Genomic DNA, 70350 nt, shown 5'->3' with positions numbered 1-70350 from the left:
AAAGCTGCTCCCAAACCATGGCCTCAGCCTTCTCCAAGGGCACGGCCCATCCACGCCACAGCTGCTCCCAAGCACTTCCCCATCCACACTGGACCACCTCGAACGCTTCCTCTGGAAAAATAAACAACACATTATTGAAAAGAGATTAGAGACAAAAAGGCAAAACAAGAAAAACAGTAAAAACTCTTATCTCTGTCAGGGCCTTGAGGAAGGCCCAACTCCTACATGGTGGGGAAAAACCCAGCCATGGCTGAGGGAAGCCCACTCTTTCTCTCTTCCCCCCTGTACTGCCTCCCCCAAAATCATGGTGATCCCAAAGCAAACAAGGGCTGCTTGTGGCCTCTGACAGCCAATTGCTCAGGGCTTGCCAGCGCCCCAGCCCCTCAGGCTCTGCCCCAGCCCGGCCAAGCTGCCTGGCAGCAGCTCCAGAGCAGCCCCATCCAGAGGCACCTGGGAGCCCTCAGCAAGGCAGCCAGCAGCACACGGGCAGGAGGACACGGATGGCGCTTCCTGCCTGGCACAGGGCTTGTGGCCATCTCCAGGCACCGCTCTGGCAGGGATCCCCGCAGCTCCGGCCCTGCCCAGCTGCTCTGGCGGCACCACAAAGGCTTCAGCAGAACCACCACAGGCCAAGGGGCTTCTGGCCATTTCCCCTGGCCCACTGCACGCTGGGCAGCTGGATGAGCACAAGCACCCTTTCCCCTTCAGGGCCCCACCACCCCTCAGCCTGCTGTGCTGCTGAGCACAAGCACCCTTTTCACCCTTTCCTGCCTCTTGCCCTGCACACCCTGGGCAGCAAAGAAAAGCTCCTGGCAGTCTGTATATCATAACACATTCTAGAATTGAGGTATTTACAGTAATCTATAGTATATAATAATATATATAATTATAATATACTCTAGAATTTATTTACTTACAATATAGACAAAAAATGGAAAAGAAGAAAAGAAAAATCTTGAAGAAAAGGAAAATTACCCCTGGCTCAGGTTGCCCCAGCAAAGAAAGCCTCCCAGATCAGCTCTCCTCCTCAGTCATCCGGCAGAGCAGGCAGCCGAGCCCCGACAGGCGAGGCCGAGTCCTCCATGCCCTGCGCAGCTGATCTTGCAGCCTCTGCATGGTGGAATATCGCCCACGCTGTATTGCCCGGAGGACATGCAGTGTTTCAAGTGCCAGCGCTGACACGGCACTGCTCCTGTCCTTCGTCCGGCGTTCCAGGGCTGCAAGAAAGAGGAACAGAGCCACGGTCAGAGCCGGATCTGCGGGGAGCCCAGGAGAGCCCCCTGCAAGGGCCATCGCAGCCGGCTCTTGCCATGGGCAGGAGGGAGCAGGGAGCAAGGGGATCAGGCCGAAGCTGCTGGCCACCAATGGCCCACGTGGCCCTGAAAGCTCAGTGTGCTCTGGCCACGGGAGCAGAGCCCTCCGCAGCCAGGGCAGGGCTTGCAGCTCTCCCCCCGGCAGCCCGCGCTGCCAGCCCGCTGCCCTCACTCACCTCTGCAGATCAGCTGCAGCTCTCGCTGCTGCCCCCTCAGGCGCCGCCCGGCCATGCCTGTGAACACAGAGCCTGTCACGGCGCCAGCGGCACAGCTCCCTGCCAGCGGCGCTGCCGGCGCTGTGGCCACACGGGCTGCTGGCCCGGCAGGGCTCAGCCCGGCCCTTGGCGCACGCTGCCGCCCCAGGGCACGGCTGCCAGAGGGCGGCAGCAGCAATGCCCAGGCCAGGCGGGGCTCCACGGCGCCGGGCCCGGCTGGCGCTGCCGGGGCAGCAGGCGGGGCCAGGGCCGAGCTGCGGCGGGCCGGGGAGGGAGCCCGGGCTCGTGGCTCACCCATGAACCTGATGGCCGCCTCTCGCAGGGGCTTCTGTGGGCTCTCCAGGTAGCGCAGGGCCCGGCGCACGTGCTCGGCCGCTCGGCTCCTGTCCTCTGCCAGCTGCAGAGAGCGGCAGGAGGGAAGGGTTGGCGCGGGCTCAGCCTCTGGGCCGGGCGCTGCCTGCGCCCAGCCCCGGCCTCCCCTGCCCGCACAGGCCTGAGGCGCGGCCAGCAGCCGCCGGCCAAGGGTTCCGGGGGCAGGGGGCAGCGGGCCGGCTGCTGCCCGGGGAGCCGCGGTGCCGGCCCACAGCCCCGCCGGGCCGGGGCTCCATGGGCACCCGGCTCAGGCCCACGGGAGCCTGGAGCAGAGCCTGTGCGGCCTCTGGCTGCAGCAGCGGGCGGGGACACAGCTGCCCGCCCCGCACCCTGAGCACCGCCCTCAGGGGCCTTCTCCAGCCTGAGGCTGGGGCTTGCAGGCCATCCTTACCAGGAGCTCAGTGAACTTCGAGAGTTTCTCTTTCTTCACAGTTTTTTCAAGATCCTTCCTTTTCAGGAACTTGACCGCACAAAGCAGCGTTCCCTGAGAAGTCTGGAGAGCAGCAGAGACGTGGAGATGGCCCCACAGCCCAGGGCACAGGAGCCGCAGCCTGGAGGAGGCTGCAGTCCAGCAGGCGCAGGGCAGGAGGCAGCCGAGCCCCCTGCCAGGGGGACAGCAGCAGCCCATGAGTCCTCACCTGTGCCACACGCAGATTCTCATCATGGCAATGGAAGAAGAGTGGGAGCAGGCTCTGACACACTTGTGTCATCAGGGGCTTTTTTCCTTCTTCTTCTACAGCAGACATCAAGGTGTGAAAGAGAATCATGGAGAGCTGCTGCACCTGGCAATCGCCCTGTAGAACAGGAAGGCAGCAAGAGCTCAGCATCAGCTGATTCTGGCCCACATTTGGTGCAGGCCTGCATCTCCACAGGGCACCGAGTGTCCAGGCAGCAGCCAGTGGCTGTGGCTGGGGGCACAGAGCCTTACGTTGTCAAAGAGTGGCAGGAACAGCTTAGCCAGGTCCAGGGCCACGGGGCTGGGTATCCTGGCACCATCATCCAGGAAGAGATAGCCCAGTATCCTGGTGGTCATCCAGAGCAGGAACTCCATGAGCCTTTCAGTCAGGCTCCGCCTTCTTTCAGCCTGTGCGGAAGGCAAGTTTGTGAAAGGCCACCCTGCTGCCGCAGGGCCCAGAGGCCAAAGGCCTGTCCTGAAGCACTCGGGCAGCTGAAGCGGGAGGGACGAGAGCTGGGAGCAGCTGCCCCAGTGCCCAAAGCCCAGGCAGGGCCAAGCAACTGCGTTGCCCAGCCCCACGCTGCCTGCACGGCTTCCGCCACTGCCCCCTTCTCACCAGCGGGGAATGGTCCCTGAGATGCTGGCTGCCAGTGTCTGCGCGCTCCCTCCGCAGGTGCCTTGGCAAGACATCCATGATGCTGTCCCTGCATTCCCTCAAGTCCAGGCACTCGAGGCCCTGAAAGGCACAGGCCAGTGACGGGGGAGCCGGCCGGCAGGAGCCCGGAGCCGCACAGGGCTGGGCCCAGGCAGCAGCACAGGGCGCGGGCACCGTCCCAGGCGGCTGCGGCGACGAGAGGGCAGAGAGCTGGGAGGCAGCTCAGCCAGGTCATGCTGGCCTTCAGGCTCACCTCTGCAAGGAATGCCAGAGCAAGGAAATCCCAGTATGGCCTCTTTTTGCTGAGCATCTCAAGGAGGCAGTCTAAGATCCTTATACACAAGGGCCTGGATGCATGGCACATCTCCCTGGAAGGTGGAAAATGGCACTAAGACCCTGAGCCAGGGGGGAAGCCTCTCCCAGCACTGACTCACACAGTTCTTGTCTTTCCCCACCACCCTGCCAGGGGACCTGGGCCCTTTGAGATGTGGCCACTCCTGGGCACCCTCCTTTCCCAGCCTTTTTCCAGCCTGCTTGGCTGTCCCTCATCCCTTTGGCCCATGGGGACTGTGTGGGACAGCCCGGGCACAGGGCGCAAATGCTGGGAGCAATGGGGACAAGGGGGTCTCACCCGGCCAGCAGAGCCACGGCACAGTGGTGGGTATCAATGCAGAGCAGCGTGTCCCAGCCACGCTTGCCTTCCATTGACACCACCACGTGCTCACACTGGAGAAGGCAGAGCAGGGACTTCAGGGTCTGCACTGCAAACCTGTGTGCACAGCAAAGCCCAGGTCACACTGGCAGCACTGGCTCCTTTGCGGGCCATGTGGCAGGGACAGGAGGACTGGCATGGAGCACCTGTTGGGGCTGGTGGCAAGGCCGTGCTCTTCCTGGCATCCCTTCCAGAAGGTTTCAACCTCCTCTGGCATCTCTTCTGTGCTGAAGAACACTTGGAAGAGCAGATGCACAAAAAGGTGGGGAAAATACGGCTCCACTACACGTGGGACAGGGGGCTCCTGGAGGATCTTCCACATCACCACGGTTGCCTGCAAGGGACAAAGCCCCCCGAGACAGCGCTCAGTGCCGAGGTGTCTGTGTGGCAGGGCCCGAGCATGGCAGGGAGAGGCCCGGAGAGACCTTGGCAGGGCGAGCACGGGCCCTGGTGGGCCTGAAGCTGCCCCTGGGCCAGGTTTCAGGCCAGCGCCTGAGGCAGGGAGATGCAGTGGAGGAAGGAGGATGGAGAGCTGCTGGAGAGGCGGCCTTGTGGCCAGCAAAGGCCACTTGCAGAAACTCACAGCCAGGCCAAAGACACCCGTTTTGTCCCCATCGGAGGTGCACGTGCTGCGCTCTGGCCAGCTCCCCAGCACATCCAGGAGTATCAGCTGCACTGGCTCTGCAGTCCTGGACGAGCACATGATGGTCTTCCACATGGAGATGGCAGCTCTGCGGGGTTAGAGCTCTGTCTCAGGGGGATCTCAGACACAGCACCGTGGCCTGGGCATCCCTAGGGGCCCGGGCTGACCACCAGCTCTGCCTCTGCCCATTGCCACTCGCCAGCAGCAGCCAGGCAGCCCAGCCCTGTGGGGACAGAGCCCTGAGGGGCGGCAAGGGAACATTGGCAGCAGGCTCGGGGGCTGACGTGCCAGGGCTGGGAAAGGCAGCAGCCAGAGGGCCCTGGAACTCTCTGTTGGTCAGACACCTGGGACAGGCGGTACAGGGTGATGAGCTGGGGAGGCCTGAGCCCTCTGGGCAGGTGGGCCCCATACCTGTCACAGGAAGGGGCCACACGCAGCAGCGTCAGGACTGTGTCATCCGGGTGTGCTTTGGTGACATTCAGCAGGGCCTTGTCCAGCCTGTGCTCGGCAGAATCATTGGCCTTGAGCCATCGGTGAATGTACCTCACCGTGGCAGGCACCTGGAGAAGGCACGGGGAGACTTGGAAAGCTGCCAGAGGGAGTAATGTCCCCAGGGTCCCCAGAGAATGCTTCCCTTGCCAGGGCACTGCCATGGCCTCAAAGGCTCCCAGGGACCAGCAGGCGTGGCTGGGGAAGCCACGGGACTCATGGGGGAACTGAAGCCTGGCCCCAGGCTGCTTACTTGCTCTGGCCTGGCAGCCCCCTTCTCCAGGAGCAAATCCAGCAGGGCGGCACTGGTCTCATGATTGAGGAGCTCCGAGTGAGCTCTGAGCCCAGTGCCCATGGTGCTGCTCTCTTCCTGACGAATGCTCCTGATGAAGTCGCCAACCATCTGTAGAAGGGCAAGAAGCCAGGGATATTGCATGGAGTGCTCCACACACAGGGCTGGGCTGAGCAGGGACAGCAGGCCCAGCCCAGCTGGGGGTGGCTGCAGGTACCTGCGCTGTTCTTCGGAAGCGGCCTCGGGTGCGTTCCTGCTCTTGTGTGCGCTCCAGGGCTGCATCTGGCAAAGAGCGAGCGCAGCCAGAGCTGAGGGGCTGCGGGAGAGGCCGGAGAACACAGCCCAGCCCTGCGCTGCCCAGGCAGGGAGAGCCCCAGGATGCTCCAGGGGGATGGAGCACGGCCACTGCGGGGTGTCTGCCCGGCCCCTCTTCCGTCCTGTCCGTGGGCATTTCCCCAGGGAATGGCATGGCATGGCATGGCATGGCATGGCATGGCATGGCATGGCATGGCATGGCATGGCATGGCATGGGACGGCATGGGGCCAAGTTGGCTGGAGGTTCCAGCCCTGCCACTCACCCTCCTGCGGTGGATGGAATGGCACCACCTCTTCAGTCTCCCGTGCTGGGATAGCTCCAGGGCCTTCTTCCTCCTCCTCCTCCACGCAGGCCAGCTTGGGCACTCTCGAGGCTCTGTGCTCCATGGCTGTGCCTGGCCCGCGCCCCAGCAGCGAACCCCGCCGGTGCCGCTCCTGCAGGGCCTGGTGCGCCTTCCCTGCGGGCGGGACGCGGCTGTCAGCGCTCGGCCCGGGGCCAGCAACGGCCCCCGAGCGCCCCTCAGCCGCCCCGGGCCGGCCATGTCCAGGCGTTCGCTCTTTGGAACGCGGCACGGGAGGCTCGGGGCCGGCGGCCGCGCTGCCGAGCGGCGGAGCTCGGGCCGGGGAAGCCGCAGCGGAGGCGGCGGGAGCGGCCGCGCCGCCTGTGTCCTCCGCGGGCCCCGGGAGGAGCCGGGGCCGGGGCCGGGGTCGGGGCCGGGGTCGGGACTGGACCCTGCCTCGGGTCCGGGGCCGGGCTCGGGCCAGGCGGAGCCGAAGGGCGGCGATGCCGCCCGCGCACCAGGAACTGATGCCCGCCCAGCAGCGCCACCGCCAGTACGGCCAGAGCCGGGCGGAGGCGAGAGCGCGGCGGGACGGCCGGGGCCGGGCACGGGGCAGCCCCGCCCGGGGCCGGGGGCGGGCCGGGGGCATGGCCCGGCCCGGCAGGGGAGAGGGAGGCAGGGAGAGGAGAGGGACGCCGGGCAAGGGACCCCGAGAGAAGGGTGCCCGACAGCGGGAAAGGGAGAGAAAGAGAAAGAAAGAGAAAGAAATAGAGAAACAGAAAGATTTTTCTTGTCTATCTGCTTTTGCTTCCGCTTCCGCTGCTGCTGCCGCCGCTGCTGCTGCCGCCGCTGCCGCCGCTGCAACTGAAGCACCGGGGCCGTTCGTCCCCGTGTCCGTTCCCCTCTCGCCCCACGAGCCCCACGTTCGAGCCCCGCGCGCCCCGGGGGCAGCCCCTGAGTCTGTCCAAACACGGGAACTTTGCAGCGGTGAGCCCAGATGCAGAGCCCTGACTCCTGCACACTGGCACAGCAATCCCCTCGCTTGCTGCTCTGCATTGGCCTGGATGAGGGTCAAACACTGTCGGGCCACCTTCCCTTGGTGTAGGATTCCTACCTGACCCCAGCACTGCACTTACGCTTCCAGTGTTGCTTTCCCGTAAAAACAGGGGAAGGAAAACTGTGTGTGGCTCATGGTGTTTTAGAGTGTCTAAAAATCACTAAGTCACCGATCTTAGAGGTGAGGTGCATCTGGAATTACATGGAAAAGGGGAGCATAGAAATAAATAGAGGAAAACATCTTGGATTGTTTCTTTCATTTTCATTTCACTTCTGGAAAGCTGTTTCAGTATTCCAGGAATCTTCTCCTGTCTGCTCTTCTCACAAACCTCTCCTGGAGAGCAAGGTTGAGCTTCTGTCACAAGATTTGCCACCAGCTGCAGCTTCTCTTGGCTTTCCACACTGCACAATGTGTGCAGCCTGACTTTTGCAGCAAAGCAGGACAAATGTTTGGAGAACTTTACATGTCCTTTCTTTTCCTGGTGGGCTGGGGAGTTGTGCCACTGGTGAAGTTTTCATTGTGACTGTTTGTGCTGGTTTAGGGCAAATTTTGGGAGGAAACCTCCAAAAGGGTCCATCTAGAAAGCAAGTTCAAGCGGCCCCTCCCCCTACTAGTTCAGGAAAAGACTTCCCTCAAGAAAAGTGAAAAAAACCCAGTTTATTTAACAAGTAAAGTATTCACAAGGATGAAAAATGAATAATATTAAATGAAACCTCTGACAGTGCTGAAGAGATGGCAAATTCAGAAAGTCCTTTTTGTGGCTTGTAGTTGGCTCACTCGGTCTCTTCTAAGTCTCTTTGGTGCTGGAATGCAGTGTCCCAGAGCTCGGTGGGCCACAGGTGTGAGCTGCCGGTGTTTTTCTGGGTTTTCAGTCCAGAGCAGGTTTAAACAGTTCCAAGAAAAAGGAAAGTCACAGTCCAAAGGAACTTCTCTGCCCCAGCTAGCTAAAACCAAATTGCTAGACCTGGGCTGTGAAGGCACCAGGATATTTCCAAATCTGGGCACTGTCAGTCCCAGCAAACACCAGATCTGGATGGTGCTGGAGCCAGAACCTGCAACTTTCCAAATTTTGTCTTTCTGTGCCAGCAAATCACTGGACTTGGGCTGTGCCAGCACCAGGAAGTTTTCAGATCTGGGCATTGGCACTGCCAGCAAACACCAGATCTGGGTGGTGTCGTTGCCAGCGACAGAAATCTGCCAGATTTGGGCTCTGCTGGCATCGGGAAATTTCCAAATCTGGGTTCTGGTGCAGGAAACACAAGATGTGGGTGGTGCCAGACCCAGTAGCAGGAAGCTGCCATGGCTTTTGGATTTCTGTGCCAGCAAATTGCTGCATTTGGGCTATGCCAGAATGGGGAAATTTCCAGATCTGGGCACTGGCAGTGCCAGCAAACAGCCCATTTCAGGCTCCAGGCTCCAGGAAGGACTGGATCTGGATGCCTTCTTCTTTGCCTTCCTTCTTTCCTTCCTTCTTTCCTGGGGTCCTGCTGCCAGCAAACCCCAGATTGGGCGGTACTGGCAAGGGGAAATTGCCAGGTTTTAGCTTTCTTTACCAGCAAATTCTGGACATGGGCGGTGCCAGAAGAGGGAAATTGCCAGATGTGGGCACCGGCAGTGCCAGCGCACACCAGATCTGGGTGGGGAATGTGCCAGCACCGGGAAATTGCCAAATGTGAACTTTCTGTGCCAGCATATTGCTGGAATTATGCTGTGCGGGCATCTGAAAAATTCTGGATCTGGGCACTTGTGGTGTCAGCAAACACAAGATTGGGTTGCTGTAGGTACCAGGTATTTGCTTGGTTTTGGCTTTCTTTGCCAGCAAATTGCTGGACTTGGGCTGCACCGGAACCACAAAATTTCTGGATCTGGGCACTGGCGATTCTGGGAAACTCCAGATCTGAGCAGTGACAGTCCTGGTTCCAGGAAATTACTGGGTTTTGTCTTTCTGTGCCAGCAAACTGCTGGACTTGGGCTGTGCTGCCACTGGGGAACTGCTGGATCTGGGCACTGGCAGTGCCGGCAAACACCAGCTCTGGGTGGGGCCAGCACCAGGTATTTGCAAGGTTTTGGCTTTCTGTGCCAGAAAATTACTGGACTCGGGCTGTGCCAGCTGGGAAATTCCCGCAACTGGGCACTGGTGGTGCCAGCAAACACCAGATCTTGGCATTGCCAATGATGGTAGCAGGAAATTGCCAGAATTTGGCTTTCTGTGCCAGAAAACTGCTGGACTTGGCTCTGCCAGAACAGGGAAATACCAGATCTGAGCACTGGCAGTGGCAGTAAACACCAGGTCTGGGCGCCTGTATTGGCATCAGGAAATTGCCTGATTGTGGCTTTCTGTGCCAGCAAATTGCTGGACTTGGGCTGTGCAAGAATATGGAAATATCAAGATCTGGGAACTGGCAGTGCCAGCAAACACCACATTTCAGGAAGGATTGAATCTGGACCCGTTCCCTCCCTGCCTCCCTCCCTCAACAAGGTGCCAGAGGGGCTGGAGAGCAGCCAGGCAGAAAGGGACCTGCAGGGACAGATGGACAGCAGGCTGGACATGAGCCAGCCGTGTGCCCAGGTGGCCAAGAAGGCCAATGGCTCCTGGCCTGGCTCAGGAATGGTGTGGGCAGCAGGAGCAGGGCAGGGATTGTTCCCCTGTGCTCAGCACTGCTTGGGCAGCACCTCGAGTGCTGTTTGCAGTTCTGGGCCCCCAATTTAGGAAGGACATGGAGGGGCTGGAGCGTGTCCAGAGAAGGGCAACAAGGCTGGGGAGGGGTCTGGAACACAAGAGCTTTGAGGAGCAGCTGAGGGAGCTGGGCTTGTTTATCCTGGAGAAGAGGAGGCCCAGGGGAGACAAGGCAGTGTCAGGGCACAGGTTGGACTTGATGATCTCCATGGCCTGTTCCAGCCTTGCTGATTCTGGGATTCTCTGAAAGAACCCTTGGAGCAGCTGCAGGATGAGCCCTGGGTCTCCTCTTGAGGAGCTCCAGCAGCCCAGGGCCCTCAGCTTCTCCTGGCAGCCCCAAAGCCCATCCTGTCAGTCGTGCAGAGCCTGTGCAGCTCCTCCTCACTGCCCAGAACAGGGAGCCCCAGAGGCAGACACAGCAGCCCAGATGTGCCCCCTGGCCTGGGGTGCCTCTGGCAAGGGAGCAGCAGCAGGCACTGCAGGAGCCTGCAGACAATTCCTGCAGCACTTGTAGGATGATCCTGCTGCCCAAGGGATGTTCCCATGGGGCCAAGTCAGGAACTGCAATGGGCAGTGGGGCCAGAGAGGAAAGGGCAACCAGGGATGGGCTGTTTGCAGGGGAGGGAACGGGGGTGGGCAATGGGAAGACATTTGTATCAGGAAGAGGAAAGAAAGCAAAGGTGAAGCAAAGGAAATGCTCAGGGCAGTTTGGGGGTGGCTGCCAGGCAGCCCTGGCTCTGAGCAACAGCGTCTGCAGTGGCACAGGAAACTCCCAGCTGATGGGAACAAACTTTCTGGCTGACTGCAGAGGCCAGGACAAAGCTGAGTGGTTTCCCTGGTGTCCCCCAGCCCTTGCTGGCCCCAGGGCTGATGGCATTTGTGCTCCCTCAGGTTCATGTCCCCACAGCAACAGCATGGGGGTGCTGCCCCTGCTGTGGGCAATGCAAGCAGGGGCTGCTGAGCCAGTGCTGCCGTGTCTGTGCCTGCAAGGATGGGGCACCTGTGTGAGCTGGGGGAGAGGCCAGGGCTGCAGAGGGGGGATGTTGTTGGCAGCTGCATGAGGACGCTCTGGGACGCTGCCCTGGGCTGTGCAGCGCACTGGGCATGGATCAGCCCCTGCTCTGCTGCTCCTTCCCGTCTGCCCCAGGGCCCTTGCAGAGCCCCAGCCGTGCTGTTTGCCCCCAGCCTGCCCACAGCCAGCCTGGGGCTGCTCACGGGGGTTTCTGTGCTGAGCATTGGCCTGGCCGTGTTCTTGAGAGAGCCTGGGCAAGGAGCCTGGAGCCCCCAGGGCCTGGGCTGAGGCGTTCAGCGCTGCCCCAGCAGTGCCCATGGCCTGTCCCTGCTGCAGCCCCGGCACTGCCACCCCCAGGGCTGTGCCCGGCCCCGAGAGCACTCAGGCCCTGCAGCAACACCAGGGCCACCAGGGCAGCGGGGCAGGGCCACGGCAGCAGCACTGGCAACACCAAGTGCTGCTGCTGCTGCTGCTGGGCACAGCTGCTGGGCCAGCCCTGATCTGCCCCCGCTCTGCACACAGACATTGCTGCTGCAGCTCCAGAGAAGGCAACAAAAGGGCATCTCTGCAGAAAACTCTGCTGGGAGATGCTTTAGTTTCTTTAAAGGCACCAAGAGCTCATTGACACAGTCTGTGGCCACAGGGAAGATGGAGAGAAAAAAAATGAGAAACGGCACAAACAATGACATTTCTTTGTGGACAATATGAAAAAAACTAAAACAAAGAACTGCCAAACTGAAACCAACAAGAAGTATTAAAGATGACTTTAATTACAAGTGATTTGCTGAAATTGGCAAGCAGATTAATGTTCCTGAAAGCATCCAGTCATCAGTCTCCACACTGCAGCCTTGAGCTCCTGGTTCCTCAGGCTGTAGATGAGGGGGTTCAGGGCTGGAGGCACCACTGAGTACAGAACTGACAGGGCCAGATCCAGGGATGGGGAGGACATGGAGGGGGGCTTCAACTGAGCAAATATGCCAGTGCTGACAAACAGGGAGAGCACGGCCAGGTGAGGGAGGCAGGTGGAAAAGGCTTTGTGCTGTCCCTGCTCAGAGGGGATCCTCAGCACAGCCCTGAAGATCTGCACATAGGAGAAAACAATGAGCACAAACCAACCAAATACCAAAGAGGCACTAAATGTGATGAGTCCAACTTCCCTGAGAGTGTTGGAGTGTGAGCAGGAGAGCCTGAGGATCTGTGGCACCTCACAGAAGAACTGGCCCAGGGCATTGCCATGGCACAGGGGCAGGGAAAATGTATTGGCTGTGTGCATGAGAGCATGGAGAAAGGCACAGGCCCAGGCAGCTGCTGCTATGTGGGCACAAGCTCTGCTGCCCAGGAGGGTCCCGTAGTGCAGGGGTTTGCAGATGGACACGTAGGGGTCGTAGCACATGATGGTCAGCAGTGAATACCCTGCTGTGATAAAGAACAGAAAGAAAAAGAGCTGAGCAGCACATGCTGAGTAGGAGATGGTGCTGGTGTCCCGGAGGGAATTGTGCATGGCTTTGGGGACAGTGGTGCAGATGGAGCCCAGGTCGCTGAGGGCCAGGCTGAGCAGGAAGAAGAACATGGGCGTGTGCAGGTGGTGGCCGCAGGCTACGGCGCTGATGATGAGGCCGTTGGCCAGGAGGGCAGCCAGGGAGATGCCCAGCAAGAGGCAGAAGTGCAGGAGCTGCAGCTGCCGCGTGTCTGCCAATGCCAGCAGGAGGAAGTGCCTGATGGAGCTGCTGTTGGACATTTGCTGGGGCTGGCCACGGGGACCTGTTCATGGAGAAAGGACAGTGAAGAGTTAGAGGAGATCCCTGTAACCAAAATCAAAGCCATTTCCCATACACTCTCCCCAAAACACACACAGAGACATCCTTTTGTGTTCAAGAGTTCTGGGGTTTTTCTTATAAGCTTCCCCACATCTCTTCTGGTGTTTTTGGATATCAGAAGCCCTCAGCATTTCTGCTGCACTCAGGGAGAACAGAGCAAGTTCTGTGAGGCAGAGTGATGAGTGGAGACTGAGGAGAGATGGTCTGTCATTGTGACCTGTTCAGAGTTTCTCTGGGCTTTAACCTGTCTCAGGTGGAGGGTGATCACCTTCCCATGCTTCCCCTAAAATGTCACCAGGTACTGCTGAGAGCAGATGGATCCACCCCAGCCCAGCTGCACATTTGTAGCCAAGGACTTGCATTGCTCATTTCACCAACCCAGCAGCATTTTCAGAGTCAGAACACCTCTGCCTTTCCCCATCAAGCTCATGACTCAGAGATGCTCTAGGACAGGTTTGCACCCTGGTTTGGAGCTCCCAGCTTGGACTGAAATCTCAGGGAGACTCCCAAGTGTCCTTCTGATGGCATTGGATTGTGGGAGATGCAGCTCCTTCCCTGGCTGCCCTGACAGCATTGCCCAGAGCCGGGCCCTGGGGACAGCGTCACCCTGAGCCAGCTGTGCCCCCTCCAGAGCCCCCAGGGCCAGGCAGCTGCTCCCAGCCCTGTGCCCTGCAGAGGGACCTGGGCCCGGGGCTGCAGAGCTGCCCCACGGCTCTGCTGCAGCTCTGCCTGCACAGGAGGGGCTGCACGCCTTGGAGCCCCGGCCCTGAGGGCAGAGGCTTGGCTGGGGCACAGGAGGGAGGGGGCTTGTTCAGAGGGAGAGGCTGCACTGGAGGGGATCCTGTGGACATCTCTTATCTTAGCCTGCCACAGCATTGCTGGGTTTTGTTTTCTCTCCTTCCCTGATCTTGTCTCTGTTTCCTGGAGACTTTCCTCCTGCAGGTGTTTCCCTGTGCCCGATCTCTCCACACCAGCACTCACAGACCCCAAATCTCTGTGCACTCCCTGTGCCCCTACAGCCTGTTTGCAGGGCATGGGCTGGGGGCAGGTTCTGTTTGCAGCTTGGAGAAAGGACAGCTCAGACTGAATCTCATGGGTCCAGCAAAGGTGATGCTGGTGCTGGCCATGGGCAGAGGAGTGGCTGAAAGCACATTAGGGATCTCCTGTGAACCTATTGATCACTAAAAGTAACAGTTCAGGTGTCTCAGGCACTTGTCAAAATCCATAATCATCCTTTAATAGTTATCCCCCCCTCCCTGCCATTCTCCAATAGTAGGAAACTGAATACAAAGTCTTAGGAAATTTCCTCATTTTTATCAAAATCCTTGTCTTGGGAATATTCTGTGATTGATCAGAGCCCCTCAGTACATCAGAGCTTCATGAGCATTTCACCTCCCCTGCACCAGAAATACCCAGAGTAGTACTCACAGAGTCTGCAGGCATTGGGATGTTGCAGCTTTAGGAGATCACTGAAGGAGAGAGAGGCTGGAGAACTGGCCAAGGAAAAGCCTGCTCTACTCCCCTGGAGGACCAACCCCTAAGCCATAACCTCTGGTTAGGGAGAGCAAAAAGTTCACCCCCAAAATCCTTTGTTGCTTTATGTTGATCCCTTGCAATCCATTGGTCCTTCCCCTTTGCTCTGCCCCTGTGCCCTGATCCCATTCACTCTAGTGTTCTGTCCTGCCCTTCGAGACCCCAATATAAAGCCCTGCTTTCCCTGCCTGAGTGGCTTTTTGTCCCTGGACCCTTTTGAGGATGAAGCTCAGGAAAGGTTCTCCTTGGAACCCCACACCAAGACCCCGTCTCTCCTCCTGCGTCGCCGGGATCACAGAAGAGCTGAAATCCCTCGGCATGAGCACAGACATTGCCTGTGCCCCGAGGTGTCTTCTTCAAGAAGTTTCTTTGGGAAGGTTGCAGCGCTCTGAGCACCACCTGCCACAACCTGTGGCGCCCAGCGTGCGGCCTCTGCAAAGAGATCCCTGAAGAAGTGTCTCCTGCAGCCTCCCACTGCAGGACAAAAGTCGCTGTTGGCGCAGCCGCTTTCCCCAGGAGAAGCCCTCACGTTTTAGTGGGGGCTGTCCGAAGGGCGACCGGGACCCTCCGAAGACTGAAGAGGCCAAAGAGCTCCCGGAGTAGCAGAGGCCAATTGAGGGGCTGAGCACCTGCCCAGCAGATTTTCATTGACCCGATGGGCAATGGCCCAAAGAGCAACTGTAAGTTAGAGATATATATATATATATGAGGGTCTTCTGTTTTTTCATTTTCCTTGTTCTGCTGGGTGTGGGAACAAAGTCTGAAGATGGACAACAACCTTAGTCATCCTAAGCTGAGTCCTCCTCAAAGACACATCTATTCCAAAGTTGTGGGTGCCCTTGTTGATTGGAGAAATTGTTTTTTTAAGGGAAATTGGAAAGCTTTTGTTCATTTTCTTTCCAAATACTTTGTGAATGTTATGAGGGAATCAGTTTTATTGCTTGAGTTTTGGATGTGGTTGGGATCAAGTTATTTGTTTTACAAATGGAGGGAAATTTTTAAGTGGGGAAGTTTTATCCTCTTTGCCATTTATCCTTATTTTCATTCTATTTATGATTCAGTTAAACAATCGGGGGAAAATTCAGGAAAAGGTTTTGATCCCCAGTTCAAAACCACTTCCCCTTCTTCCTGTCCCCATGTACCCAAAACCCTTCCTCACCTGAGGGGCAATGGGCTGGCAGTCGTTGTCACTTGGCCCAGGGTTGCTATCGATCCCCTGACGCCTCCCGATCTCCTCTCTCCCTTTGCCTGGACAGCAAAGCGTCTGCTGCCCTGGACCTTCCCCTCATCCTCCCTCCTGTGCCCCTTTACCCACTTCCCCCTCCTGTTGATTCCCCACTAAACAGTGCCAGCAATGTATCCAGCCCCACCATTTTCTTGCCTCCATTTCCAAGTTTTCCTGCCCTTACACCCCAAAGTGGCCACCTCCCCACCTCTCCTCCTCCCTTTTCTGTGCCCTCCATTGCTCTCGTCTCCCCCCTTCCCCCCATGTTGATGGGTGTAACCACACCAGGACCCCCCCCATTGGTCAGGAATCCCCTCCCCATCGTGGACCCCATTGCAGTTGTGTATAAACAGGGGAGAAGGACAACATCACCCAGCTCCTGGGACCCCATCCCCTGCAGGGACACCTCCTCAGCAGAATGTCCCCGGGTTGTCCAGAGCCGTGCCCCTGCCCCAGGTGGGGATGGCGAGCTGGGGGGTGCCCTGCTGCTGCACAGACCTGCAGGGACAGCCCCTGCCAGTGCCCGTCACCAGCGGAGCACACTGCCCCTGGAGCAGGCAGGTTGGAGCTGGGAGACATCCTGCCCCGTTTGGGATTTCAGGAGGCAGCACCCACTCGGGGTCACAGGCCCATGGACATGAGCACTGGGTGGAGGAAAGATCTAATGTTAAAATCATCATCCAGGCAATGCTCTTTTGACAAGTTCTGCCCTGAGTTTTCCTTAAGAAGATCTGAAACGTTCAATGTCACCAGCAAAAGCTCCTGCAATGGCTGCAGGCCAGCAGAGCAGGGCTGTCAGCTGTGAAACAAGTGCTGCCCCAAGCAGCAGCTCCCCCAGGGCAGCAAATCAAGAGCTGGGAAGGAGCTGATCTGAAGGCCAAACCTCCTTAGCTCCTTCTGAAAGAGCAGGAACAGTTCCTCATTCCAGTGAGGTGGAATGCTGGGCACCACAGCTCCAGGTGAGGACTGGACACAAGTTTGCTCCCACTGAGTGCTGTGATGGGTTCTGCAGGAGCTCTGGGCTCCTGTGCTTGCCAGGCACAATGAGCAGAGAAGGAGCCAAGTGCACTGATGTGGGAAATGGATTTGTAGAAAGTTTTCAGGGCCTAATAAAAGGCCCACACAGTATGAATCTGTTTATAAACCTTGAGACAAGAAATGCTAACTTAAAAATGCCATGGAATAGGACAGATATTGTTGAGAGAGGAATGGAGCTGGAAAAAAGTTTCAAAAGATGGCCTTGCAAATAAGACTTTGGAAAAATAGAGCTATGAAAGATGCATTGTAGAGGGACCCACAAGGGGTAGTTTTAAATAATTGGCTTTAAGGCATCTACAACATGGCATGGCAAAAGTCTGATAGACCAAGAAACACTTATAATGTATTGTAATTAGGAAATAGTCGGCTTGTGATTGTGATGGTGTGAATTATAACATCTGTATTGTCTCACCCTTCTCATGAGACTGAAAATGGAATACAAGTTTTTAAAACACCTCTCAGTGTCCCCATCTCTAGGTCAAGAAAAGAGTATTATCCAACACACTGACACACCTTTGCCTCGAGCACAACCCAGCCTGGACCAAACACACTGAAAGGTTTCCCCTTTGGGCCATGACTCGAAACATCAGGTCTGCTGTTTGACAACTCAGGTTGGTTTGGTGTCAAGGAGTTTCCCTCAGAAATACATGACCTCTTCTTACCTATGGAATTGTGATTGAAGACACCTGTGAGCCAGATCTGTGGGAGATTGCAAAGGAGCAAAGCTTTGGCATTTGGGCACACTTCTCTTGGTTTCTTTGCTCAGGCCTTTGGTGAGCCCAGAACACACCTAGGTAGAAAACCTTTGACTAGACAGGATCTTTTGGATCCATTGTCCCCCAAACAGGTCAACAGGTGACCCTGTTGTAATGCCAAGTAACAAAGAGCAGCACAAATGACACAAAGAAAACACGGCCAAAGAGGAAGAGGAGAGGCCCAATGAGGAAAGGATGTGGTGAGACACTGGCACATTGAGTGAGCTGCACTCCCATAATCTCTAGGCTAGCAGGTCCTGGTCTCACATACTCCTTTTGGTTTATTTAAATTTTATTTATTTATTTATTTACTTTTTTTTCATCATCAAAAGAAAATGTATAGAATTAAAAATATGTCATCAAATTTTAAAGACAGAATCAAACCACATTAGTTCAAAACTACATCTAAAGATCAGAACATATGTACAGCTTTAACTACGAAGCCTAAGGCATCAATCCTGTTCTTCAAACACTCTTCATACAGGTGGCAGCTTCTTCCTCAGCTTGGAGGAAAGAGAGCTCTTCTGGACGGGAGGCGAGGACTTTGTGGGTGAGGGAACATCGGAAGTGTCCCGAGAAAACTTCTCGGTAAGACTGTAACCAGCCAGATCTGCAAAATGGAGACACAAAGTTTAACAGAGGCCACCATGCAAACCTAAAGCAGCTGAAGCTCCATATTTCATGGGACACATTTCCTGCAAACTTCTAAACAGCTGCACAGGGAAACATGCTCCTGCTGGCAGACACTTGAGGCAGGCCAGGGCAAAACCCTGAGCCACTTGCCCAGAGCTAGCACAGGCACAGCCTGGCCTCTGGGCTGCCCTGGGACAGCAGGGAGCCCAGAGCCCTGTGCTCTCCAGGAATGGCTCAGCTGCACATGCACCCTCCTGCTCCTCTGCCTGCCCCACAGCTCAGCAGCCCTGCAGCTCCAGGGGCACTGGCAGCAGCACAGCTCCTTGCAGGGCACATGCAGGGCACAGCTGTTCCCTGGCAATGTGCACAGCCTCTCTGCGCTGCCACAAGACCCTTCCTCCCAACAGAGACTGGCCCAGCTCCCCCCTCACCTCTGTGTGAGGCTGAGCCATGGTTCCCTTCACCTTGTCCTCCATCTGGAGCTGCTCCAGGCCCCCCATGCCATGACCAGGAAGGGCAATGGAGAGAGCGGGGGCAGATGCAAACCCTTCCTTTGGAATTTGTCATTTTTGGCACAGCTAAAAAGGCAAATCCAGAGGTGTCCAACTCAGCGCTTCCTCAGCTTTCTGGAGAACATCTCGCCCTCACCAGCCCAGCATTTTGGAGAGGTTTTCCCGCACGTGTGCAGGCTTGCTGGCAGCACATTTCTTCAGCTGGGTGCCCATCACCTTGTAGAGGGCAGAGGCGAGCTTGGTGGCCACGGTGCGGACATTGGCGCTCCGCACGGGCAGCGCCTTGTTCTCCAGGAAGGACCAGAGCACGGGCAGGGCGTCGCGCTGGACGACTGCAGGGCTCCTGGCATGGACCCACTGCACAAGCACTGCCGGGACAGAGACACAGCTCCTTAGCCACAACCTCAATGCAAACAAGCATCTACCTCTGCTTTTGCTTCTGGCAAGCCTCTCTGGCCAAGGTCAGCAAAACAGCACACAGAGCCCCTTGATCCAGAAACGGGCAAAGCAGCTGATCATCCTGGAAACAGAACCACCAACCCCTCAGGACTAATTGCTCCAACCAGAGCCTTGTTCCTGTGGCAGACTTTGCACCTTTACTAAATTATTTCACAATCTCTTTCTGCATGAACAATGAATGAAATGTCCAACTGCCATCTATTTCCATTAAGAAGTTGTCTAACCCCACCCTGAAGATTTGGAACTGCACCACAGAGAGGAAATGGAGAGATTTCTAATAAAAGGGATGATTCCACTTTTGTACCTTTGATGTCAAGTGCCAAATGCCTAATCTGGCTCTTCCCTTGGCTCAGTGGCACACAGCAAAGGGCAGGATTAGAACACACCTCAAAACTCCAGCCCACCAGAGATGGCTGCTGCCTGACAGCTGGATGAGAAACATCAGGGACCAGCTGGTGTCTTTGGCAGAATGCTTTTGGGGCTTCCTACAAAGAGCTGTTTCAAACCTCAGGGTGTCTTAGAGAATTACCCAGACCCCATTGCCCTGGCATTTGGGCATCTCCACATTTTAATGCCACTTCCCCTCCCAATGTTAATGGCATTTTTTCTTATAATGTCCACTGGAGTAGGGGCATAGAGAGAGAAAAATGCTACACAGGGGACTGAAATGTAGCCAAAACACGAGTGTTTTCTCATATTGTCTCTGAAATCTCTCTGCCCATTTTCTGAACTGAACTGTATCAAACACAGACAAAAAGTTACTACCAACAGGCTTCTTGCATGGCAGATTTGGCTGAGAGATCAAAACCTGAAATGCTCTGGAGACCATTCTTATTTCCTGATCAGACAAAATGTTATCTAGCAGCCATTTAATATTCTGTAGTGGAAGAGACTTCATTTTCTCAATGCTGTTAATCCACCAGCAGTCATCAACATTGAAAGAGCTCCTGCAAGTACCCAAAACCAATTCTGCTAAGCAGGAAAGGGTTATGGTACCCATTTTAAAATGGGAATTCATTTGAGTTTAAATGTAATTAAAGACATTGGTGACTACTGAACGTGAGGAACAGCTGTCTGTTCCTACTAAATCTCAGAGAGAACATCTGCTCTTTCTAAAGTACTCCTAATTTATGGTTAATTCCTTTATTTGAAAAAGAGATCAAAAGAACTGCTAAACTAAATTCCCTATTGCTGGAGATCTACTTTATTCAAATGCTCTTTAAAGGGCTTTTGACGTTCCCAATTGCTGAACATGCCCTTTTGAGATTCCTAATGAAGGCACAAAGTGTATTAAACCTTGCATTCAAAGATGCTGGCATCATTAGCAGTGGATTTAGCCCCAGGTAAAGCAAGGCTATCAATTGTCTTCTATATATTGAGATTATCCTTTTTCCATTCCTTGGCTGTTGCTGACATAGCAAGCTCCTCTGAGGAATCAATTATCAGCTGCATTTGTAGCATTTTGGACAGTGCTGGCACAGGCAGACACTGTTTGCACACCCTGAAAGGCTCAGTCCAAGGCCACTTGGACAGCACAGGCAGGGAGCCTCAGCCCTCTGCTTCTGTCCCTGTGCCCCAGAGGCTGCCTTGCACTAAACCCGTGCCTCTGATGCCTCTGTTGAGTTTTGACCTAAGCTGTGACCCCCAGGCTCTGCACGGTTCAGCCTCAAAACTTTCCAAGAGAAAAACAAGAATTCCGTGAGGACAAAACAAACTGATGCCCTGAAAGAGCATTTGCCACCATTTCCCCTCAAAGATCACAGATGTCCCTGAGCTTCCCAGAGAGGAGCCAGCTGGGGTATTTGTAGCCCCTCCCTTTGCTGGAGGTGGTTCTGAGATGCCTCAGTGAGAGCTCAGCCCTGAGGCCGAGCGCTGCCCCCATCTCAGATGCTGTCCAGCTCTGCAGCAGCCAGGGCAAACCTGCCAAATCCACCTGCCTGGGCTATTGGGCAGCAGGGACAAGCTCAGCACCTCCTGATGTGGAGGAGCTGCTCTGCTGTCTGTTCACAGGCATTCCCTGTCAATACTCCCTGGGCAGAGCTCTTGGCTTAGAAGGGGAGGCCATACCTGTGATACGCTCGGTGACATCCAGCAGAGCTTGGCCACTCAGGTGATTCCATTGGTAGCTGAACTCTTTCAGCAGTGACACTTGATCTACAAGGGAAACACATGGTTCTGCTCACTTTTCTCAGGTCATAGGAGAAAGGACAGTGGGGAGGCAAAGGGCAGGGCCAACCTGCCCTTTTATAAAATCAAGTACATTTCTGCTGGGTTTTGAATCCTTTTCTTCATTCCTTCCAGCCTCCTTGGCAGGGTTTTAAATTCCAAAAGAAAAGCTCTCCTTTCACATTTGTAAATGCAAACTTGTCTGCAGTAGCAGGAGCTGTGTTAAACCATTTCACATCAGGGACCTCAAGAGTTCAGTCACATGGAAGCAGTGAAAAGGTTTTGCATCCCAGAGCAAAAAGGAAGAAGCCCATACTTGGGTCACAGAAAGGCACTGAGTCAGGCAGCTCCTGAGTTCACAGAGCAACTGGAGAGGAGAAAGTGCAAACTCCCCTTGAAGACCTGCCTCTTCAACACTCCTTTTTCCAGGCATATTTCCCCAGTGCAGCATTCTCAGAGCTGACATAAATCTGTGTGGCAGAGGAATTTAGAGCAGCCCTTGCCTATGTAGTTAATTGCTGTGGCCATCTTGCTCCATGCAAAACAACATGTGGAGCAAGGCATCATTGACAGCTGGGTTTATACCTGTTTGTTCTAAAGAAATGAACTTGGAAAATCATAAGTTCCCCTTTGAAAATAGAAGACAAAGAAGAAAAGTGGAAAATAGGCAGCTGATGCCTCTAATGTAGAGCCTTGCAGGTGGCTGCTCTGCAGAAGCTCTGATGGGTCAGTGTCCCTTCATGCCAACAGCAAAGCTGTTCATTTGGGAAGTCAGACAGGGCCTAAGCAAACTCCAAACCCCCTTTGCCTCTGAACTGCAGCAAAGCTGTAGCCCAGGACTTGCTCTTCAGACAAGCAGCACAGAGCCAAGGGCTCCTGGGACTGTTGGGAAATGCTGATCACATTCCAGCCTGTTGGGGATGGTGCATAAGGACTGCAGCTGCACAGCTTCTGGTGGGTGTCAGCTGCAGTGTTCCACAGACAAGAGCAGCTGTCAAGGCACTCAGCGCTCTCTTGTGCAGGAGAGACAGAGACAAAGTTGAGGAGAGTCCCTGCCAGGGCTCAGCCTTACCCAAATGAGCAATGGATTCTTCCAGTGCTTTCACAGCTGCCCCACGAACCCTGGCATCCTTTGAATTCAGGTTCTTTGTTATTCCTTCCACCAAACCAATGATCACCGGGTTCAGGGCATCTTTCAGGGCTCCTGTGATTTCAGCCAGCACGTCCAGCGCCCTCTGCTTCACTTTCTTGTGGCTGTCAGATATTCTCAGGACAAAATAATCAAAAATCTGTGAAGAGAACAAGCAACGTGAAAGCTGGATTCAAATGTCCTTGTTTGAAGAGTGGCTGTAGCAGTCAGCAATGTCAAAGATGAAAGTGATCCTTTCTCTCAGGCCAACACTCGCTTGCACAATTGCACTGTTTTCCTGTGGGCCACTCACTGGAATGGTGGCCCAACCTCATGCTGGTTGAAAGATTTTCTTCTGTTTTTAGGAGGTTTGGCTGGGGACAGAATAGTTCCTATGGCATTTCTCTCCATCTCTAAATCATTAAATCAATTCCATTGATTAATGCTAAAGAGTACCTTTGCTTTGAATGGAAGCAGATGTTTACAATGCCTGGTTTTCTATACAGTTGCCTCAAGTCCTGAGGGCAGTTATGATTTTGCCAAAACTATGGCTGGAGGAGATCTGTGTTTTCTTTTGTTTGTCTCAGAGCCTGTGTCTGGAGAAGAGCAGGGCTCTGATCAACTCTTCCAGCATCCAGACCATTTCTCTAAGTAACAGGTGGACTTCTGAAATGTCATGTGCTGTACAGCTCTCATTAGAGCAGGCTCAGTCCCTTGACAGCCTCATTGTCAGGCACCTTTTCCTGGAAAAAGGGAAAAAGCAGCTACTGGGAGGAGAAGGCAGAGATGAGTCCTTCGCTGTTTTCCTCCTTTTCCAAAGAGTAAAAAAGACCCCCAAGAAGGGTGAGTACTGTCTTTACCAAGAGGAATAGGAACAAGGGTGGAAATGAGTAGCCAGAGCTGTGCCTGTGTAAGACAAAATGGAGTTTACAGAAGTATTCTTTAAAAAAAACAACTGGGTTTAAATCAACCAAGCCTGATACCTCTCTTCCCTATGCAAACCCATTTTTGGTCTAGAGAACAATTGCCTTGCTTTCAGGGGCTGGATTCCCTTCACTTCACCCAACTGGGAGTAGGAGAGAGCAGCAGTTACACCAGCAGAAAATTCTGCCATCATCTGATGAACAGCATCAATAGGCACCTGCCAGACAAATACAGCTGGACTGAAATAACTTGTCCTGAAGCCTGGACCTGAATTACATTTGTCTGGGTAAGAGGGACCAGCATGTCCCAAACAGCCAGGACAGAGTGCCAAGACACACTGAATTAACTTTGCTGCTACAGGCTTAGGAAAGGAGCTAAAGGAAAGGAGCAGTGAAGATACCCTACATACTTGGACAATGTTAGTGGAGATGAGCTGGGGGTTTGTTCTGCACAGGTCTTGGAGGAGTTCCACTCCTTCCGTCCTTGTCTGAAACCCCTTGGCTTCCAGGAGATGGTAAAGCTTCTGGAGCAGCTCCGTTTCTTCCACAGCTGGAGGTGACGTGACCTGGGCTTTTGCACGGTGTAGGAGGTGTCCATCAGAGGGAGATTTCACCCTGGAAAATAAAACCAAATGAGGACCTGGTGGTGATCATTATCACAGCATGGCATCCCCATCAAGGAAATAATTAGCATTGCCTCCATGATTCCAGAAGGCTGAGGCTGATCAATCACTTTATTATACTGTACTATACTATACTATACTATACTATACTATACTATACTATACTATACTATACTATACTATACTATACTATACTGAAACTCATTGCCCTTACAGACAGTCTGATACAGACAGACCAGATTAGTCAATTGAATCCAATTGACTAATTAAGTGGCCAATTAAGAAACTACCCTTTGGTAAACAAATCTCCATAACACATTCCACATGTTCACAACAAGAGGTGCAGCAAGTGCAGATAAGAATTGTTTCTCATTCTTTTCTCTGATCTTCTCACAGCCTTCCCCAGGACAATGCCTGGGAAAGTTGTGCCTGCTGCTCTCTATGGAGAGAGATGCAGCCACAGACAATACCTTCAGTTAATTGTGAGCAAAACATCTTGAGCAGCTTTCCCAATTATGTGATTTCAAGCTGGAAAATCATGAGGCTCTGAAGAACAACGTGGACCTCATGACAATCATTATGGCAGACAATCTGCAAGTGACATTCTCAGCACTGCTCACTCAGGAAAACCAAGGATGAGATGCATCTGATCTATCTTCAGATGGCTGCCAGGGCACACAGGTCACATTGCTTTGTGGAGAAAGAGAGACACTACTTCCAAGTTTAAATGCCTCCTCATATGGGACGTGTGTGTCTTACAATAAGGAAACTCATCACTCTGGAGAAGTGTCTCTACAACCAGGCATGACAATCTGGAAAAGCAGCTCAGATGCATCTGAACAGATAAACAGGGCCATATTTGAAGGATTCAGAAAATCAGTAACAGAGATAAAAACAGAAGCCTGACATGCCAGAACTACACTCACATTTCATTTGCTTCCCTAGAGACTAGATGCACAGCTTAACAACCCCACTGGGAACAATTCCCCTGATCAACCTGTCTCTTCCATGAGCACAGGAAGATGCTAGCTGTGCTACTGAGGCATGTGGTCACTTTCCTGCCACTGCTGAGCAGGACAGAGCTAAAGAAATCCCCTCTGCTATCAGAGGAGAACAGGTACAAGTAGCTCTGCCAGTGGCATGAAGAGACAGCAAGGAGCAAATTCCTGTCTTAAATGATGATTTCAGCACAGGGGGAAATAAACCAAACATGCTGTCCATCAAGCAAGTTACATGAAGGACAGGAATATCAAGACAAAAAGTGCACATTCAGACACCTGTTGACTGAAGTTGTTCAGAAATTGCCTTGCTCCTTACTACTCAAACTTGGTACTGTTTGAGGGTAAGAAAACCATGATTCAGCCAGGCCAAACCACATGGATGAGAACTGCATCTTTGTGGAATGGCATCTTGCATCCAGACTGAGATTTCTCATCAAAACACCCATCTGAAAAAGACTCCACTCAGATGGAAAAAAAGCCCTGGTTGAATTTACTTGTCCCAAGTCAGGCAGCAGAAACTTGGCCCTCTCCCAGCCTCCACAACACTGCCCTTGCCACTGCACTGCATCGTCTGAGCTGCAACCAATGGGTGTCTTTTTGTCTCTCCATTTTTGTGGAAACCCCTCCAGAGAAGTTGTGTTCAGCACAATGCAGAAGTCGACATTTTTTATCCTAGAGCATTTGTAGGGAAAGGAAACAATCTGTGGCACTGGTCATGTCTTCCAGGAAGATTTTCCTGAGGAAGAGACATGTAAAGCTTGTCATGTGCTTTGTCTCATCTGACAAAAGTGCTCAGTACCGTTTGCTAGAAGACAATGTGGCCTGGGGCTTCTTTGAGCCACCGTTCCTCTCCTTCACTGGCTCCTTGACAGATGGGCCTTCAGCCTTCTGGTTTGCCATGCCCTACAAAGACATAGAGAAACCCCATCCATCTTTAGAATATAAAACAGGAAATTCCCTCTTGAAAACACAAGTTAGAACCAGGATCACTGCTACCAAGGCTTAGGGAAACATTTCCTAACTTACAGATGGAAACAGAGCAGAGATTGAGTGATGCCAACTCTTTGTTTTCAATAGCCCAAGGCAGGTTATGGGTGCTACCAGACTGAGCAGCAGTCTAAAATCCCAAATTCCTTAGTCTTGAGCATAAATGGGAATAATGCAAACGGGCAGGCAAGGAGTGTTTGTGAAGGAAGCAGCAGAACAAACTGGACTCTTTGGGGGTTGGCCCATTGTGTTGGAAGTTGATTTGGTTCAACACTCACTCTCCCTGTGCCTGCTCAAAGGCAGGCTCCCTTCTGTAATGTCGATAAAAAAAATAAAATCCCCCCCATCAAACAAACAAAGGATTTTCCACTGGATGCTGCTGAATTCACCAAGCTTCTTCCAGCTCTACAGGGCTTGACAGCAGGGCAGCATTCCCAAAAGACAGACAGTCATTGTAGTAACTAGGATTGACTTGGACATCTTTTGTAAATTTGGAAATTTTCTTGGTGCTACTACTTCCAGTGTCCTTTGCAAAGACTCTGTTATCTTCAGAAGCACAATTCTCACTTAATTGCTTTACAGGGGGCAGAGTAGGGGAGCATGGTGGGGGTTACTCTTAAATGTAAACCCATTTTCTCCTCTTTCCCTTCCCTCTTTGTGACTGATATTGAAAATATTCAGAACCCCACTTTTTCCCTAATAATATCAGTTCCTTTGTGGCCTGCTGATGAACAGGCTGAGGATCAACAACTCATTCCCAGGAGCAAAATGATTCAGCAGAAGAGGAATGAGCTAAAGACAGATTGGGTATGTTTGATCTCATATTAGCAGTGGCAATACTTGCACAAAGGAGACATTTCTCCTGCCAAGCACTTACTTCCTTCTTAATTCTTGTCAGAATATCTTCCAGGTCACGGGGGGAAAGAGATTGTTCCAGAAGCATTTTAAATTGTTGATGAGTGAGCAACATCTTCACCATCTCCTGTCCATAATGCCTAAGGAAGGAAGGCAGGAAGGAAATGAAAAAAAAAGTGAACAAACACAGGAAGAGTGTTAACAGAAGAGGCTGATACCTTAAACTCATCAGGTGTAATCCCTGCATGAGAAGGCATTACCTACTCAGCAAAGAGGGAGATTTACCTCACTTGACACTGCACAGTGCTGTCAGCTGAACACAAGAGGCAGGAGGAGAATGTGGGGCAACAGAAAAATACCATTTCACTCTGAAACTGGGGGTGTGCTTCTGTGGCATCAAAGGATCCCAGGGAACAAGCAAAACACATCTGCTTTGTTGTCAGAGCCTCTTAGCAGTGTCTTGCTGCCATTGCACAATAATTTGCCTTTCTTTAACTGGCAGGGAAGCCAGGACAAAACACCTCATGCATCCTCTTGATTATTCTATACTATGTGTATGCACAGGGGCAGCTAGTTGCTCTGGTGTTCTTGGCAGCTATTCATGGGAATTTCATCACCAAAGGAAGGGGATTTTGGTGGTTTGGTTGATTTTGCCACTAGGAAACCACAGTTTTCTTCAAGAAGAAATGTGGAGCTCACTGAGGCACTGATAACAGCATTCTAGAAATCTGCAGAACAGGTTTAGAAAGACTGAATATGTTGGCTAAAGACCCCTGAAATATTTCTAGGAAAGTCTGAAGTTAATGAGAAATGGATTTTTGGGATCCTTCAGTGATGAACATTAGCCAACACTTTGGCTTTGTGTTGTGCACCTAAGGCCAAACAAGACTGTTGGACTGGCTGATCTGAGCTCTTTTGATCTCAGTAAAGAATCCTTCAAGCCACAGGAAAAAGTTGGCAATGCTCCTTTTTGCTGGCCAACCTCAGGTTTCCCAATACAGCCATTTGCCCAGGCAGCCCAGAGCAGTGGTCACAGCACCAAGGCTGACAGAGCTCAGGAAGTGTTTGGACAATGCTCTCAAGCACATGGAGTGACTCTTGGGGTCACTGCACATGGCCAGGGGATGGACTCCATGACCCTGATGGGTCCCTTCCAACTCAGCATATTCCATGATTCTGTGACCCTTATTCACACCGTGAGGTAACTTCATATTCCCTTTAGTTTCCACTCTTGTGTGGTTTCACCTTTATAGCCAGACACAAAAGGGTTTTCCTGTTTTAGGAGGTGAAATGAAGATCATTACCTTGTGTCCTTGTGACAGTCCTGAGCAAGCTTCCCTGCCACGTGTGCCAGCCTCTCAGCCCAGGCTGTGCCTGCGAGCTTGGTGACTCCAATTGTCTGCATCAGGGACAGGAGGAGTTGGGCCGCACACTGCCGCACCGGGGTGGGGCGGCTGCTGGGGAGGAGAGAGCAAACCCTGGGCCACAGGGACCAGGAGCAGCAGCAGCACAGGCCTTGGCCAGAGCCTGCTCCCTGCCCTTGCTGGGGGAAGGAGCCTGGGCTCTCCCTGCACCTTCAGACACCTGCAGAAGGTTCTGTCCTCAGGTAAACACAAAGTTAGCATTGCACACAAGGCCTGCCTGCACGGAAGAGGGAGGAATTCAGTCTCCCTGCACTGTCTGATACTCAATTTCTTTCACAGTATTTACTCGGAGAAAGATTCAAGAAATAGATGACATATGAATAATTTAGAGATTAAGGACAATTCATGCTGACCATCAGAGGGCACCCAGTACACAGAGCTGCAGCAGGATTGAGGCTCTTTCCACCCATTTATCCCCAAATCTGCAGACCTTTGGAAAACAACAAATGCAGGGAAAACACATTGTGGGCCATGAAGTTGCAGAATATCCAGCAATGCAGCCTGTTTTTTCTGTGGGGCTTGGCAACGGATCCATCTGAATGTTTTACCCTATTCCAAAGCTGAGGAAAGGGTGGCAGGCAGTTTAGCCAGGTTGTCCTGTTCTAGAGAGTGTCTCTTGGGAACTATCAGGCCCAGCACCAACATTTAAGGCAGCATTTGCTTCAGCTGTCCCATGGCAGTCAGCCTGTGAAGGTGCCTGTAAAGTGATTCATCATCTCAAGGCTAACATGAAACATCAGTTTGAATAGAAAGTAGAGCTCTAAGGCCAGGACAGTCATACAAGGCTCCTTTGGCAGGAGCTGCACCTGCTGTGCAGGCTGGGCCACACCCAGCAGATTGTCCCCCATGTGCTCCACGCCCCAGCAAGGACCCTCCTCATTTCTCAAGTTAATGGCATCATGAGGAGCCATGGTTTTCCCAGGGCCTCTGTGGTTAGTGCTGTGAAATACCAAACACTGCTCACAGCTGCAATTGCAATTGTCCCTCTTCCCACAAAAGCACAAGGCTCTATCCTTGGCCTTTGCAGGCACTTTCACTTCCCCACTGATCACCACATCTAGGAAAATCTGACAGGCTGGGAGAACTCCAGGGAGCAGCAGGAAGCTGAGTCAGAGGAGCTTTACTTTGGATATCAGGAAAAAGGGTTTTTCACCCAGAGGGTGGTTGGGCACTGGAACAGGCTCCCCAGGGCAGTGGTCACAGCACCAAGCCTGACAGGGGTGAAGAAGCATTTGGACAACAATCCCAGGCACTTGGTGTGACCCTTGGGCTGTTCTGGGCAAGGCCAGGAGCTGGACTCAATGGTCCTGATGGGCCCCTTCCAACTCCCCATATTCTACAGTTCTGTGATTCTGAGAACTGATAGGCTGCAGGAGGGCAGAAATAGGTGACAAGTGAGGTTGGTCAGAGAATCAAGTCACTGAGTTCACACAAGATGCAGGATGCAGGACCCTTCCCTCCCACCATTCCCATTCTCTGTCTCATCCCTTCTCCCTCCCACGCACACGAAGGTGAAGAACATCACTAAAAGAAGGAGAACCTACTTGACTCCCATGTCCATGAGAGCAGTCATTGCTCGTGCAGGAGTCACATTCTCCACCATGATCCCCAGGGTCTGACTGGCTGCTTTCCGAACAAATTCTGGGGAGTTGGACACCATCTGGAGAAGGACCCGAGCAACCTCATCCACCTCAGAGTCCATGTCCTTCTTCAAGGTCACAAAGAGCTCTCCCAGAGTGACAATGGCAGAGTAGGACACCTTGGAACGGAGGTTGGTCACCTGGGGAAATCATGAGGGGAAATATAAGAATCACCTTGGAAAGAAAACCAGTTGCCTTCAACAGAAGTCCCAGGAAATGACAACACATCCCACTGTGTCCAGAGGAACATACAAGTACAGGGAGAGCAGGAGAGCACAAGCACAGAAAGGCACTTACTCTGGCACCAATTTCTGGCCTCAGACCTGCTCACTGCAGGCCTAAAATAAAAATTTCATTAAGTGTTCTACTTAACCCTTCCAAAATGTCCACAGCTTTTATTTTAGGCCCTTTTACTGGAAAATCAAAGCAAGAGCTGCTTTCAAATCAGAAAGGCACAAGTGATAAAGATAAAAGAGTCAGGTGCTCCTGTTCAAAAAAGCAACACCAGCAGTTGAAGCACTCAGCCAGGAAACAGAAAACACAGGCTCAGCTCTACAGACTCATTCGCAGTGTTGAATTACAACTTGGGCAGAGATTGGGACTCTGGCAAATAACAGCATTAGTGTCTCAGTTTCTGCATTTGCACATTGCATTGTAAAGGCACCACACTCAAAGATGAGTGTCAGATACCCGACCTGCCAGTAAATACAGCTGCATGTGCCCACAGATCCTGCAGATAGCTGAGAGACATTGGAAATCTCAGGTCTAAAACCAGAAATGAAGGCAGACCCTGAGCACACATGGAGATGAACAAGCTCATCCCTACTCTACACACTGTGTATGAAGTATGGGAGACAATTCAGAGCAATGTTCTCACCTCTCTGGTAAGTGCCAAGCAAACCTCACGAAGTCTACAAAGCAGGACCTCTGAATGGGACCCAGCCAGGTGTTGGATGCTGAAGAGTCCCTTCTCCTTCAGCTCCCTGAAAGGCAGAAGATTGATTTTTCTCTCCACCAAGGCAGCAGCCTCTGAAATGACCAGGCTGGCAGCTCAGTTGAACAATGGGAGGAGCTTTTCAAGGAGTATTTAATGAAATCGTGGAACGCGTTGCCCCAGGATGCTGTGGCTGTCAAAAGCATTCACAAACCCAAGAGGCAAAGAGAGGGGTTTCAGAGTGGCCATTTAAGAAGACAGCCTTTCTGAAATCTCTGGCCCATGAGGCCCCTCTGTCACTGCTTCCTAGAAGCTGTGAGACCGGGCCATGCTGCTGTTTCTTGTCACCTCCCTGTACCTGTCCCTGAGACACAGGGCTGTTATTGGGGCATTTTCCTTCTTTGTCAGCCCCAGCAGGCATTCAGCAGGGAGAGTCTGCACTGCCACTCTGGAGCTGAGTTTCCACTCTACAATCTCGGCCTCTCTGTCACCCCCTCCACTCCACCTCACACATTCCCCAAAAAAGCAGCAGGATGTCTGCTGGGACCGCCTCAGCCTGCAGGAAGGCCAAGTGGGTCCTGGCCTCTTCTGACCCACAGCACAGCTTTCCTTCATCCCAGCATGGAAATATAAAAACTGTATTATCACATCACACAGAGGGCCAGGAGCTTTTTATTTTGGCTGCAAGTGTCCACAGGCATTGGGGAAGAGGAGAAAAAGAGTGTTTTGCAGCAAGCAACCTGGCTACTCAGGCAGGATGGTAGGAAAAGTGTCTGGAAGCTGCTTTTTAGGACTTTGGTTGTTCTGCTGAAGCCTCTGACAGAGCTGATGGGCAGATCCCAGAGCTGTGGGGCGTTCCTGGGAAATTTGTCCTTGGATATGTCTACGAATGCTCTCCCAGCCATGAACTGCCATCTGTGTCCTGTCCATATGTCACTGCCTTGACTTTTGAGTGTCTGAGGTGCCTCTTGAGGCTGCTATGGACCTCCTTCACCAAGGAATGGATTGTGATACAACATCCCTTTCTGCTTATGTTTGGGCACTGACAGAGCCTGGAGCCCTCTGGCTGAGCTTGGGCTCTCGCCAAGCAAGATTGCAAATGAGAGCAGCTCATGGTCCTCAGCTCCTCCCTCCTGCTGTGACAGACAGACATGGCCATGGGGACAGAATGGAGCTGCCCCATCTGCCAGGTCACTAAGAAGGATGTGAATTTTTCTCTGCCCTGTCACCACCAGTTCTGCCTGGGCTGCATCCTGCAGTGGGCAAAGAGAAATCCAGCGTGCCCACTCTGCAGAAGAATGATAGAAGCTGTCAGGTTTTCTGAGTAGGATGAACAGGACTACATACAATTTGCCATCAGCTCCCCCAAACAATTGCTAGAGTCCAGCAGGGAGAGAGCCTGGCCACCTTGCTGAAAACAGCCCCCAAGACCCTGAGATGGCTGCTCCATCTTCCCCATGGGGAACACTGTCCCCAGCTGAGCAGGGGCTGCAGGACCAGAGCCTGTGGATGGCCTCCTGCCCAAGGTGTGGGCTGAATTTTTCAAATAACAATGTCATCTACTGGACCAAAGGTGGCCCTGGCTGCACCAGAAGCTGGAGGGAATATGCCAGCACCAGAGATGGCTGGTTAAAGAATTCATAGAGCAGCATCCTGCACGCCCTCTGTGCCTATGGTCAAGTTGCCAAAATCTTGGTGCCAGTACTGCAGCTTGTCCTCTGTAGCAATCTGAATTGCTGCTAGCATAGTCCAGGGTAAAGAAGCAAAAAGGACCTTTGCATCATCTCCACAGATGTTTTATTCAGCTGTGCAGGGAGATGTTCAGGTCCCAGCACCCACGCACAGAGGGTCTCACTTTGTCTCCACAGGGGCCTAGGGGCTGACCCTGATCTCGGGGCAGTACAAAGATAAGGGGGGCACTCAGGGAATAGGGAAGGTGTGGCTCAGGAACACAGGAGCAGACACAGGAACAGGGGAAGGAGCCAATGGGCTCTAACAGCTTTTTGAGGGAAGCTTCTCGTGTCTCCCTAGACCAGGGAATGCCCCCCCAGGGTCTCCACAATTCCCCGTGTTTTATATTATTAGGAAAGCTTCTCTGAAGGATCAACTGAATCAACACAAAATGACAAAAACAATCAAAAGCACTCATAAGACAATTGTTCAAAATGCAAACAATTCTGAGTTCCCAATGTGCCAACAGATTTCTTGGAGTGTCTTAGATCTGGCAGGAGGGATGCAGGGTTTTCTTAGCACAGTTTATCAGGAAACTGAGTCATTCATACTGACCCTCTGGTCCATGGCCTCCTCACTGTCATTGTGCAGCAAGGAGGCCCAGAGGCTGCTGTGCTCTGGTCCTGTCAGGGATGAGAGCAGCGGCTCTGTGGCCAGCGCCAGCTCCAGCTCCAGCAGCTCACAAGAGGAGGCTCCTTCCAGAAGCTCTGTTGGCTGCAGTGTGGCAGACCAACAGAGCACACTGGAAGCCACCCCCCATTGCAGCCACCCCCCAGCTGCGCCCATCATCCCTGCAGAGCAGGACCTGCCCCAGAGGACCCGCGGCAGGAGCTCAGGACAGTGGCAGGTCCCTGTGCCCAGGGCAGAGTCACAGAACCTCTGCTCCTGGCTGGCACAGGGGCTGCTTACCCTGGTGTCCCACGGAGAGGAGGGACCCCGGGCCCCAAACTCTGCCCAGCCCTGCAAAAGGCCACCTTGCCAGCAGTGCTAGCAGTGCTAGCGAGGTTCCTGCAGCCATTCAGTCCAATAAGAGGAAACAAATGTCTCTTTATCTGACACAGTCTCTGCACACAGCTTTCTCCCCCTTCTCCTGGTGCCTTTCCCTGACTCCAGGAAGAGCTGCATGAAATGCTGTGTGAGCCATAATAATGGAAGAGTTACTGATAAAAACACTGGGGTGATGCTTTCAGAGGAGTCATGAATGGAAGATTGACCAACCTTCCAGCCAATGGTATGCCAAAAGTTTCCATTCTTTAAATAATTGACTGCAATAAATTAGTAAAAAGAAAGATACGGAAACAAATTAAATCTCCCACAGCTGCTGGCTTTCCTCAGGCTCCATGGCCTATGTATTGCTAGACTTACTTCATTTAGGCAGAATATTAACTGCCCTGACTTGTTGGAGACTGACCACAAGGTCTCATCTGTGGTGAGCAGTCACTAAAATTAGCTCAGCAGAGGCATCTTCAGCTGTCCAAGTGTAGCAGAAATACATATTCTCTGCTTCATGACTGTGTGGCAACAGCTGCTGGTGTGGATTCGTCAGCGTTGCTTCATGGATTGCTCCTGGGAAGGAACTGTGTGCACAGGCACAGAATGATGGCTTCGATCTCCTCTAATTACTCCAATCGGATGATGGCCAGAACTTTTAGGCAAAAAGCATCATGACAGAATAATTTACAATATTCTCCAAACTACTCCTGTGGTTTTGATTTTCTTACTGATTAGGTTCAGTGTCTGGCCTCAAGAAATCAGTCCAGAAATAACAGGCAAACCTCAGCTTGCAAGTTAGAGTGCAAGTCTTTAATCTGCCATTTTTGCAGTATCTACAAACAACTTTTCAACATATTTGCAAAAAGAATCTCTTAGTTCTTGCTATACCTATCCAGAACCTGACTCTCTCCTTGTTTCATTTTGATTTGAGATCCAAGCATGATTTTTTTCTGGACAGGGAAGTAAGAACCAGCTGCAAATACAGACTACAAGTGTGAATCTATACTGCAGGAACTGAGCTGTAGCTTGGAATTAAAGGCAAGGAGTGATGCCATGGTAAATGTGAATATTTAGTGCTGACACAGGAGCCTTCTGCAATGCTCCACCAACCCATGGTTCACCTTGCTACAAACTCTCTTTCTGATGTTACAAAGAGTGTTGAAGAGCTGACGATAAGTAAAAAAAATAGCCAGAATGTTAATTTTTGTTATTATGGTGAACAATGACTATCTAATAATTCAGACCTCATAGAAGTGAGTATTCAGATTTCCACTTAGTACATGCTGGCAATTTTAATTTGAAATCAACAGGTTTATCCAAATCAAGTTATCCATAGAAATTAATTTGCTCTATGATCTAACTAAAAATGCCTCATTGTCTGATAAATTTAGTAGAATTTTGCAAAGTCAACAGTCCACAGATTTTCATTTCTTGTTTAGTGGCTATTCTGCAGGAAAGCTTTTACAGACTAATCAGTTTGGATGTAATTAAATCTAGCCATTTTGGTATTAGAACAAAACCATATGACTGCACAGCCTTTTAAAAAATATTTTAAAATAAATTTTCAAATCAACAGTCTGAGTAGGACTCAGAATAAAAACTCTACCACACTTCAACTCCATTGGAAGATTCCCTTGTCACCCTGTGAATCAACTCTGCATTCAGAAGATTAAAAGTCCCAATTATGGTGGTATTTTTTGGTATGGTTAGGAATTGGGGAAGGGTCTTCTTCCTTCTCAACTCCATGCTGCAGTGCCTTTGGGATGTGGCCTGCTGGCCGTTGTTTGTGCAGCCCTGGTATTTCTACATGAGGCAGAAAGTGCAATTGCATTTCCAGCCAAAAGCCCATGAGGAGTGGGGCAGCCGGAGCTGTGCCAGACACAGGCCAGCAGCTGTGCCGCGAGAGGGTTTTGGTTCCTGCCCGGTGCAGCTGGTGCATCTCTTCCGTGACTGCCTCCCCTTCCCAGGTGCCCGGGGATAGCAGGTGCAGGGTTCTGCAAGGGCTATGGAACAGGGTGGGGATGTCTGCTGGCAACAGAGTGCAGCGGAGAGCAAACAGCCCAGGATGTTCCTGGAGTGTGTGACAGAGAACTTCTGACACAGCTGGTGACTGAGCCAGTGAGGGAAGGCACTGCTGGACCTGCTGTTTGTGAAGAGAGAAGGGCTGGTGGGTGACAGGAGGGTTGGAGGCGGCCTTGGGCTCAGTGCTCACAAAATGCTTGTGTTTGATTCCCAGAGAAGGAAGGAGAGACGTTGGGGAAGTGTTTACCTGCAACAAATGGTGAATTTGTTAAGCTTTAACAGGCGGTGCTGAGTCATACCTTCCCTCACACCAGTGGTTAATGTGTGCAAGTGGATATCTTAGCCTTGAGAATAAAGACAGTGGGCCTACTGAGGAGGTAGCTGCAATGCATTCAAGGAGAAGAAGGCTCTTAACCATGGAAGGAGAATTTGAGGAATGGGATGTTCACCACATGACCAGCAGAGACCCTCAAGAGACCTCTACTCTAAATGTCAGTAATTTTGGGGAAGTGATTTAAACATGTCAAATACTTTGTGAGAATGTTTAGCCTGTGAGTTTGAGCAAAGTAATGAATAAAAGTAATGAAAGGAATGTCTTAGTTCCATGGATACACACACGTGGGTGTGCATGTTTCAGGGAAGTGATTCCCCACGCACCCAGCACTGAAATAAAGTAATGCCTCTTTTCTCACACTGAGCTGGCAGTGTGGATCGGGCCCTGCTCGGTAACTTTCATTTTGGTCATTTCTATTGAAGCATAAAGAATGGTTGAAATGTGATCTTTTCCAGCTGTTTCCATCTTGTTTACCTTTTGGGGGACCAAGGTTCTGTGCTGCAGGTGAGCTGGGTGTGTGCAGAGCAGTGCAGCCCCAGAAACCCCTTGGTTTGCCCAAAGGTTGCCATGCCTTGCTCCCAGGTGTGCCCAGCTCTGGCAGGAGAAGGAGCCCGCAGCGCAGTGGGCACCGTGCCCTGCCCAGCCGGGGCTCTCTGGCACAGAGCAGCAGCAGCGCCAGCGCCGTTCAGCTGCTCCTGCCTTGGCTTCCCTGGGACACAGGAGCCTCTGGAAATCAGCACCGCCAGCCGCGTTCCCAGCTTGGAGCAGCTGCTGCTGGCGGGCAGATGCTGCCAGTTCCACTGCTGCCAAAGGGGAAGAAAGGCAGAGCAGGGGAAGAGATGTACATACACAGCAGCCCTGGGAACATCCAATAAACATGCAGATATATGGGGTGATTTGTTAGGAATTACTTCAGCTGCTATGCCAATAGTGCTTTCTCTCCTGGTTCTGGACAATGCTTTGGGCCATTTTCTTGGTCTGGTTTCCTTTGCTTGGGTCCCATCTGAATGCTCACTTGGGGTACAGGCTGTAGGTGCTTGGGGCACTCTTGGAGTTCCTCTTGGATCCCTTCAACAACAGGGTTTGGCCCATGGGGGGAGTTTGTGCTGCTTTGTGTCAGAGGAGAACTTCCGAGGCCATTTTGTGTTTGCTGTAGGGGAGGTTGGTTACTGCTTTGCATAAATTCACAGACTAACATGCTTTGTGATGCTTTGCTTTGTCATACTTTGCTTTGTGATATCAGGGCATGGTTGCCACATCGTCGTGGTGACATCAGAAGGTTGCCTTGTTGCACGGAAGGCCTCAGTGCCAGAGCAGCCCTAGGGCTTGCTGAGATCAGGAGCATCCTCCTGATTGTGGCCTTTGTCAGTGTGTAGCTGCACACTGACAGGAGTCTTGGCTTTTGTAGTGTTGGGGTAAACTTGAACAACAGTGCTACAATGATTGAGCAACTCGCTGCTGCAGTTTGCACCATGTATGGCACTGTTTATTCCGCCTATTTCATGACTAGCCTGGCAAGTAAGTAGAGGTTTCAACTCTATTTAGGTTAGGGTGTAAGCTAACCTGGCTTTTGCATGTCTTCCTGCTCTTTCTTAGTGGCTGGGTTGATTTTGAAAGAGAAAGAGCATTAGGATGCCAGTGGTTTGGTAAAGCTCCTGTCAGGGCGTTCAGCTAAAAAGGGGGTGCCTGTAGCCACAGGGGCAGCATTTGCAAGGGAACCTGCAGGGCTTCCGTTCCCTCCAGGGAGAGTCTGTGGCAGCAGAGTCTGTCATTTCCTCAGTTTGCTGGATCAAGCAGGACAACTTCCAAAATGCAGACTGGGAGGCCTTCTCAGAAGGCCTTCTAAAGACTTTGTAGTTCTCCCCAGAACTGAGGGAAAGCTTCTTTTATTCTAAATTTTGTAATGAAAGGATTTGACTGTCTATTTTGACCCTTGACTGAGTGCTAAAATAGTGATTCCCTTTGCAGTGAAGTGCAAATTCTAAAGCCATGAGTGTCTGCTCCTGAGCCCTGGAGCTGCTGCTGTGCTGTTTCACAGTAGAACTGCCACAGCTCAGGGGGATTTTGGGGAAGCTTTTCTGGGTGACTGTTTTCAGCAACTTAATGGGAATTAGTGCATGCAACTTCTGTTTTTTAAAAAAGTACCTGAAAGACAAGAGAACAAGAGCTGCTTTATCTGTTGAACAGAACAGAAGCATTGAGTGTTGAAGAACAATTTGCGTTTTCTTGATCACGTTTGTATTCATTTACTGGCTAAACAGGCCGAAGTGTAGGCACAACCAAGATTATTGTCCTGATCTCTTGCTGGCTGTGTGAAAGAAGTATGTCACGTGGAGGGATGTTGATAAAGAAAAATACTCTCTGTTTGGGTTGACTTCTTCTCTTCTGTGGGATTCAGCAGCCCAGGCAGTTTTCTCACAGCCCTTGTTCATTTTCCCTTGCCCACTCCAGATCACATGATCCGTGTATTCAGAGGTGCTGATCCTGAGGTGAGTGAGAAAGGAACATTTCATGTTCCTGGTGTTTAAGAATTGTAGAGCAAGCTGTGAGCTTGGCCTGTGGCAGCAGAGTGTAGAGGGCCAGCTGGGTAGGCTGAAAGAAAATCCATTTCCATGTCTGCAGCAGCAATAACAAAGGCATTGCTGGCTTTTTCCTGATTTTCCATTTCAGAACTTTCAAGGAATGAAAAGCTCATTTTGCAGAGAGAATGTTGCTTCTTGATAGTAGCCAGGGCATAATGTCTAATTCAGAACTATTAGCAATTCTGTTGAATTAGCCCATTTAAATTCAGTCACAGTGACTTAGAATCCCATTGTTCTCAAAGTTTCTGATTTGTCCTTAGTACAGCTGGTTGTAGAAATAGAGCTGAATAGAATAAAGTGCTGAATAGAAATAAGGTTATAAATTATAGGTAACTTTCTGTCCCTCACACTGCTGTCTGTCCACAGATCACAGAACCAACAGCAGTCTCTCCTCTGGCTCCCTCTGCTCATGGAAAGGAGGCCAAAGAGGAGGCAAATGAGGTGGATGAGCGCCAGCCTCCAGCTGTGGTCACACCACAGCCTGACCATTCTGAGCCAGTAAGTGCCAGTTGTGTGTGCTGCTGTCTTTGGTGCAAGGCAGAGCTGCAAGTTTCTGACCAGCCGGCACTTGCTGTGGCTGGCTGAGGATGCTGAGTGCTGGAGTCCTGCCAGGACCTGGTGATTGCCCCCAGCCTGTGACAGCTGGACAATGGGCTTTGATCTGTCATGCTTAGGCAGCAGCTTCCTGGCATTTGGACAGGGGCCAGCCTGGAGCATGGATGCTCCCTGATCCCAGAGCAGGGAGCATGTCAAAGACACTGTGCTCAGCCTTGTCAGATACACAGGGGACACTGTGGCGTGGAGGGACCTGTCCCCCTGCACAGACTGGCCAAGTAGCTGCAGGCACAAAAAAATGCTGATCTGACCACACAAGCTCTTTGTGGTGCTTTGTCCCCACAAACTTCTTGGGTGTGCTTACTTGGGACTATTTCAGAGACACGCTGGGGATGTAGAGCTGCTGCTTGAAGTCAGGGATTTTGGTGCCTTTGTTGTCAGGTTGCTCTTCTGCCTCTTCAGGCAGAGCAGCCAGTAGCAGAGCAGATAGGTGCTCTGAGTCTGCCTGTTTCTTGGTCTTTGATAAGCTGCAAGGAGATGACTGTGTTGTCCATGAAGCTGGGGGGGGCATTCTTGTCTAGTGTGGCAAAAGAAACAAAGTGAGTAGTTCTGAACCCTTCTTCTGAGGCAAAAACCAGACATTGCATGTGTCTGTTGATACCTTCTATTGTGTAGTTTGCTTTGAAAACTGCATTGGAGCCTAGAGTGGGAGCAAAGCTGCAAGTCCTTGACTGCTGTCTTGTAATGCTAAAACCAGGATGTACACCTTGCAATGATGCCTGCTGTATCTGAAGTGAAATGGGCACCTTTGTGGCTGGGGAGCTGCGTGGGCCAAAAGGACGCAGGGCTGGCGGCCTTGAGCCGCTGAAGATGAGGCAGCGTGTGGCCAGGGGGCCAAGAAGGGCCAGGGCACGGTGGCCGTGTCAGCAGCAGGGGGGCAGCAGGAGCAGGGCAGCGAGCGTGGCCTGTGCTGGGCAGCGCTGCGGCCACCGCTGCAGTGCTGGGTGCAGCTGTGGGCCCTGGGAAGCAGAAAGTCCTTGAGGGGCTGCAGCGCGTGCACAGAAGGACAGGGGAGCTGGGCAAGGGGGTGCAGCACAAGGCCAGCGAGGAGGTGCTGAGGGAGCTTTAGCCTGGACAATGGGGGCTCATGAGGGACCTTCAGGCAGACTTCCATAGATCCCTGCCTTAGATCCAGAGATCCAATGCTCAGCACAAGGGCTGTTTCCCTGCCAAACATCCCTTCACTGCATCCAAGTGCTTTAGACACTGGAGTAGGTAACACTTTCATATTTTGTTTGTTTATTTGTTTGTTTGTTTGCTAGAAGGAGAAGCCTTGTGTAATTTCTCCTTCTCCAGGGAGCAAGGGAGCTTTTTCTCAATCTTTCCTGCCCTTTTCCAGCACTGGCGGAAACACATCACTTTCAGGTTAACGGCTCCCGTGTCTTTTGGCAGCCCAGGGAATCAGTGTGTGTTGTATTTGGGAATTGAGCAGGAAATCAATGCCCTTGCATTCCAGCTGGTGCTCAGAGATTAGAGGAGCTGGGAGGGGCTGGGCTGCATTTCTGATTCCAGCCACTTTAGCACCATCAGTGTGCTCGAGTCCAAGAGAAGAACTTGCCCGAGCACAGATGCACAAAGAGTGCAGTTCCCAGTGCAACGCTCTGGGTCTGATTGCATTCCATAAGGACCCACACGCTCCAGATTCCCCAAGAGTGTGGGTTACTGAAGCAACAGGAGAGCAAGTTCAGGATGGCTGCAGATCGGGGCACTGCTACCGAGTGTTGATGTGTGTAGTGACAGAAAGGACAGTATTGATTCAGGGTGACCCCCACGTGGTGAATAATGTGCTTTGACTCTATGATTTAGAAGGTTAAACAAATGCTTTCTTAAGCTATGTTATATCACACTAGTACTATATTAAAACTATACTAAAGAGATACTATACTAAAAAGCTACTAAAGAAAAACTTGTGACTGTCTCCAGACAGTCATGACACAGCTTTTATCTAATTGGCTAATCAAGCTAAACAACTATCACTAAAATCCAATTAACAAATCACTTTCAGTAAACAATCACTAGAACACATTCTACATGTACTAAACAACAAGAACAGCAAGTAGAGATAATAATTGTTTTCTCTTCTTCTCTTAAGTTTCTCACTACCTCCCCTTAAAAAAAACCTAGGAGAGAGAATTATATCTCTCTGTGTTCAAAGAATGTAAATACCACAGTACAGTAAAGAGAGATTATAAAAGTGAGATCTGTCTGTCTATCTATTTGAATCTTCCTGGCTCTGCTCCAAAGCAGTGGAAGATGCAAAGCTCACCTAAAGGCATCCCTTCAGGAGAGGAGTAGAGACAAGTTCCATTGACTGATCCTGAGCAGGCAGAGATGTTTCCCCCTCCAGAGATGGTTGTTTTTTCCCCTCATGTTTCCCTACTCCAGCCTTTTCTGACCTGAAGCCTTCTTTTTATCCTTTAAATTTTTGCATGTCCTAAGGGAGTGGAACTATCCCATGCTGTAGTTGGGGTCTGGTGACTTTGCCCATACATGCATTACATGACACATGGTTTCCTTCGCTGGCATCCCCAGGGCTGTGTAAGTGCATTTGTTAATGGGGCCTTATGAGAAACTCTGTTACTGCTGGTCAGAATTCTCAGTTGACAAAAGAGGGAGAAGAAACACCTTGGTCCTCCTCCATTTACTCAGATGGCCATAGAGGTTCTCTGACTTCCATCAGAGATCTTTGCATGCATGCTTATCTCCTGAATGACCCCATTTTCTAACAAGAGTGTAGATGTCAGGAAGGAGGAATGCTGGTGCAGGCCTGAAGGGAATGTGAACTCCAGAAGTGTCTCTCACAAGGAGTGAGCTCACCCAGGAAGCCACCTGCAGGGCCAGGATGGAGCTGTGGGACAGGGCGGGGTGTCAGTCACCACTGAAAGACAAAGAGGACATGGCAGAAGCAGAGGGAGGCCCTCACCAGACCCTTGAGAAATGCCACACCTTCCCTGTCAGCTGCCTGAGAGGCTGTTGGAGCTTCAGCCCCAGATGGCCCCTGATTGTAGGGCCAGGGTCACTTTGGAATCTGTGCCTCCCCACGGGCAGAGAAGGACCCAGCAGAGCAGCAGCACAGTGCTTTGGGAGCGTGTGAGCCCAGCAGTCTTTGAGTCTTGGCCCACAAAGGTCGTACGGGAAGGTGAAACCCATCTTGTCTTGCTTTCTGTGCAGGTGCTTCTAGAGAAAGAGCAGGAGCAGACTGCCTTATCTGAGATGCCATGCCAGATTCAGGGAGAGCTGTTCCCTGCCCGAGAGCAGGAAGAGCAGCTCAGGCAGCAGGTGGAAGAGCCACAGGAGAATGGCCAGGTAAGCCTGACTGGCCAGGGGACAGAGGGAAGGGCAGGAAGAGGGGCATAAACCAGAGCTCCTGGGACTGAGGAGGCCAGGAAGTCTCACAGGCACTGAAAGGACAGAGCCTTGGAATCTGCAGAGACCAGCACCGGGACAGGATGGTTACAGTGGAAGCAGAGCTGGGGAGGGAAGCAGAAAGAAGGGGCTGAATAAATGTGATTTTGAGGCTAAAAGAGGGAAAAGCTGATCTTGATGGCAGCTCTCAGTCACTTGCTCTGCTTTTGTGTGTACAGAACATCAAGGCAGAGCCACAAGCAGAGCTGCCTGAAGCTCAGAGTGACATCATGGCAGCAAAGAGGAGGAATGAAGACATCCAAGAGGAGAAGAATCTCCCTATGCAGAGGGGCAATCAACAAAAACAGGTGAATGAAGGAATGGCAGCCACTCCACGCATGAAAGAGAGTCCTTTCCGTTGTTGTTTACAGAAAATTGATGAACAGGTGCAGGCACAGCTGCAGGAAACTGAGGCTAGGATCAAGGCAAGGAAGAAGAGGCTAGATGAAAAAATTAAAATCATCAAAGAGAAAATTAATCGCCTCCTTCAGGAACAAAAGGCTCTAGAAAAGCAAGTGAGTGAAACAGCAATAGCCACTGCAGTCACCCAAGGGGTGGTTTCTGCCCTCCTTGCCTTTCCAGTGCAGAGCAGCAGGGGGTGGGTGATGCCTCTGAGGCCATCCTGATGAGGCCTCTGTCAGAGCTGCTCTGAAGGGCACTTCCTGGTCTGCTGAATCTCAGCTGATGCTCTAGACAGTGGCATTACTCCCTTGGCCATTTAGCCAACACTCATCCGAATGAACTCCTGCTGGCTTCTTCCAGGTGACCTTGTTTCTTGAGGTGTTTTTGCAGGTGAACATGGTCACTCACGTAGATCTGGAATACGAGCTACAAGCTGTCTGTATCCCTTGTGAATCTGCTCCTGTCCTTTTCTTTACTTTCTTCCCAGTCGATGACTCCTGGCTGACGGGGACAAGCTGTAGTCTCTGACTGCTTTGTTCTGTTTGACTTGAGGTGGAAGTGTTGCCATCCTACCTGGCAGCCTGCAGAGAGTTCCAGCAAATGATGGGCAACCAAGAGCCCCGAGGCTGGCATGAGGCCCAGGAACTGAACCATCCAGAGATGCTGCAGGATGAGCACCTCCCGAGGAAGGTGCAGAAAAAGAGAATTTCATGGCAGGAGGTAGAACATTAGAATGAGGAGCTGCAAATGTATCTGCAGACCTAGGAGGGGGAAAGGAGTCTTTGGGAGGAAGTGGAGGGGTCGTTGCTGCAGTCATCCTTTAGAACAAGAAACTGGCTATGACCTCGAGTAAAACCAGCCTTTGGTTTTGACCATTTGGTTTCACAAGTGGACATCCAAAGCAATCCAGTTGAAGAGCTCTGCATGTCGCTGACAGCAGCTTCCTAAGGGCTTGCATTTCAAATGGCAATCTCTCTTGCATTTCAGGGCAATCTCTGCCACACCTTCCTGACATAAACTCATTTCTTGTCTCAGATCTACACTGACTCTGACACTGAAGCTGCTGCAGAAGCAGCAGTGCCGTCCCAAGGAGCCTTTGCTCTCCAGCTGAAGAAGTGGAGCCTGAGCACTTGGTTCACCTCCCGTGCTGACCCAGCTGCTGCTCAGCAACAGGAGATGGCGGGTGACTCCCTGGAGCAACTGAGTACGTCTGGTATCTTTCTTATCTGAGGGACAGTGTATTGTGTGCACGTGTCAGCATAGCTGTACCAAAGGGTTCTCCTCGGTTTAGTGTCACAGAAGTGCTGGCGTTGCTCCGAGGCAGCAAGAGAGAGCTCTGGGTGTTCCTGCTGCCTCTGAGGGCAGCTTAGACTGGCTGGAGTTTGCCTGGGCTTCCCTCTCTGCCAAAGGCAGAAGCAGGGATTGTTCCTGGATCAGCAGAAGGCTGTGACTGCTTGAGTCCTAGCCACTGGCAGAATCCCTGCTGAGATCAGTCTCTAGGAGAACACATCAAGCCCTTTGTGATTCTGCAGCACAACCCAATGAATCTGCTTCTTGCCCTTAACAGCTGCCAGTGCTGTGCTCTCAGATAAGATCTGGTAGGGTTGAGAAGAGAGCCCAGTGGATTCTGTGTCTACCATCACCTGTTGGGACAAAAAGGGCACTGATCTGCGCCTCGGTGTGGCCGATCTCAAAGCCCATCCTATTGTGTCCTGAATGGGGGCAACAGCTTGTACAGGGCTCAGGCTCCCTCTGGCTTCTTCCAGTCAGTGCCTGTCAGTGCTCATGCTTGGCCTTTGCCAGCCTTGTTGTGGTCGCTGCCCTGCCCCTGAGGGCTGGTGGGAGTGCAGAGGCTGGAGCCTTCCTTAGCTGGGAGGGTCCCGCTGCTGCCCGGCTGCTGCAGCGCGGAGCTGCCTGAGGCAGCAGCCCCTTCTCTGGGCCGGCTGCTGCGTCGCACGGCCCGGACTCACAAGAGGGTCAGCATCTCCTCTGGGCAGCTCTCTGTGTCACAGGGCGCCTGAGGAGCACTGCTGTCCTCTGTGCCCATGCCCGCCGTGCCGAGTTGGGAGGATGGGGACGTGTGCGGTGCCGAGAGGGCGAGTGCAATGGGAGCGACTGATCCGCGCTGTCGGGGTGGAGAGAAGCGGCGTGGTTCTTCACGCGGGGCACGGGCAAGGGCGTCTTTGAGCTCAGCCTGCTCATAAAGGGTGAGGGCCCTGACGCTGAAAGCCCCGTCGGGATTGCTTCTAGCATGAGCTGCTCTGGTTTACAAACGCAGAGGCATTCTTCTGGCAAACTGCTGCAAGCTGGAAAAGATGGGAACACTTGGCAATAATTCCTCCTGTTCTGAACTTGACATCTGTTCAGAGGAATTGATTCTAGATGTCCAGGTGCATTTAATCTTAGCAAGTAGGAAACCTTTTCTAAATCTCACAGTGTTTATTCCCAAGAAAACAAAGGCACTGTTAGTCCCAGCTCTCCTTAATGTTTCTAGATGACAAACTTACTTGCCTTGGTAGGTGTTCTCTTCTGGTCTCAGTCTCTGAATGTATCTCCCTGTGCTTCCCTGTGTGTCTGCTGTCAAGAGGTCTCTCACTTCAAAGGATGCTAGAAATCAGTCTCTGTGCCAGCCACTTGTGCTGTGGACCTGCTGTTCTTTTCTTGTTGTTCCAGTTCCTGTTCCTGTTGTTGTTAGCCAGCTGTCCACAAAGGGAGGGCTCAGAGCCCCAGACAGTGGGGCTGCCTTTTGTATCTCCTAGAAGCTGGGATCTCTGCTTTAAAGTGAACATCTTGCATTTTGTTTCCCTCAGGGAGAATGGCGAAGATGGAAAATCCTATTATAAAATACATTGAACTGGAAAATATTGGCAGTGGGTGAGTCCAAGCAATGTTAATTTTACCAAACTATGCATCAGGTGTTTTGCTGGTGGAATAGGTATCAAGTGTGAAGTCAGACAAGCTGCAAATGTGTTCAGGCACTGGGCTTAGATTGTCAGTGCTGATCAGAATTTCTAAGTGTGCTCAGAAGGCATTGTCAAAGACATCTCCATGCTTCCAGTGTCCTGCAGGTCTTAGGCATTTACAGCACAGATCTCCTGCGTGGGCTGGCTTTCACTGCAAGATCTAAATGGCTTCTCCTTTCTCTGCTTCTCTTTTGTTTCTAGGACTTTTGGAGATGTTTGTAAAGCACTCGACACTGCCACAGGAGGAGAGGTAACTGTCAACAGCACCTGCAGACTCTGCTGCACTCGAGGGCTTTCCCCTCTGGTGTGAGCTGTGGCTGGAGCTTTGGGCAGAGCTGTGCTGAAAAGGCACAAGAAGCACAGACTGGTGCCAGCCCGCAAAATGCATTTGGGACTTTGTCCTCCTCAGCTGCCAGAAGGAAGGCACGGAGGGCAGCGGCTCCTTTCAGAGAAGGACGCGCTCACTCGCTCTCCATTGCTGAAACAAAGGTGGTGCCTTCGAGCACCTCACTGCTCTTTGGGGCTACAGCTTCAGAGTCCTGAAGTCTCATTTCTGGCTGCCAGCAAATACATCTGAAAGTTACTGGTGGTTCCTTAGCCACCTGCTGCACTTGGGAACTGCACACAGGGAGAGATCTGCAAGGCGTCCCTGAAAGCCCTAAGCCCTGCCCATAGCCCAAGATGTATCCACAGAGTTTTAAGGCATGGATTGCTTCTTCTGAGTCGCAAACAAAGCAGCAGAGAGTGTGGTCAGAGCTTTGTGGGTGATAACTGAGACACTGCTGTTACCAAGTGGTCAAGGCAAAATGTCAGTGGCCCCACATGTCCTGTAACTGGCTCCCAAGGGAGCAGAGAAATGGGCTGTTGGAACGTCAGTTCCTAATTACTGCAGTGCCTAATCACAAGGCAGTTTGGCACAGCTCAGCTGTGTCATTGCAAAATCACTCGCTCCATGTGCCTTGTGGTCTCGTGCCACCAACCTCTCAAGTTACTGATTTTCAATGTCATTTTAGGTGGTCATAAAGAAAATACATCTTCAAGGACTGAGGAAGAAGGAACTAAAAGTCAATGAACTCATGGTCATGAAGGTGAATAAGAATCCCAACCTGGTCAATTGTTTAGACAGGTGAGTTGTGCTTTTGTCCCATGAATGTTTGTTCACATATTGCAAACATGCAAGGTAAAATCCCACTTTGGTCACTGGCAGAAAATAGAGCTGTAATTATTGGCTAATTATAACTGCTCTTTTCATCTCCAGTGGATGGGAAGAGATTGCATTTTGTCTGCATGACTCTTCGCTGGCACATGGTATTGGAAAATTGTTCAAAAACCCGGATGAGTCGTGTCTTACTAAATCAATGATCTCTATATTCACAGCCACCACTTTGTTTTGGAGCTTGATTTTTTTCAAGTGTCTTCTTAGGTCCAGGTAAACTAACAAGGATTTCCCTTGGATTGTTGCCACTGTTTTCCATTGCTATGCATGCCAGGAAGACTAGGTGCTTTGTTCCAGAAACACCATGCGTGACAGGTTTTTTATCTGGGCTGTTACTAAACTGCACATTTTGCTTGCTGCCCATCTAAGACATCTCCTTTTTCACAGCTGTGCCTTTCTCCTTGAGACTGCACGGATGGCAAACAAAGCACAGCCAAGAGGGAATGTCTATTCCTTTATTTTGTCTTTGTCTCAAAGGGACCTGAAAAGAAGAATCAACCCGTCTTTTCCACACAGCAACCTAGCCATGTACATTCATCTCCACGCCCTTGTTTCCTTCTTTCAGCTACCTTGTGGGTGAGGAGCTCTGGCTGGTTATGGAGTACATGGATGGAGGCACTCTGAGCAATGTCATCAGCAAGACCTACCTGTCTGAAGATGAGATGGCAGCCATCAGTCGGGAGGTCAGCAATCCCATCCGTGTTTCCAAGGGCTTGGGCAGGATTGTCTGGGAAACAGGGGCTCAGAGCTGGAGTGATTTCCTGTGCCAAGCTTTGTTTCTGTGTTGCTGCTATTCTATGGGCAAGTAAAAGCATCTCAAGTGAAAGGCCTGCCAGTGCCCCTGCACTCCCTGTACTCAGTGCCAGTACTCTTATCTCCTGCTGTTGTATTCTCGCTCTGTCTCTTGTATTTGTATTTGCTGTTCTCCACCTTGCCTCTCTAAATGTTTGCCTGGAGTCTGTCTTCACTGCATTCCTTGCCTGTACAAGCAGAGGTGCTGGTGGCAGGATTTGAAATGATCAGCAAAGAAAAAAGACTCATGTCTCACAGTCCTCAGCTGAAAAGGATAGTAGTGCAGCCAAAATGCTCTTTGCTTCCGGAAAGTGACTGGTGGGATATTTCCAAGCCTGTGCTGAGGCCAGCAAGAAAATCTTTGTCATGCAGCCTCCCACACAAAAGCGATCCGCTTCACACCAAAGGGACGGCTTTTCCTTTCAAAACCCCTCCTTTGTCCTCTGCATGGAAAAAGCACGTCCACTGCAGCAGGAGTCATCCTGGCTGGTTTGCAGAGCACAGCCTACAACAGCAGGTGCTGTTGCTCTTTCAAAAGCTGATGTGCCTTTCCTTAGAAAGGTCCTGCTCTGCAAAAGTTGGAGCAGCAAGCTCTTCCTCTCAGTGGCCATTACTGTTCTGCCATTACTCCCCATTCCCCTGGAGAGGGAATCTTTTAGATTCTTTGTTTCCTTTCTTGTGTGATGAAATCACATCACTCATTTTTGCCCTCCTGTTTCTGTTTTCTCGCTCAGTGCCTGCAAGGACTGCATTTTCTGCACTCAAACCGCGTCATCCACCAAGATGTGAAGAGCTGCAACATCCTTCTCAAAACCGACGGCTCTGTCAAGCTGGGTCAGTATATTTTGGTCAGGTGCAGCGTTCCAGGAATGTGGGTGTGGGGCTGCTTGGAGTGACTGCCAGCTCCCCAGAAATGGTGCTGGTGGCAGTGCAGGGACCCCTGCTGCGAGCTGAAGGCACCGTTGCAACGTGCACAGAGGTATAAGGAACCACAAGCAGTCAAGAGTGGCGTTGCTCTGTGTGTGTCCCTTCCAGACAGAGGGAGCTACAATCTAAAGCTTCAGGGGCATAAAGTCCACTGCTGTGAGCAGCCTTAAGAAACCTGGGTTTTTTTGGAAACGGCCAATTCCATACTCCCTTGGCTAAAGCCTCAAGGAAATCGAGCGTGCGCAGTTCTCCAGGAGATTCAACAGCACATTCTTAGCCTGAGAGTGGGGAATTCTTTTGCTTGGTTTCCTAATTGGAGCTGGCTTTCATGGTTTGTTGTTTTCTCTACAGCTGACTTTGGCCTCTTTGCTCAGCTCACCCCTGAGCAGGGCAGGTGGAGCTGCGTGGCCGGCACTCCTGGGTGGCTGGCGCCTGAAGTGGTGACAGGTCAACCATATGGCCCCAAAGTGGACATATGGTCTTTGGGAATCGTGGGCATCGAAATGGTGGAACGAGAAGTTCCTTACTGGAATGCAACTCCTGTCTTGGTAAGGTGCAAATACTCACTGATCCCACTGTCTTTCTCACCTGTCCCATGTTCTGTGTGCCATTGGACAAAATCCCATTGTCATCTGCTGGCACCACTTCCACCAAGGTCTCCTTCTAAAAATGCCCCTGCAACACATCAGCATCTGCTGTAGCTTTGGTTGTATCAGAAAGGGAAGTGGCAGTTCAGAAACCTAACCAGTTCAGAAACCTGCCATTTTGGCCTCCAGCCATGCCTGACATTTCTCACTTGTTTTTTGAACAATGTTGGAACTCTGTTTCTGAAGGACAAGAATTTTTCAGTGGAGAGGGTAGACATGTGATAAATATCCTGAGAAATGGAGGTTAGACCTTCCCAGTTTCAATTTTATAGAAAACATAAGAAAAAAAGGAAAAAGAAAAGTAAACAAAAAAGAAAAAGAGAAAAAACCTACTACCAAAGCAATGCCCAAGCAGTTCTGCTTGCTTTCTCATTTTTGAAACACAGCTCTTCTCTTCCATTCTGTAGCATCTTTTCCAAATGCTGTGGGTCTTCGAAACTTTCAGGCTTTCAAGTCATCTGTACATGGTTCAGTCATGTGTGTGGGTGGCCTGGATAAGTTTAGGATGTGTTTTTCTCCGACTGCAGTTAGAATTGTTTGCCAAACCCTTGGCTGTTTCTTGGTACTTTAACAAGTTGATGAGCTTGCAGGCAGGTGCCTGGGCTGGGATCCAACGTGGGCAGTTGACACCGGTGCTGTGTTTCTTTACCACAGGAGCAGGGCCATCCCTGGCCTGCACAGTTCTAATGACAGGGAGGACTCCAGCTCCCCACCATGGCCAGTGGCTGAGCTCAGCTGAGAGTCAGGATAAAACCCTCTTTGTCACCTCTGGTGATGTGGGAAAAGGAAAGAAAGCCGCATAAATTATTTGTACACAAGGGGAGTGCATTGCCATTTCTGGATTTGAAATTCTCCTTTGGGTTAAAGAGGATAATAGCAAAGTCTCTTTGGTCACCATCTATTTCAGTGCCACAAGCACAGAGTTATCGTTACAGTGGTGGGCATTTTTATGGAGACTCCAAGGCCTCTTGCCATTCATATTTTTGTCTATTTGAGATGGATTCTTGAATAGTTCCAAGTTGGTGTCCTATGTTTCTAAATACCATCTTGCAAAAGCAGAATGAGCTCTGTCCCTCTGACTTGTCAGCATGTTAGAGCTTGGTTCCACACGAACCACACTGGATAACGATCAGCCAATGTCTTGCCAATCTACACTGTAATTCCTTGGCCTGAGGAGTATCAGAAAGACCTGCTGAGCTCCATGGACACTGTCAGCTGCATGGAAGTGAGCATCCTTGGCCTTGCTGAAGAAACTGGAGCTCAGCTTAGGTTAGATGCTCTTGAGCAGGAGAAAGGCTGGGATCGTCAGGTGTTTCCAGAGGCCAGCGTGCCCAGAGGGACTGAGCTCTGGGGAGCAGCTGGATGTTTCTGCACATCATGGAAAGGGATTGCCAGACAGCTCAAGCCTCACCACAGGCAAACACTCCCCAGCTCTTCTCAGGCAACATTTGCTTTGGGTTTCAAGTTGTTCCCACTTGTCTGTCTGTGAAGATGCCCCTAAAACCACAAGGCAAGCCTCTCAGAACTGGTGTTACATTTCCAGAAATGAAGAAAAGAAGCCCAAACACAAGAAAGTTGCTAAGGCCTGGTTTTTAGAGAGGAACTTACCCCACTGTGCAGTTTCTTCTCACTGGGAAACATGCTTCAAACTGGCGCATGAGGGTGTAAAGGCCACAGAGTCTCTTCTGCTTCTTGTGCAGTGCTGCTGAAACACTCAGTGATCGTGTTTCTCTCCTAGCCCAAGCCACATTCTGCACGTCACCAAGCCAGAGCCTGGTGATGTGGAGAGCCTGCCAAAACCTCCCATTTGTTTCCTGGCACTTTCTGGGATGGGCCTACCATTAATGCATTGACTTGAGTAGCCAAATGAGTAGAGGGTGACCGTAGGGATGGAACCTCTCCTTCTGATTTGACCATGAAAAGTTTTTCTTTTCCATGTAAGGAAAGCAGAAATTTTCAGGCTGCTGAGAGACAGAGCTGCAGGTGGCTCCTGTGTGTCCAAGGAGGCGTCTTCATCCCAGTACATTTGTGCATGCATCTTAATGTGTCTGTGTTGAAGATGAGATTCCAAATGTTTGTTTCCTTACCTGAGGAACACCTGGTGGATTTCCTTTCTTTCCTTCCAATTCCCATTGTTTTCAAGAACAAAGCAAAAAGCTTGATTAGTTTTGTTTTATGGCAGCTGCTCTTAAGGGACCAAGAAGCACTGCAGAGATACTTTTCCATGTACTAACCCTTGGATATAGTAGAGTTAGTATAGCAAAGTCCTTCTTCCAAAAAGCCTCTCAAGCTGGTATGAATCTTCAGGGAAGGAAATGTGCTTGTGGTGATGTAGTTCCCACTAACTAGGTCAGTCAATGAAATCAGCTGCCAAGGCAAGATCTGTGGGATGTTGGAAAAGCTGTGGCTGCATCGGAGTTTGGGTTTTTGGTTGGTAAAGGAAAGTCATCTCTGGGTCTCTGCCAGGGCAGAAACTGCCACTGCAGAGTGGAGCTTAATCAATGGGACCCAGGAGAGCAGTTACAGATAGGAAAGAAGCAGGTGTAGCCTGGTGTCTCCTTTTTCCCCAGCCTCAACTCCTGATAGCCACAGGAGGAAGACAAAAGCTGCAGCAGCCCAACCTATTCTCATCTTGCCTGCGTGACTTCCTGAGCTGCTGCCTGCAGAGAGACGAGGCGCGGCGCTGGTCTGCCAAGGAGCTCCTGCAGGTAAAATGTGAAGGGGCTGCAGGTGAAACAGGGTCTGAGGGACGGGCTCCTCCTCCACTCAAGTCCAAGGCATCAGATGAGCCCCCTTCCTCCTCACCTCCACTCTTGGTGCTCTTCAAATGAAAACAGTGAGGAATCCTAGACTGGGCTGGGCTGGCAGGGCCCTGTAAAGGTCCTGTGGTGCAAGTGTCCTGCAATGAGCAGGGACATCTTTAAAGAGATCAGGTTGCTCAGAGCCCTTTGCCACCGGAGCCGGAATGGTTGCAGGGATGGGGCACCTACAAGCTCTTGGGGCAAGCTGTGCCAGGGTGGCACCATGCTCCAAGTAAACAAGTTCTTCCTTAGACCTACTCTGATTTGATGCCCTTTGTGTTTAAAAATATTTGTCCATATCCTATTGTAACCGACCCTGTTAAAGATGTCCCCCACTTTCTTCAAAGCTACTCTGAAGTCTTGGAAAGTGGCAATAAAGTCTCCCTGGGGCCTATTCTTCACAAAACTGAATAACTCCACCTCTTCTCCGCATTTCCTGAGCAGAGAGGTGCTCTGTCCTCTGACTGTTTCTGTTGCTGTCTTTTCTAATTTGGTGGAGTGTTCAGTTTTATCTAATGGCAAAAGAATTGAAGCAGAGCAATGCAGGGTACAGAGACATGAAATGGTGGTGGAGGAACCCAAAGAAGCCAGTCCCAGCTGAGCAGTCAGAGATTTGGCTGTGGCAGGAGGGGCTGTGGGGGCTCACTGTGAGCCTCTGAGGGGCCCTGGTTTGTGCCCCCCAGCCCACCCTTGGAGGTTTCTGGCACGCAAACAGGGACAGCTGGGAGGGACTTGTCCCAGCCCCATCTGCTGCCTGGCACGCTCAAGCAGACGGGAACTGCGCCAGGGTTACTGCCAGGTTGTGTGGCAGAGAGGGAACTGCAGGACCCAGTGCCACTGGGCTGGCCCTGCTGGGAAGGAAGGTGCCATCCAGCACACGAGGGGCAGGGCATGGAAAGGTAGACATTGCTTTCTGTCCCTGGGGGAATTAGCACAGTGCCTGTCTTTCAAAGACAGGGACCTATGTGAGTCATTGGAGTTTCCTGAAAGGAAGATAACCCAGGGACAGAAAGCACCATTTCTAGAGCACTGGCAGGGCAAAGATCCCAACAAGATAAACAAACCTGAATAAATGGATGAGCGGGATTCTGGGCCAGGTTTGCCTGTGATGGCAGGGTCCTGCACATGACTGCTGGTAGCAGATGGTGCCATTGCTCCTCTTTCTGGGTCTTTTTAGGACCCAGAGCAATCCAAATTGAGCCTGTGAAGTACTGAGCTTGGAAAGTAATGGTTCACTCTTCACTGTTCTTTGTCTTTTTGTTGTTTGTTTGTTTGTTTTGGTTTGTTTTTTAATTTGTTTGTTTTCTTTTTTTTGTTTTTGTATTTGTTTTTGGTTTTTGGGGTTTTTTTGTGAACAGCATCCATTTGTAACATCAGCTGAGGCTGCATCCACCCTGAGACCACTCATCATCTCAATGAAGAGGAGGATGGAGAAGCAAACAGTGCTATAATCATATCAGGACCATTTTCTCCATAGCCATCTTAGAGTAGGATTTAGAGTAGGACTGTAGAGTAGGATTTAGAGTAGGAGTATGTGGAGAAAAGACAAAAGACTGCACAATTCAATGTGAATCAAGGACAAGCCATTTATTGTGCTTCTAAGCATAGTTTATAATTAGTTCCTATCCTAAAGGTTTCTATAGACATGCATTGTTTGGTTGGTTGCTGCACTTTGTCCAGCATCTCTTGACTGGTAGCTCTATTTTGTCCTGAGGCAAGCACGCATCTTTTCCTTAATCTAATTGGTAGATGCTGTAAGGGTCATTTTATTTGGGTTGCTACCCCTTTGTCTGTCAGCAACTCTTCTGCTTCACCTTTTTATCCACAAAGTTGAATGCAGCTTTATTAAAAACCTAACCTAGTTCTAGAAGGTTAGTTAGTTTAGTTAGCTCCAGAGGTTAGGCTGGTTCATTTAGTGCCTGTCCATTTTTCTGCAAATACCACCCTACAGGATTATAGAGTAGGATTGTAAAGAAATAAAGTTTCTGAAACTTTAACTCATCTGGAAGAATCCTTTCTTTCTCACCCTGTGAACAAGCTGAGCATTTCCTTCTGACTTGTCAGCTGTCTATTAAAGGTGCAAATGGCTTCTTTGGTGTTGTGAAAAGTACATATTACAGGATAGGCTCTTCACAGATATTAAAATGAACATATATATATATATATAAATTAATATACTATATGTGTTATGTTATCTTAGTCAGTAGTACTGTATTTTTTTCAGTAGTGTGGTATGTTGCGGTGTGATGTCATGGTTTGCCTCAGATACCCCAGGTTCCTCCCTGATAATTCCCTGCCAGGTGTGTCAATCATCCCTCCTTTCCACACCCTGACCCCTGCTGAGCGCTGTCTGTCAATCCTGGCATTCCAGAAGGGCGGCGAGTGATTGGCAGAATTCAAAAGATGCCCTCCCCTCCTGGAAGGACATTGGGCCATCCAGGTGTTCTCAGTCCCTTGAGACTTCCCCGCCCCGTACCTGGCTGGTGGTCCCCTGTGTTCCTTCCCTTGCCCTCTCCCCCGGCTAAAAGGGCGAGCAAACCATGCGGTTGGGAGTTCTCCTGGAGCCGTTGATGGATTCAGAGGCCTGTGGGCCAGGAATAAAGCTCTGGATCGAAACCCTCCATCAGAACCAACTCCTTTCCTTCACCTCGCCTTAAAGCTTCTCCACCAAAGGTAAACCTGAACTCCTGCATGCCTGGACTTGCCTCCAAGCGCCCAGCTGCAGCATCCAGCCAGCCAAAAGTGTCTCTGGGGTAAAATTCCACAGTTGCTGCTATTTGGTCAAGCAGCAAAGGCCAGACAAGCTCATGTATGTCCCGTCCGGCTATATTCACAGAATCACAGAATTTCTAGGTTGGAAGAGACCTTCAAGATCATCGAGTCCAACCCATGTTCTAACACCTCAACTAGATCATGGCACCAAGTCCACATCCAGTCTTTTTTTAAACACATCGAGGGATGGTGACTCCACCACCTCCCTGGGTAGATGATTCCAGTATTTGATCACTCTTTCTGTGAAAAACTTCCTCCTTAATTCTAGCCTGTATCTCCCTTGGCGCAGCTTGAGACTGTGTCCTCTTGTTCTGTCTGTTGTTGCCCGGAGAAAGAGACCGACCCCCAGCTCACCACAGTCACCCTTCAGGACGCTGAAGAGAGTGATGAGGTCACCTCTGAGTCTCCTTTTCTCCAGGCTGAACAACCCCAGCTCCCTCAGTCGTTCTTCACACGGCTTGTGTTCCAAGCCCCTCAGCAGCCTCGTTGCTCTCCTTTGGACACGCTCAAGCATCTCAACGTCCCTCCTAAACTGAGGGGCCCAGAACTGGACGCAATACTCAAGGTGTGGCCTCACCAGTGCCGAGTACAGGGGAAGAATGACCTCCCTGCTCCTGCTGGCCACACTATTCCTGATACTAGCCAGGATGCCATTGGCCTTCTTGGCCACCTGGGCACACTGCTGGCTCATGTTCAGCTGACTGTCAACCAGCATGCCCAGGTCCCTTTCCTCCTGAGCACTGTCCAGCCACACCATCCCCAGCCTATAACGTTGCAGAGGGTTATTGTGGCCAAAGTGCAGGACTCGGCACTTGGACTTTTTGAACTTCATCCCATTGGATTCTGCCCATCCATCCAACCATTCCAAGTCCCTCTGCAAAGCCCTCCATCCCTCTGACAGATCGACACATGCTCCCAGCTTAGGGTCATCTGCAAATTTGCTAATGAATGACTCTAAGCCCTCATCCATGTCATCAATAAAAATATTAAACAGAACTGGCCCCAGCACAGAGGCCTGAGGGACACCACTGGTGACTGGCCGCCAGCTGGATGCAGCACCATTCACCACCACTCTCTGGGCCCGGCCATCCAGCCAGTTCCTAACCCAGCAAAGAGTGCTCCTGTCCAAGCCACGGGCTGCCAGCTTGTCTAGGAGTGTGCTGTGGGAGACAGTGCCAAAGGCCTTGCTGAAATCCAAATAAACAACATCTACTGCCTTCCCTGCATCCACTAGGTGGGTTACCTGGTCATAAAAGATGACCAGGTGGGTCAAACATGACCTACCCCTCCTAAAGCCATGCTGACTGGGTCTGATACCCTGGCCATGCTGTAAATTCTGTGTGATGGCACTTAATAGAAACTGTTCCATTATCTTGCCAGGTACTGAGGTCAGGCTGACTGGTCTATAATTACCAGGATCCTCCTTTGCACCCTTGTTGTGAATGGGTGTCACATTGGGCAGCTTCCAGTCATCCGGAACCTCACCAGTGAGCCAGGACTGCTGGTAAATGATGGAGACTGGCTTGGCAAGCTCATTTGCCAGCTCTCTCATTACCCTGGGCTGGATCCCGTCTGGTCCCATAGATTTATGAACATCCAAGCATTTCAGTGGTTCTTTGACTGCCTCTTCTTGGATAATGGGGGGACCATTCTGCTCCCTGACACCATCAACCATTCCAGGCGGGCCGGTGTCTTGAGGGCAAGTCATCTTCCCACTAAAAACTGAGGCAAAGTAGGCATTAAGCACTTCTGCCTTCTCCTCATCTGGAGATGCTAAGTTCCCTCCCTTGTCCAATAAAGAACAAAGGCTGGTCTTACCCTTCCTTCTAGCATTAAGGTATTTGTAAAAACAGTTTTTATTATCCTTTACAGAAGTTGCCATTCTAAGTTCAAAATGAGCTTTGGCCTCCCTATTTTTTTTTCTGCATGCTCCAGCAGCCTTCTTGAATACTTCCTTAGAGACCTGACCCTCCTTCCAATGCTGATACATCCTCTTTTTATTCCTAAGTATCTCCAAATAAAAAAATATTGGTAATTATTTCAGTGGTAAATATAGTTTTAGGTTATAACATTATGTAAAATAGAAGCTATGCGATGTAAGATGCTTTTTTAACTAGCTCAAGAAAGGGATGGGATAATCAAGAAATTCTTTGCCCAGAGATAACAGCAACAGGACACCTAAAGCCCCAAGAGAAGAATTCTTGCGTCCTTATTGGAAAAGACCAACTTTCTTCCACCTCCTTCGCGACTTTGAGGAGCCAACTGGATTAAGGGGGAGTACTTGACAATAACCAGAGAACACCCTTTGTTTGAAAAGAATTTATGCATCATGGATGAGATATATGAATATGCAACAGGCTATTGCTTTTAAGGGCTAATCCTTTGTTAGCCTGCGTGCTTTCGGGGCATAATTGCCCAGGAGGCACCAGGACTGTCTGTATGTCTTTGTTTTTATTGTCCTTTACTGTTCTAACTCTGATTGTCTGAATTCTTATTACTCTAACTTTTATTACTATCTTAATAACCATTTTATTGCTATTAAACTTTTAAAATTTTAAAACAAGTGATTGGTGTTTTTTGCAGTGTGCTTTGAAAGTTGGGAAGACTCTTCATTCATCATCTCCAGAGCACACTGCCCTTGGCCAGCACACTGGCCCGTTTTGGTTCATGTGTGACCCTTCTAGTTGAGGCAGAAAGGACAATGGCATTTGAAGACAAAACCAAAGGAAGAATGAGGCAGCCCAAACATCTTGTGCAGATGCAGGCCTTCAGCTGTGACTAGAGAGCATTGGGGTTCCTGCCACTTGGATTTGTATCCCTAGGTGCAATGTCTTTGGCGGGAGGAGAGCCTTGCTCAAGTGAGAAAGCAGAAAGATCAGAGAGGGTGCTCGGGAAGGTCTCCTGTGGTGCGGAGCTGTCAGCGCCTGTGAGGTGAGAGCGGGCCCGGCCTTGCCCGGGGTGGAGCCCCAGCAGAGCCCCGGCAGAGGCCGGAGCAGCCTGAGCCCCGGCAGAGGCCGGCTGGAAGGAGGCCCTTGGAGCTGCAAGAGGCAGAGCCGGGCCCTGGGTGCCTGTTCCTGGGAGCGGGCGAATCCTCCGCTCTCAGAGCCCAGGTGGCAGCTGGCTGCTCCCGAGGGGAAGCGCAGCCGTGCTGGGCACAGCCCAGCCTGGAGGCATTGGCCGTCCGGAGTGTGCCCAGGAGCAGGGAAAGGCCAAGGGCAGCCGAGGGCCGCTGGGCTGGCTGAGGATTCCTCCTCTCCTGCCGGCTGCCCTGCAACTCCTGGCAAAGGTCAGCAGTGTGTGCAGCACTCTGGGCACCGGGGCAGGGAGCCGGGCTGCTCGGCAGGCTGGAGCACAGGGCAGCCTCCTTCAGGCCCGGCACTTGTGCCAGGGGAAGCGAGGCCAGCGTGAGGCAGGGACAGCTTGGCAGGGCACATCTGCAGGAGCCAGCGCCTCACGCAGCTCTGGCAGGAAGCGCCTGCAATCCTGCAGTTCTGCACTGAGCCAGAGCAAAGGGCTGAGATGCAGAGTGTTTGGCAGAAATATTCAGGCCCCCCAGGCCAGCCTGCTTTGTGCTCTCTGGTGCACAGCAAGCGCTGTGCAATGCAGCTCTGAGCTGCTGGGAGAGAGGGAGTCAGGGATGTGCCTGAGGTGAGTCAAGGGGTTAGCTGAAAATGTAATTAGGGTAACTGAAAAGTGCAGATGAGTCAAGGGGCCAGCTGGAAATAGAATTGGGATAGTAGAAAATTGCATATTTTAGTTAAGATTTTAAAATGAGGTAAGAAGCTAAGTTAGTAATACAGCTAGCAGAAATCACGCACCTTAGTTAAAGAGTACCAAATATATTAGGAACATAAAGCTTAGAGTGACAGGGATAGAGGAAGCAATTGTGAAGGAGCAGAGACCATAGAAATACCTTGCCTTGAGAATAATTGAACAGTTAGGAGAGGCTTGGACCATGACCAGCAGGTCAAAAGGTCTTGCCAACTGGCCATGGGAGAAGAGTTCACCATGAGGAAGACAGCTTTCTTCCTCCCATACAACCACTCCCTCATTTCAAAATCCCACCAACCCAGTTAAGGGAGTACAATTGCGCAGCTGTAATAGATATTCAGCTGATAAAAATATGAAGCAGGCAGGTAATAATTATGTATTATGGGTCCTTAGAAACCTAATGTAAAACCTTTTCTGTAGAAATAGAGAGCAGGAGTCTGCAACTCCTTGCACGTGTCTTTGGAAACATGTTCACATGTATCCAGCACTGCAATAAATACCCTTCTTTTCTACTATAATTAGTCTAAGAGTCATCTGTCCATGCTTCAAGTGTTATGCTGGAGTAGTGAACTGATTTGGAAGGGAGCAGAAGAATTTCAGCAGGCATCTTTTGGAAGAGATGGAAGGCTCTTGTGACTGAAGGGAAAGCTATTTGGAATGGAGTAATAAACCCAAAGTCCATACAATTGTATCTTTGTGTCTGAATTTAAATCAGAATTATTAGAGATAGCTTCATGCAATTTGTCTAAAAATTTATCAAAGTCTTCATTCTTCTTTGGTGAATTTGTGTAAAAGACATGGTGTGTAACCCATCTGGAAGTGCAAGGATAGCATTATATGTTAGTTGTTGGCTCATCTGCAGGACTTGATTAATGCTCCTAGCCTGGGCAGTCCAGTAGCCCAGGGCCCTTGGCCAAGTAACTGTTGTGCTGTTAAACCATACAGAGGATCACCCTGCACTCTAGGTGCTTCCTGAGCACACTTTTCCTCCCAGCTTTTAGGACACATCACCTGCTGATGGGGTGGCATTATAAGTCTTATTAGGGTATGCACATCAGCTGGAATTAATGTGTTAGATGTAAAAATATACTGCAGAAGTGACTGTGCAAGTTGGGATTTTCAACCAAATTGTGAAATTGCAACTCTCAACTTTTCTAAAATCTTCCAAGTGAAAGGTTCTCAAACTCTACCTGCAGCATTAGTTACTACAGGAAAAGCCTCTCCATCATTTGAGAGAAAAGTCCCTTCTACAATAGCTTCTGGAATAACTTTTTTCTACCTTAGTTTCTGAGCTGCTTCTATTTCAGGGTCACATTCCAACTCTAATTCCACATTCTTTACAGCGTGAGATGCAGGATTTTGTTTAACCGGCTCGAATGCTGGCTCAGAGACAGAACAGAGGAGTTTTTGCAAGACAATGGCCATATTCAGCCGATGCACAATCCAGCCTCCTTGTAATAATGGACAATGGACACGTTCACAAAGAATGAATTATGGACATACTCAGAAATGGGGTTGGTATATTCTTGAAAAAGATACAAGAAGAAGAGTCATCAGGACTCAGCAAGTTTGTCAGCAAGCTTGGGAAAGTGAGCCATGGGTGGGCCAGACAACCAAAGCAAGACGCGTGAAAAATTAGATGATCCAATCAGCATTCTGTTTTAGACGTGTGAACAGCTAGGATAAATCAATCATGTATTAGCTAGAGACACGTGGACAGTAGAGATTTATTATAAAAAGTCTTTTTAGGAATAATAACTTTAGCTTCACTGGATCATATTGGTTATGTTGTGATGTCCATGAACCTCTGCACCATGCACTTAAGGGTGTGATGGTGTTCCCCAGGAAATGTACACATTTGGGGAGGTGCCCTTGGAAGAGAGGGGCTTGATTCCCAAGGAAACTGCTTCCCCAGGAGCCCCCAGTGAGATCGGTGCAAGTGTCTCCATTTGACTCCCTGTGTCTCCTTCAGTCCTTGGGGCCCCTTGCACTTTGCAGAGGGGCATGCAAAGGGAGAAGGCTGTGAAGAAATACGAATGATGTTCTCTTGATGCAGAGTGTGATTTTATACCCTCTCTCCTATGGTGCAGATGCTCTTCATTTCTACTGTGTTGATTATTCTTATCAATACATATTTTAACTTGCTCTGGCATTCTTCCCATAGAAAAGCTTTCCTTGGGTATTTGATTTACGTCTGCAAATGTTGATACGTAACTTCAGGTATCTGAATTTAGCCCATTTCTCCTCTCGCTTTCATTTCAGAAAATGTCAGAATTACAGATGTACACACTAAAGTATCCAAGATTTCTGTGCCACAGAAAGATGAGTAAACAGTAGTACAGCCCAATCTACATTACCTTGAGCAGTTACCAAAGCCAGTAGGTATTTAGAAAAGTGTGCCTTCTTTCAGCAATATTACAAATACATTGTTATATACAAATTATAATATTATAATCTTGGCTCTACACAAATATTAAAATGGATTCTATATGTGTGATGCTAAAGTTGTGATCTTTATAACTTTGTTATAAAGATATAGTTTTTATTTCTGTTGTTAAATAAGCTTAGAGAGCTCCCAAGGCCTTGAACATACTTGAGACTGATTTTGCAATAAACTATCTTTTAAAACTCTGTTTGGAAAGCAGAAGGTAGGAACATCAGTCATCTGTTGTGTTTGACTTTATTGTTATTTGAGATTGTAGTAAATACTGAGCACGAGCTGGGATGCAGATTGTAATTGCTCATCTTTCCAAAGATAGATATGGATACTATTAAACTGTGCCTTGTTTATTGTTCCTAACTGACTAATTTACTGCAGTAGTTTTATAGTGCATTTTTATTGTTATAATGTCTAAATGTAGTGGGAGAATATATATTTGACTTGGGGTAGTTTGGCTTTTGTTTTTCGAATAATAAAACCACTCTCTTCAGCCTGGTGAAGAAGAAATCTTCTTCTGTCCTTGTATACAGCTATGGGTTTGTTTACACAGCTTCTCCTTCCCTTCTCTGCCTAAGCTTTCTCACCTGCAGTTTTCAGTAGAAAAGCAACAAACCTTTGAAAGGCTAAACCTCAACATAACTGTGACCCTCAATCAATACTTCCTTCTTCCAGTTCTTAAGATCTCTTTGTCCTGGGCACTCAGTATGGCCTTTTTCCTCAAAGTTCTTTGGCTGTCTTGAATGCTTACAGCATAACAGGTAATCCCTGATCTATTTTCAACTCTCTGCTCAGATGCAGACTGCTGGAAGGGAGGTAGGACTGGTACTGGAGACCTGGCAGCTTGTCCAGGAAGCAAAATTTTTGAAAGAATGGTAATGTGGAGAAGCATGCAAGTCCGGGTGGTGAACTCATAGATGCAAGCACTTGCAGTTTCCTGTCAGGATTTTACAGTTCAAGGGTATGGTCTCTTCTTATTTCTGTCCCTTAATGCTCAATCCTTGCCACACTTCTTCAACTTCTTTTGCATTGTCATCTTCCGTGTTTTCTTCCTCTCTTCTTCTTTCTGTGACTTTCTGTGCAGGATGGATAACCTGTCATACACTGTCAGCTTGCTCAGTGACCGAGCAGTGAGTGATATGATGGTGTGGAAATTGGAGGTGCACAGTAGGCAAACGTGTCATGCTTCTGTGTGCCCTCTGCAGGCAAACCTGCTTCCCAAACCTTCAGTCAGACTTGGAAAAAAGGCTTGTCACCACTGCTTTGTTGTGGTTTGTGCATTGATGAAGAAACACTTCCATCTCAGCCCGCTTAAGCCACTGCAGAGCAGGAATTGTTGCTTTGGTAGCAGATGTGCTGGCAGGGTCCTTACAGCTCCACAAGATGTGCCTCTTCTGGAACAGATTTCTGCATCTTGGTGCAATAAAATCTATGCTTTAAATTGCACCAGGGCAAGTCATGCACTCATGTAGATGTGTTTTCAGACATAGATATTTCTATATATGCCTAGTGAATGGCCTCCTGGGGAGCAGGGACAAATGAGGAAGGGGGCTGATAAAACATGCTTCTGCTTCAAGAAAAACCCCTGTCTTCCCTTTCCAGAGAAAGATATAAACTTTTTCTTGATTGGCCTAAAGGGGATAAACAAGTCCCTCCATGTCCTGATCTTTTACTAGTCTCAACTTATTTAGAAAAGTCGTATTTTTTTTTTTTTTTTGTGGTGGGGGGTTGGTGGTGTTCGGGTCTGCACTTCAGACCTGTTCTCCCAGCAGCCAGGGACCTACAGCTGCTGTGGGTGGGGCAGGTGCTCAGGTAATTACCAACAGGTGCTTGGTAATTGCTAACAGCAGTTGAGGTGAGAAGTTGGCTTGTGCCTGGCTGAGGGCTTGAGGATTGTGGTGAGAGAAGGGATAGGGAGTGGAGTGGAAAATATTAGTTACACAAGCAAATCTGAGGTGTAGGTGGCATTTAACTGGATTAGGTACTGCATTTCATGGACTTGATCACAATTTATGAAGAACTGAACATTGAACTATGAGATAGGACTATTTAGTTGCTATTCTAAATGCTGCATTTACTAATATGTAATGTAGTTTCTTTGTATTTTGCTCAGAAGCTGTCTCAAAAACATTAAAGTCCAAATAAAGTCTTCATAAACACAAGTTAATAGCTTACTTTTTGTTAAAAACAGAAGCTGAAAGGGCCAATGGCTCTTGCATTCAGTAATTCACACATTTTAAAAGAAGTGGCTCTCTCCTGTTCCTGTGGCTAGCTTGTCTCTTCAGGCTAGGAACCATTTCTGGGAGCATTTCCTTGCTGCTCCTATATCTCTATCCCTGTGGAATCTGATGCTAATACTATATTTTTTTAAAATTAGAAAATTTGAAATTTCTGTAGGCCCTTTCCTTTTTGTCATTTGCAAATGTCACTTGAGGGGAAAAAAGTCTGATAAGGTTTTTTTCTTGTAGGCCTCTCAAATTGCAGCCCATTGCATTTAGCTGCAAAATTCTTAGTTATGCTAACAGGATGCCTGAAATGGACACTGGTAGAGAGTAAAAGAAATTGCCTGGTACAGATGCTATCAACTATTTTTAGTTCCTGACAGTCCAGTATTTCCCTTACCCAAGGACTGTTCATATTTCTTTCTCTTTTTCTTGCAGCTCTCAGTTCTGTGATGACCAAGAAACAAAAATACAAAGTAAGGGTATCCAGAGTAGATGGACTTTATGAGAATTAGGGGGCAATTTGACCATACACTGATCTGTATGATTGCCTTCTTCTGTGAAAGATTGTAGTGGTGTTGTAATATATGCTGGGAAATAATTCATGCTCTAAAAGCATGTATTTCATCAAGATTGTGTAATCCAAACAAGTCTCTTACCACAAGCAGCCCAGAGGCAGACGTCTATTCAAATTCCGAAATTCCTGAAGGCAGCAGGAGAACAATCAGCACTTAGCTTATGAATAGAGCACCCAGCACAATGATCACCATTATCCCAGTCATGGGAAGACACCTCAGAGCGATCATTGCCCTGTTGATAACATCGATCAAGATGGCCAAAGTCGCCAGAAAGGTCCATGTGAATACCCGACTTCCCCGATCGTCGCCAGAAAGGTCCATGTGAATACCCGACTTCCCCGATCCATCAGCGCTGGCTATCAACAAGGAAATGGCGGTGGTCCAGCTCTGCACAGGGAAAGAACCAACTATGAATATGCAGAGTTACAAAAGAAACTGGGACTCCTTCGCCTTGGGCATAATAAACTGTACAAAGCATCCCTGCAAGAAGTGGCTCTCATGAGCAATGAACGGGGCAGGGTCCGATGCGATAGAGGTGGGATCCAGGTTCACCCAGCGCCCACCCCGGGCTCGACGCTGTCTCTTTGGCTGTGGTGGTTTTGAGGACCGTATTTTGGTCACAGAAAAAGATAAATAAATGTTTTCTCATTTTTGATAATTTGGATTTTGATTGATCGTTTAATAGAGTGTGATTGCAATCATTTCTGCTGGTCAGTATTTTTAGTGTTAACACAGCTACCCAGGGAGCCAGACAGGTTTTATGACTCTCTTTGGAACTGAAAGAAAAAGAGAAGAAAATGTGTCTGTGGTATTTTCCTACAGCAGTTCCACATGCTATTGGTGGCATGTAACAACTGGATTTCACCCCTAGTAACTACTTGTGGTGCAGTCTTAAGCGTGCTAGTTGTGAGAGCTGCTTCTGTAGAAAGGTGATTTCTACTACTGCTGTGTTAATTCTTCCTATAAAATTTAAACAACCCAACAATTTCCTAGTTGCTTCTAGTTGTTTACACAAGTGCTTGTATTTGTACCCCTGGTCTTGGATCTTTTAATTCTGCACTCAAGATACCCAAAAGGTACCAGAGCTGTATGTACCCAAGCAAGGGTGTGTTTGGATGGTGGTCTGGGACAGAGAGTATTCTCCTCTGGAGTTAAAGCTGGCCAAGTTTCAGCTTTTTATTGGCAGGCATTTTTAACTGAAAAAAATAACAGCTTAGAGTTTTGAAATCCCCATAGTAGATAATGTAAACATAGAGCATAAATTACAAGCTCACTTTGGGAACTGGTTGCAATTAAGTGTTGCCTCCTGAGGTGTCTCATGTTGCGGGTGTCTTAAAGAAGAAGAGAAATAGGAATTTACGAGACAGGAAAGAGAACTCCAGAACTTTTCACTACACCAGGTCCTGTACTGAAGTGGCTGTTGTGAACAATGCAGCCAGGACCATGGAACCTAGCAGTCTGAAGAAACTGCTGTACAGCAGCAGCTTAACTTCAATGTGCTTGAGCCAGTGCTGCTGGCAGCATTATCTCTGCATCCTGGGACACTTCCCGGTTCCTGTGCCTTGGCACTGCTTCCACATGGGCTGGGGATGGAGTTTGGGTCTATGAACTGGCTGGTGGTGAGAAACAGGTTCATTTTTGTCAGATGAGGTGATGGTGTGCACGTCTCCCTGGCTTAGTGCCCTTTGTGAGCTTCTTACTTCAGCCAGAATTTGTGGAGTGTTTAAAGCTTGCTGCTTTTTTGGGGGGGCGGGATTTTTTGGGTACTATTAAGAGAAATGAGTTGTTGATGTCCCTGAAATGTTCCATTTTCATCCTTATTCAAGAAAGTGAGGAATAGACTCTTTTCATCCCTTGGGTAATTATTTGCTTTATTATTGCACTGAAGTGAGATAGGATTAATGTAGGTTACAGGTAGTAACGGAATATGAAATAAGACAACAAAAAGCACAAGAGCAAAAGATAAAAATAGTCTCAGGAATTAACCTAGTACTTTGAGAATTTATGAATTTTCAAAATGCTTGCAATGATGCCTAAATCTATTTTTCCTTTCAGATAAAGAATGTGTTTTCAAGTATTTTGCATACAGGATTCACTGGGGATGTACAAACTTGAAGAATTTCAAGTGTGTGGCTTCAGGAATGAAGTAATAAACTTTTGACTTAGGTTCTAAACCTGAATAAACTGTTGAGTACACCACAGTAATTGCAAGTTATATATTCATATATATATATATATATATATAGTTGCAAGCTAATAACAGTGCAATAAAAACACAATTGCCCTTTTCCCCCCTTAGCATTTTCTCCCTGGCCCTGTAACATTTTTTTTGTGCCTTGTTCCTTAGTTTGCTTTCTAAACCATTCCATATCCTCAGCAGACCTTGAGAACAATCTCATGAGTAGATCTGGAAAATCAGTTTTGAATATAGGAAATTAAATGAGGAATCACACTTCATAAGCTTGGGCTTCTGGATTGAAAACTTCAGATAATTCAAGTAGACATTGCTGAATGCTCAACCTGGTCTGGCAGGCTCCAGTCTCTGAAAGGTGGGCAACTGAAACCTCTGTGTTTGCACAGAAAGGCAAGTTATGGGATAGCTAGTGAGAGGAATAGTGCATTTGTCTTTACAGACAAGCTGTGGGTCTGCTGGGAGATAAAACTAACAATGGGAAGGGTTCCACTGATTGGTGAATGGAAAAAGAGATTTGCTTTTACAAATAAACTTTAGGTTTGCTGATAAATGAAATTGGACACTGAAAGATGAAAGAAACAATGGGGAAGAAAAACCCCTCCATTCCATAAGAATTAAAAATGAAAAGGGTGGGTTATACATCAGAGGGAAATCTTCAGTATCAGGCATATTGGGGAGTCTGTCCCTCTCAAGTACCTCAGCCAATGGGGAGAGAGAGAAGGGAAATGGGGCCGGGAAATTGGGATAAAAAGGAGGCTGTGTCCTCCAAAAATTCAAGAGATCCCAGGGGAATGCCCCATGGCCTCTCCCTTTATTCAAATCAAGTAAAAGGACTCCTCTGTCTCCTTTTTGGACATAAACCTCTGGTGTTTGTGGATTAATTTTCCTAACATGCTGCTGCAGATTTTGGAGACAATTGTGCATAAGAACGGGCACAGGACCAGACTTGGGGCTGGCATCTCTGCATTTCCAGGATGGCCCATGGACAGGGTGAGGTGGTACCCCTGCACTCTGCATCAAGCTGTGATTCTATGGAGACTTCAGCAAGAGAGGGTTTTTTCAGGCTGATTAAACCTTCATCCTTGCTATGCTTGCTGTGACATTTGCATCTCTCTTTTGTAAAACTTCAGAAATCTTAATCATCTTTGGCCCTGTGAAATGTTACAAACATCAGCAAAAGTCATCATAGTTTCCATGCAAAAATACATACATTTTGACATTTGGGAACTGGAAGGCACTAATTTCTATTGCTGATGATACACAAAGAGGGCAGGTTGGTGCCTTGGGGCCTATGTCTGCTACTGTTGACTGGAAAATACCTTTGAAGTGGCACCCTATGGCCCTGGATGGCCAGAACGGAGGTCCAGGAGGCGAGACAGGTGTTTACTACTGAGTCTTTGACCTTTTAAGCCAAAAAAAAGTTATAAATTCTTAGGATCATGTATTTATAAAACAGAAGTATAAAGAAGAGATGTTGTAGTGTGTGTGTGTGTGTGACACCTTGAACATACCACATTATACTAACAGACTCTCCAAACATCCATTCTTTTTTTTGACCATTATCCATTAGGAAATGCCATGTAAACCTTATTTCTTTGTTGAGAAGTACCTCACCTACTGACAACAATTAGAATTGCTTACAGGGCCTCAGCTGCAAATGCAAAACATTCAAAACTCAAACTAATTGGTTACATTTGAAAACACACTTTGCTTTTCTCCAGAGGTTGATTGTGAGCAATTTTGTGAGCTATTCATGAAAATATTCTGGGGCTGTTTGCATCAAACACTGGGATCTTGTTAGCAGTGAAAGAGGGAAAGTGCACCATGTGTGGCAAAGTAATTCCCTCACAAAATATGTGCTTGGAGGCTACTTGGGTCAAAAGAATTTCTTTTTAATTCCATGGGCAGAAGAGCTGCCCATCATCTGCTTTTTCAGAAAAAGAGGGTTGAGTCTTTGGGCCCTTTCAGAGCCTTGAATGACTAAAGCTGAAGGGATTTCCCCCAAAAAGCAAGGAGTGTTTTGAGGAGCGGGGCCGCACCTGCCTGCAGAACTGACCATGGGCCAAGGGAAGGTGCTGCTGCCCAGAGCCAGCCCGAGGGGTCCCTGAGGATTTGTCACATCCTCTGCCTCCCCTGGCAGTGCTGCCACAGAGCCCAGCAGGAGGGATCCCAGGGATTTGTCAGCACGGGGAGGCAGAGCGTGAGCTCCTACTGATATTTCCATCCAGGGCTGGCACTTTCAGGCCAGCAGTGACAAATTCTGCAGCTCTGGCTGCACAGTTGCTGTTGGCACTGCTGTGGCAGCCTCTGCCACCAAGCAAGAGCATCTGCAGGGGCAGGATGGTGCAGAGATGCCTCTCAGAGAACGGAGAGAACACCTTCAAACAGCATCTGGCAGAGTTAATGAAGGGCTGGTAAATCCCCTTGAAGGGGACGGGTCATAAAAACCTCTCTCTGTGAAAAGAAGAGACAATAGGAGTGAAGAGGGAATGAGAAAGGGGAAGGGAAAGGTCAAAAAAGAGGAAAAGGAAAGAGAAAGGGAGAGAGGGAGAGGATCAAGCCCTTGGAAATTCTGATTTGATCTAAAGGACATTTTCTGACAACATAGATGTTTGCTACAATAAATAGTGCTTTCCCACAGGCTTTGGCTTTCTAGCTCTTGATATTAACTGAGCCCAGTGAGTTTTAAAAGAGAGAGGAAAAGAATTAGTCAAAAGTTTTCCTTCAAGACCAAATATCTGCCAGAGACTGAATGCTATGGTTAATGGCTTTTGAACATTGACAGGAATGATCAAAGCATTAAAGTAATTAAACAGGGCTCTCAGTATCCAGCACAAGTTGTACTGGTGAGGAGATTAAACAGAGATTCTCATTGCCCTGTGTGTTTTATACTCTTGAAAACAGAGGCTTAGTAACAGTATTTCATGCACACACAATAACATAAAGAATGACAGCTCATGCCTTTTTGTCCTGGTAAGTATTTGCTGCAGCAGCCACCTTTCTTCCAAGTCATGATGTGTTCAATGCCATTTTTCCCTGTTTTCTGTTGAAAACTGTTTCATAACAAAAAAGGATTAGTACCATATGTAGTCTTTTCTTCTTGCCAAGGAACAAGCTGAAATCTCCAGGCAAATATAAAAGACTACAAGATTTTAGAAGTATGTAAATTCCAGTGTTAATGAACCTGACTTGAATTCAGTTTTGACTTCTGAAGAATTAAAACTTCAAATGGGAATGACACAGCCTCACCTTTCCTTAGTGATATGTGAAAGGCCAGAACAAGAAGAGGGAATCTGGTGCCTGCTGAAATCAACATGTCCTGAGAAATTCTTGTTATTATTGAATGAACAGTTTAAAATACTGGAGGGTCTCTTGCCTTGCTGAGCCCTCAGCCCTCTGTGATACACCTCACCTCAATGCAGACTTAGGTGGTTTGGGGCTTTCTTTTTCTTTCTCCAAAACACCAAGAGATCAAAATTCTTGGTAAAAACAGGACTTCTACTTTCAGCCCAAGCCAAAGAGAAGCTCTGCAGGGCTTCTTCCTAGATACAGATAAAATACTCTGGTGATCTTATCACACCCTGTTCTCAAACTTTTGGCACCAGCTTCTACTCTGGAACACCATGACTTCCTTGTAATCTGAAAGAGGGAACAAATCAAACCTCAACAGCTGGTCCTACCTTGAAAACCAGTGTTCCTCCCACCAGAAACTTCCTTTCCTGTTGTGACAGATGAGTAATGTGATGATTGACTCTCACAATTAATAGACAAATATCATGCATATAACTTAAGGAAAGTTTTATAGATTTATAGTTATGCTGCACCCCATGCCCTGGTTATCCAGGGAAAACTGGGGTTGGGACATCTGGGAGGGCTGGCTTGTCACTATGGCGACACCTGAGCCCCAATCAGAATTTGAGGAAGAGATCTCCACCACTGGACAGTGAAGAAGGGGTTGATGGACAGAACTTTGGGAGGGCTTAAAGGGTTCAAAAGGGAAAGCCTCCAGCTCGAGGGGGCTGAGCACATGGCGAGGAAAATCTTTTGCTGCTGGTGCTGTAACCTTTTTTCTTTATTCAGTTTTCTGTTGTATTTTTGATAAGGTTTAATAAACCTTCCTAAACTATGAAAAGTGAGTAGCTATTTCTCACACTGTGGTCTGCAACCCTCACTCTTTACTACAATAAAATGCTTGTTTTTATTAGGTTTACATCAGTTCCATACGCTTTTATGAGCTTTTATGCCTTTTTATCTATATATGTTTAAGACCACTATCTGCTTATTGCAACATTCCAGGAATCCCTTTTGACTCTTCTCTCCATATTCCTGCAGAAGGCCAGGTCACTGTGGGTTTTACACCAATAAAAATCCAGGTTGTTCAGATCCTAGGTGTGACGGGCAGGCAAAATTTCCCTGCTGACACAGGGACTGAAGACAAACCCCTCTGTTGTCACTGAAAACAAAAGGAAGGAGGAAGTTTCTGCCCATTGCAAAGTCCCCGTTTGCCCTAAGGACTCTGCCTCTTCTTTCTCAGCAGCAGCTCAGCAGCCGGACGCCAAGAAGGACGAGAGAGGGAGGGGTGG

General features: G+C 49.7%; 1 protein-coding gene and 1 pseudogene across 1 annotated transcript; one reads left to right on the top strand and one right to left on the bottom strand.

Annotated features, from left to right (window-relative positions):
- Nucleotides 1–18354: 18354 nt before the first annotated feature.
- On the bottom strand, nt 18355–36535 carry LOC139604259 (TOG array regulator of axonemal microtubules protein 2-like). The gene is made up of 10 exons (XM_071455353.1): nt 36459–36535; nt 30307–30412; nt 29334–29569; nt 27670–27822; nt 26388–26505; nt 25323–25426; nt 23039–23042; nt 21920–22136; nt 20749–20835; nt 18355–18590 (listed from the first exon to the last, which is right to left on the bottom strand). Exons 1-10 carry the CDS (start codon nt 36533–36535, stop codon nt 18355–18357), a joined length of 1338 nt encoding a protein of 445 aa, XP_071311454.1.
- Nucleotides 36536–36639: 104 nt separating this feature from the next.
- Nucleotides 36640–53619, top strand: LOC139604258 (serine/threonine-protein kinase PAK 3-like; annotated as a pseudogene).
- Nucleotides 53620–70350: the final 16731 nt, after the last annotated feature.

The sequence above is a fragment of the Agelaius tricolor genome, unplaced genomic scaffold, assembly GCF_023055355.1.
Source record: "Agelaius tricolor isolate 1412-34295 unplaced genomic scaffold, bAgeTri1.0.p SCAF_48, whole genome shotgun sequence".
NCBI classification, from domain to species: domain Eukaryota; kingdom Metazoa; phylum Chordata; class Aves; order Passeriformes; family Icteridae; genus Agelaius; species Agelaius tricolor.
The sequence above is the reverse complement of the archived record's forward strand: the minus strand, read 5'-3'. Positions and strand labels throughout refer to the sequence as shown.

Bases quoted from the DNA above. Each gene is read 5' to 3' on its own strand.
- LOC139604259 (XM_071455353.1), bottom strand. From the start codon at position 36,535: ATGGGCCAAACCCTGTTGTTGAAGGGATCCAAGAGGAACTCCAAGAGT. The intron at 27,823-29,333 runs GTAGGTTCTCCT...TCTCCTCCCCAG, and splicing joins CTCATGGACATGGGAGTCAA to CAGCCGCCCCACCCCGGTGC. The intron at 20,836-21,919 runs GTAAGGCTGAGC...TTTCCCTTGTAG, and splicing joins AGAATCCATTGCTCATTTGG to ATCAAGTGTCACTGCTGAAA.